The 70,741-nt window shown below is 35.9% G+C and overlaps 8 protein-coding genes and 1 long non-coding RNA gene across 13 annotated transcripts; 4 read left to right on the forward strand and 5 right to left on the reverse strand.

The window, feature by feature from the left end:
• Window positions 1-9,115: 9,115 nt before the first annotated feature.
• On the reverse strand, window positions 9,116-36,064 carry LOC121252485 (1-aminocyclopropane-1-carboxylate oxidase 3-like). Of its 2 annotated transcripts, XM_041152157.1 has the most exons (6): window positions 36,056-36,064; window positions 19,107-19,134; window positions 10,607-10,719; window positions 10,232-10,458; window positions 9,717-10,050; window positions 9,116-9,510 (listed from the first exon to the last, which is right to left on the reverse strand). In XM_041152157.1, exons 3-6 carry the CDS (start codon window positions 10,709-10,711, stop codon window positions 9,220-9,222), a joined length of 957 nt encoding a protein of 318 aa, XP_041008091.1. In that variant the 5' UTR covers window positions 10,712-10,719; window positions 19,107-19,134; window positions 36,056-36,064; the 3' UTR covers window positions 9,116-9,219. The 2 variants fall into 2 exon arrangements, with proteins under 2 accessions (XP_041008091.1, XP_041008092.1); XM_041152158.1 differs by lacking the exon at window positions 36,056-36,064 and having other exon boundaries at window positions 10,607-10,722; window positions 19,120-19,130.
• Window positions 22,519-27,480, forward strand: LOC121253353. Its single transcript, XM_041153378.1, has 3 exons — window positions 22,519-22,587; window positions 22,715-23,089; window positions 27,391-27,480. The coding sequence occupies exons 1-3, from the start codon at window positions 22,519-22,521 to the stop codon at window positions 27,478-27,480; spliced, it is 534 nt and encodes a 177-aa protein (XP_041009312.1).
• Window positions 35,960-37,282, forward strand: LOC121253354 (protein FAR1-RELATED SEQUENCE 5-like). The gene has a single exon (XM_041153379.1). It carries the CDS (start codon window positions 35,960-35,962, stop codon window positions 37,280-37,282), a length of 1,323 nt encoding a protein of 440 aa, XP_041009313.1.
• Window positions 37,283-37,317: 35 nt separating this feature from the next.
• LOC121253355 (protein FAR-RED ELONGATED HYPOCOTYL 3-like) lies at window positions 37,318-38,324 on the forward strand. Its single transcript, XM_041153380.1, has 3 exons — window positions 37,318-37,944; window positions 38,026-38,169; window positions 38,256-38,324. The coding sequence occupies exons 1-3, from the start codon at window positions 37,318-37,320 to the stop codon at window positions 38,322-38,324; spliced, it is 840 nt and encodes a 279-aa protein (XP_041009314.1).
• A 445-nt stretch (window positions 38,325-38,769) lies between these two features.
• On the reverse strand, window positions 38,770-39,434 carry LOC121253089. The gene is made up of 2 exons (XM_041152982.1): window positions 39,267-39,434; window positions 38,770-39,164 (listed from the first exon to the last, which is right to left on the reverse strand). Exons 1-2 carry the CDS (start codon window positions 39,417-39,419, stop codon window positions 38,853-38,855), a joined length of 465 nt encoding a protein of 154 aa, XP_041008916.1. The 5' UTR covers window positions 39,420-39,434; the 3' UTR covers window positions 38,770-38,852.
• A 4,216-nt stretch (window positions 39,435-43,650) lies between these two features.
• Window positions 43,651-46,146, reverse strand: LOC121252015 (clathrin coat assembly protein AP180-like). The gene has a single exon (XM_041151465.1). It carries the CDS (start codon window positions 45,677-45,679, stop codon window positions 43,658-43,660), a length of 2,022 nt encoding a protein of 673 aa, XP_041007399.1. The 5' UTR covers window positions 45,680-46,146; the 3' UTR covers window positions 43,651-43,657.
• Window positions 46,147-46,730: 584 nt separating this feature from the next.
• On the reverse strand, window positions 46,731-49,339 carry LOC121252016 (glucan endo-1,3-beta-glucosidase 12-like). Its single transcript, XM_041151466.1, has 3 exons — window positions 49,195-49,339; window positions 47,596-48,921; window positions 46,731-47,059 (listed from the first exon to the last, which is right to left on the reverse strand). Exons 1-3 carry the CDS (start codon window positions 49,277-49,279, stop codon window positions 47,019-47,021), a joined length of 1,452 nt encoding a protein of 483 aa, XP_041007400.1. The 5' UTR covers window positions 49,280-49,339; the 3' UTR covers window positions 46,731-47,018.
• On the forward strand, window positions 49,282-49,461 carry LOC121252017. The gene is made up of 2 exons (XR_005938167.1): window positions 49,282-49,380; window positions 49,420-49,461. It is a non-coding gene; the product is annotated as an uncharacterized LOC121252017 (long non-coding RNA).
• Window positions 49,462-64,805: 15,344 nt separating this feature from the next.
• Window positions 64,806-70,375, reverse strand: LOC121252014. 4 transcript variants are annotated; one of them, XM_041151462.1, is made up of 11 exons: window positions 69,973-70,375; window positions 69,624-69,724; window positions 68,819-68,960; window positions 68,461-68,739; window positions 68,223-68,370; window positions 66,177-67,151; window positions 65,845-66,083; window positions 65,661-65,734; window positions 65,451-65,563; window positions 65,001-65,158; window positions 64,806-64,897 (listed from the first exon to the last, which is right to left on the reverse strand). In XM_041151462.1, exons 2-10 carry the CDS (start codon window positions 69,677-69,679, stop codon window positions 65,130-65,132), a joined length of 2,055 nt encoding a protein of 684 aa, XP_041007396.1. In that variant the 5' UTR covers window positions 69,680-69,724; window positions 69,973-70,375; the 3' UTR covers window positions 64,806-64,897; window positions 65,001-65,129. The 4 variants fall into 4 exon arrangements, with proteins under 4 accessions (XP_041007396.1, XP_041007395.1, XP_041007397.1 ...); XM_041151461.1 differs by having other exon boundaries at window positions 69,904-70,375; XM_041151463.1 differs by having other exon boundaries at window positions 64,826-64,917; window positions 69,904-70,375.
• Between the last annotated feature and the right edge of the window lie 366 nt (window positions 70,376-70,741).

The raw sequence follows: 70,741 nt of genomic DNA on the forward strand, positions 1-70,741 counted from the left end.
TTTAGAGGTTTGAACACATTTTTTAGATCTAAAAACAATATATACATTGGAACACATTTTTATTTTTATTTTTTATTTTGTTCTTGCTCTTTTTGTGCTCAAAACACTTGCTCAAACTTTATTTACTTAGTTTTTTATTGTGTGATCTGGTTTGACTATGATTACCTTATCTGGTTTGACTGTGATTAGTTCATGCGGTTGAAAATATATTATGGTCTTCTTTATGTTTTCAGTGTATCAAAACCATGATGGTACAAAATTATCTATGAAAGATGTTCTGGACCTTTTGTTCTTGTTCTTTTTGTGTTCAAAACACTGACTCGAACTTTATTTACTTAGTTTTTTATTGTGTGATCTGGTTTGATTATGATTACCTCATCTGGTTTGACTGTGATTACTTCATCTGGTTTGACTGTGATTAGCTCATGTGGTTGAAAAAATATCAAGGTCTTCTTTATGTTTTCAGTATATCAAAACCATGATGGTACAAAATTATCAATGAAAGATAGTCTACCCCTTTTGTTCTTGTTCTTTTTGTATTTAAAACACTGATTCAAACTTTATTTAACTTAAGCCAGAAAATAGTATAAATCTGAACAATATTTTTTAGAGGTTTGAACACATTTTTTAGATTTGAAAACAATATATATTGGAATCTGAGCAACATTTTTTTGAGGTTTGAACACATTTTTTAGATTTGAAAATAGTATATATATTGGAACACATTTTTATTTTTATTTTATTTTGTTCATGTTCTTTTTGTGTTCAAAACACTGACTCAAACTTTATTTATTTAGTTTTTTTATTGTGTGATATGGTTTGACTGTGATTACCTCATCTGGTTTGACTGTGATTAGTTTATGTGGTTGAAAATATATTATGGTCTTTTTTATATTTTTAGTATATCAAAACCATGATGGTACATAATTATCAATGAAAGATGTTCAACACCTTTTGTTCTTGTTCTTTTTGTGTTCAAAACACTGATTTAAATTTTATTTAACTTAAGCCAGAAAATAGTATAAGTCTGAACTATATTTTTTAGAGGTTTGAACACATTTTTTAGATTTGAAAACAATATATATTGGAATCTGAAAAACATTTTTTTAGAGGTTTGAACACATTTTTTAGATCTGAAAACAGTATATATATTGGAAATTTTTATTTTTATTTTTTATTTTGTTATTGTTCTTTTTGTATTCAAAACACTAACTCAAACTTTATTTACTTAGTTTTTTTATTGTGTGATCTGGTTTGACTGTGATTACCTCATCTGATTTGACTGTGATTAGTTCATGTGGTTAAAATTATATTATGATCTTCTTTATGTTTTCTGTGTATCAAAACCATGATGATACAAAATTATCAATGAAAGATGTTCTAGACCTTTTGTTCTTGTTCTTTTTGTGTTCAAAACACTAACTCAAACTTTATTTACTTTATTTTTTTTATTGTGTGATCTGGTTTGATTATGATTACCTCATCTGGTTTGACTGTAATTACTTCATTTGGTTTGACTTTGATTAGCTCATCAATTGGTTAAAAATATATCAATGTCTTCTTTATGTTTTTCAATGTTTGAACACAGTAGTATCCATAAATACAACATCAACCAAGCCAAAAAAAGTATAATTCTGAACAACTTTTTTTAGAAGTTTAAACTAATTTGTTAGATCTGAAAAAAGTATATATATTGGAAGATGAATAACATTTTTTAGAGGTTCGAACACATTTTTTTTTTTATCTGAAAACAGTATATATATTGGAACACATTTTTATTTTTAGATCTTTGGATATATTAGGTACATTCTTCTATTATGTAGTCTATTTGAACACAGTTCTATCCTTAAATAAAACATCAACCAAGCCAGAAAAATGTATAAATCTGAACAACAACAAATGAAAGGAATAGAAAAGCGAAAGATAACAAAATAAATTACACCAGAAAAATAGAAAGAATCAATAAAACAAATACAACACAACACATTATCTTTTTAGATCTTTCTATATTTTGAACCTTCTTATATACAAGCATAAACCAGCATGAACCAAACTAGAAAACAACATAAATCTGAACAATAGCAAATGAAAAGAAGTCAAAACACTTACAAAGATTAAAACCAGAAATTTTGAACTCTGAAAGTCCGGAACCAAAAAGACTTGAAAAGAAATCACCAGTAAAAACCAACAGTAAACAATGAAAAAAAGAAAAAGAAAAGCCAGTAGGAGAAGGAAAATAATCCAAGAATGAAATATGAGGAAATCTGGAGGCCTGAAAGAAATCACCAAACAAAATAAGCAAGTGAAGGAAAATAACCTTCAAATACCCCTTTTAATGGGCAATGTTCCCTGAACTCTCCTCCAAGGCGTCTTATCACCGATCAGACTACTGCAAAACAAATTAAAATATTGTAAAACCAATCAAACCAAATATAGAGAAAAAAAACTTCCAAACCAAATATGGGAAAAAACTGGCGAAATCATGCATGCATATTTTTTTTTTGGTTCAATAATGAGCATAGTTAAAAACTTCCAAAATAAAATGATTTCTTTTGTTTCTTTCCTACAGTAATGAGTACAATTTTTTTTACCCACTTTGATATATTCTTCTTAAAAATCCCTCTAACATGTATTTTATTTTACTTTGTTAGAAAATATAATTTGGAATATCAGCTAAATAAAGTGTTGCCAGAAGACTAACCCAATCAAATGACCATGAATGGGCAGAAGACATGCATGGATTTCATTTTATTCTTTTTAGTAATAGGGAAGAATTTTTATGCCCGCTGATTAAGAATATTTTTTTAATGATTTTTGTGATTTTTTATTTGTTTTTTTTTTTGATTGTTTTTTAGATTTTTTAAATATTTGTGATTTTTTCATATGAGACTTGCATCTTTTTTCCCCTTCTTTCGTAGTGAGTAGATAGATGAAAGTGTCGTTTTCATGAGCAGTGTTTTGGATTCATGTGTAGGCGTGGGGCATGGCTTAATTTGTAGCTTCATGAAATTGATATCATGAGGCTTTTTGTCAGTGGCAAAGGCATCTTCATGATCAAGTCAACTAGTTCACATCAGATCATTTCCTGTTTGCCATATTAATTATGATATTGGCTTATATATAAATTCTACATATCTTCAATACACACACACGCACACATAGTCCCAGCCTCATTGAACTGATCTTGAAGGAGAAGAATATCATGTTGGGGGTAGTTTCTCTATTAGGGCAGCTAGCCTTGCAGCAGAGTACCATTAAATTTAATAATTACAAACTTCCATTGTGATTGGTCATGATCACACATGTAACAAACATGTAATTCATTAATTTGACCATTTTTTTATAGTAACTTTTAATTGGCCGCACTTCAATTTGTAAAGCCTATATATGTAGTAAAGCTTAGTACTTCCAACATTATTTTTTTATCTATATAATATGACATGAAAAATCATGACATGTTACAAATCTAACGGGTGTTACCTTAATTAATTTGCTCAATTATCATACATATATTGGATCACCCTAGCTCACTACACACACCAAATATGTGGGAAATAAAACTTTTACCATTATCACCCCTCTCTATCTTAATTACCTACTCACTTCTACAACATCTCCTCCTACTACTATTACCATTATCATATCAAATTCAAAACTTCCATGTCTCTCAAGCAAAATCAAGATGTGGTCCTACACAGATTTTACAAAAGCTCATCAGCTACAACATCCATCATATTTTAGTTACACATATTTTACACAAACTCGTCATCACAAAATTTTATAGATTTTACACAAACTCACCAATATGAAATTACACAGATTTTACACAACATATCATCACAACATTACACAAAATTTACAAAACCAAATCGTCACAAAATTATGCAATCATATCATAACAAAATTATGCAATCATATCATAACAAATTACACAAATTCACATTTTCTATTTTCCATTTCTACTACCAAATTACACAGAAATCAACTCAGACACAGAGAAGAAGATGAGAAGAAAAGAGAGAGAAGACGAAAGGAGAAGAGAGAGAGAGAGAGAGACTTACTGTGGACTTCAGCCTGCGAAGGTGGTTGAGGAAGGGTGGTTGGGCGAGGGGAGGTGAGAGAGAGAGAGGTGAGTATCACGGGTGGGGGGTGGGGGAAGAAATTAATAAGGGGAAAACAAAGTGTTTTATTCCTAATAGCTTTTTGCGGCATGTTTTTATTGTAGCAAAATACAATTTTCTTACCGCAACAACAAATCACCCTAGAAAAGAAAAAAATTTAGGTATGTTTATTTGCAGCGAGATAAAGTCACCGCAAAAGCTAAATACCCCGTCGCAAAACTGATAACCCGTGAACAAACCATTTTTTGGTCATACTATTTGCAACGAGAAAAAGTCATCATAGAAGACTATTTTCTCGCTGTAAAAAAGTTTTTATCCCACAAAATTGTACTTGTCGACGCCACATCATGGTAAAAGGTCATTTTTTTTTACCCACAAATAGCTTTTGTGTTATTAGATAATTATTTGCGATGAGTGTATATCTTGGGAAAAAAAAATTCATGGCAAATCAATAGAACCATCTGAGAGAGTCTTGATATTATAGATCCACTTACAACTAATCATAGACTTTCTAGGAGACAAATCAACCAGATCTCATGTATGGTTATTAAATAATGCATCAAGCTTCTCAATCATTTCATCTTATCATAAGGGATTTGTGGAGGCCTCACGATAGAAGTGAGGCTCATGCAAAGTAGTAAGGGCAATGTAATAATAAAAATCATGTAGATAAGTAGGAAGAGATCTTACCCAAGAAGAATGGTGAAAGGAAATGTCAGATGTGTGATCTGCAAGCAGGACAGGAATAGGGATTGCAATCGGAGAGGGAGGCAGCTCAAGAGACAGAGATCCTGACCTAGGAGTGTCCAAAGAGTTAGTAGGTGGAATGCATGGAGCATCGAATATGGGCATAAGTGGAGAATGATGGGAGGGCTCATCTGGAAAAAGTTATAAAGCAGAGAATTGAGAAATAGAGGGACTAAAGGTGGATACCTCAGTAAACAAGCGATGTTCCTATAACACAACATGACGAAAAATGTTGAAGTGATGAGTAGGATTATAACACCGATAACCCTTCTAAGTCTCGCCATAGCCAATAAAGCAACAAAAGCGAGAACGTGGCTCAATATTTGTACGTTCATGAGACTGAAGAATGACAAAGCAAACAAAACCAAAGGAATGAAGATGTTGATAGCCAAGGTAAGATCCAAATACACACTATATGGAGATTGATTTGAGATGATCAGACTTGGAAGGTGGTTAATGGTATGAACTGTAGTAAGGGAGCTTTACCCCAGAATGGGATAGGGACTTTAGCACAGAGGAGAAGAGTCCAAACTATGTTAGGGATATGACGAAGTTTTCATTTGACTCGTCCATTTTGCTGAGAGGTGCATAAACAAGAGGTTTGATGGATAGTGCCATATGTTTGCAAGATACTTTGAAAAACAAATTGTTTGGATTCAAGTGCATTGTCAGGTTGAGAAATTTTAATACATTTAGAAAATTGAGTTTCAATCATTTTTGCAAAGTTGTAGTAAATATGCAATAGTTCATAACGAGAGTGCATAAGATAAATCTAACTGTAACGAGTGAAATCATCAATGAATATAGCAAAGTAACGAAATCCACCATACTAGTTGTGAGGGCAGGTTCCCAAATATCTGAGTGTAATAAATAAAAAATACTTGTAGACAATGACTCACTACTATGAAAAGACAAAGCAGGTTGTTTTCCTAACTGACAATAAATACAATCTAAGATATCTTGGGACACAAAATCAAAAACCTCGAGAAACTAATTGTTTTATCCGGGAAGATGTTGCATTACCAAGTTGACAGCAAATGAATGTGACAGCAAAAATACCAACAGGTGGACCTAGAGGAATTGATGGAAAATGTAAAGTGCTCATTGGAAACATATGCTCCATTCTAGGGTCTATCCCTAGTGCCTCTTTCGCCTGTGGGTCCTACACAGTACAACCAGAGTAGAAAAAAATAACATGGTAGCCAAGTTGAGCCAATGACCCCATAAACACTAAGTTATAAGAGAGTTTATGAACATGAAGCACCTTAAAAATTGAAATATTGGATGTAGAGATAGAGCCTATAATAGGAGCAAGCATAATGGATCCATTAGCAATGTGTATAGCAAGTGGTGGATATGGAAAATACATTTTAGTGAACAAGAATGGGGAGGGTGTCATATGATTGTGATAGGCAAAATCCATAAGCCAAGAGAGAATATAAAGAGCAGAGAAGGATGATGCATTACCAGACCGAATTAGGACTTGATTGAGGAGATTCTCCAAGTCAGCTGGGAGAGAGTGACAGTGGACCCAGAAGACTGAGATGCATCTCTAATGGTTTCAGAGACCTGAGGAGTGTTTGAACTAGAAACAACAGTAGTAGTAGGTCCTTTCTTGTTACGTCGGTAACAGGTTTGGATGACATGGCCATGACGTTTACAATAATGAAAAAATAGCCTATTGGAGCGACGGTTGCTAGGACCATGCTTTCTAGAACTAGACTGTTGAGGTTGGTCAAAGGAGGAAACTGATGGAGTGGTAGCCAAGACACTGAGCTTCTTCTGAGTCTGTAATGTCTACAGATGAGTTTTCTTATGGATCAACTCATTGACAGCAATATCTAGGGAAGGAGTCGGAGTGTGATTAAGCAGTTTATTACAGATCGACTCAAAGTCATCCTGTAGGTCCATGAGAAACTAATAAAGACGATGCTGATTACAACGAATGACATACATGTCAGCATCAGTGGCATCCTTCCAGTGTGGGTTAGAAAGATCAATCTGATTTCAAATGTGATGAAGGTGATCAAAGAATTTATTGATAGATTGACCAAGCTCCTGTTTGAGTTGATATAACTTAACCATAAGCTGGTACTCTTTAAACCCATAAGGGGTAGCATAATGCCTAGCTAACATAGTCCAAGCAGATAAAATATCATCAAAGCTACGACGTAGGTTGGAGATAGTCGAAATGAAGATGTTGAGCATCTAAGTAAGGATCTGGTGATTATGGCTATCCCATTTGAGAAGGCGTTGTTGAAATTGTTCTGCTTGTTCATCACCTTTTTCCACTGGCTTTGTCCAATCATCCGTGCAATAGAACCAAAGTTCACGGCCTTTAAGAAAGTCGTGAAAAGATAGAGACCACACCAAATAGTTTCTACCATCTAATATAACATGAAAAAGACGGCGAATCTTATTGTCTTGAACCATTATGAAACCATATATGTAAAAATAGACTGCAAAAATGAGATCAACACATGAAAATATGCAGAAAACACCTGGATTAAAAAATTATGGATCAACTCATTGACTGCAATATCTAGGGAAGGAGTCGGAGTGTGATTAAGCAGTTTACTACGGATCGACTCAAAGTCATCCTGTAGGTCCATGAGAAACTGATAAAGACGATGCTGATTACGACGAATGGCATACATGTCAGCATCAGTGGCATCCTTCCAGTGTGGGTTAGAAAGATCAATCTGATTTCAAATGTGATGAAGGCGATCAAAGAATTTATTGATAGATTGACCAAGCTCCTGTTTGAGTTGATATAACTTAACCATAAGCTGGTACTCTTTAAACCCATAAGGGGTAGCATAATGCCTGGCTAACATAGTCCAAGCAGATAAAGTATCATCAAAGCTATGACGTAGGTTGGAGATAGTCGAAATGAAGATGTTGAGCATCTAAGTAAGGATCTGGTGATTATGGCTATCCCATTTGAGAAGGCGTTGTTGAAATTGTCCTGCTTGTTCATCACCTTTTTTTCACTGGCTTTGTCCAATCATCCGTGCAATAGAACCAAAGTTCACGACCTTTAAGAAAGTCGTGAAAAGACAGAGACCACACCAAATAGTTTCTACCATCTAATATAACATGAATAAGACGGCGAATCTTATTGTCTTGAACCATTATGAGACCATATATATAAAAATAGACTGCAAAAATGAGATCAACACATGAAAGTATGCAGAAAACACCTGGAATTAAAAAAAAAAAAAAAAAAAGCCAATGTTGTGGTCAAAGTCAACGGTCAATAATGTTGACATGGAAGGCTACTAACGTAGTAGGATGACGTGGTTGTTGACAAGACTAAGACTAACGTGGCAGTTGCTGGTGATGAGTCAAGTGATTCCTAGGTGAGGTTTGATTCGGTCAAGTGTTGATTTTATTAACATTGATGGACACAAAAATTAACAAAGGTCTTATTTCTAAATAACTCATACCACACATACTGCAAATTTAAACAAAAGATGATTTTATATTATTTGCTTCCCTCCTAATGGATGGGACCTAGATGGAAAAGAAGAAACATCAAATTAGATTTTTTGCAATTGCTTGACCCAATTGGATGGTCAATACAGAAACGTTTGTGGAGTCGACGTTATTCAAAAATCCTCTGTAAGCAAAATTAAATATTACAAGACCCACATGAGATCATCCAAATTAATTAGATGATTAAAGAGGATCTGTATTTGTGAAAACATCCACGCTCGAAGGAGAAAATCAAGGTAGATTAGATGTGGACACCTCAATAGTGTGGATATGATCATAAGAAGCAAGTTGGCAACGATAGTGGGAATTTGTCGAAATGCTAGCGGTAGTGCTTTATGGACCATCGAATCAACAATCATGGATACCCAGCATCTCCTATCCTCAAGCCACAAATCATGTTTGTGGGGTGGGAGTATGACCCTCTTGGATTTGATTCCAAAACAAGTTTTCTAGCATGATTTCCCCTCTATCCCCCCACAAAACACCCATTATTTTGATGTGATTCTCTTCGGTTGTTGCTCATTAACAATATAAAAGACGAGAGATAACAAAGAAAGAAACTGTGGTATATTATACGTTGTTGGCGTATAAAATTAATTAAAATGTACTACATGATCAATAAGAGTGATTGAGGATGACAAAATTTATGGTAAATGATAACATTGTTATCAAATTTTAATATTATTTTGTTGGGTCATAAACAAACATCGAACCAGTTGTTCCCACAAGACAATGTTAACAAAGTCACATTCTACAAATAATCAATTCATAAACTTCAAAGTATGTTTAGGAAGCCACCACATATATAATATAAGACAATTATTCATTTTCTCTTCAACTAGAAAATTTGCTCTCAAGCTGTTGCAATTGGACCCAAGCCACTTGTTGCCCTCATGGCTTCAAATCTTGGCTCCTTGGCCTGGAACTTGAGGCCAGCATACAGCTTCATGTAGTCTTCAAACACGAATTTTGGGTAAACATGGTTCTTCTCCTCATCACCTCCCTTTTTCTTTACCAGTGCGGGTGCTGGATAAATTACAGCATCACTGCCGGGGTTGTAGAATGAAGCTATTGACATTCTGTTCCCATCAGTTTGCGCTATCACTCTGTGCAGCACACTCTTGTACTTCCCATTGGTGATGACCTATGCATATACATTCAAGGTCAGTTTAATGTCATCATATTAATTGTACTGGGACTCATTATAGGCTAGCCAATGTGGTGTGTGTTGGGTGTGTCGATAAACAGACTTGCATGATCATCTGTTCCTCAAAAAGCTCTGTTTTTTTTTTTTTTTTTTTTCTCTTATTACAATAAATTATTATAAAACTTAATTTCTTATATATATACCTCGAGCTGGTCACCAAGGTTGATGACAATGGAATGGCGCATAGGAGGCACGTCAATCCAGTGACCATCTTTGAGAAGCTGGAGACCGCTGACCTTGTCATCCTGGAAGAGAAGGATAATGCCACCAGCATCGGTGTGGGCACGGAGACCCTTGATCAGCTCTGGCTTTGGGCATGGAGGGTAGTTGCTAACCTTGGTTCCAAAACTTGGACCTTTAGATCCGCACAATGCCTTTTTGAGGTAACCTTTCTCTAGTCCAAGATTCTCATCTAACAGCTCTAGGAGTTCCTCTGCCAGTTTTTCCAACTTCAATGCAAATTCCTTCATGATCTTCCTGCAATATTATTCATATTTGAGATGTTCTAAATATTATTTTGGATGTTCAAAACACTTCTGAGTACATGAATGGAAGTCATCTCAGATATAAGTTCAGGCGTACATAACTCATATTACTTTCTTTCTTAAAAAAAAAGGTCTTCCACGATATTTGTGCACAAATTGCACTCTTTACATACCTGTAATCATCTTGGAGGTCTGGAATCTCAGAGATATTGGAGTAGGGGAGATGGCGTAAGTGGAAGGTGCTCTCCCAATCCATGTCATGGACCTCAGCCTGAACACCCTCTAGACCCTTGCTTGCCATCAGTTGCTTGAACCTTTGCTCCATGCACTTCTTGTAGTGCTCCTTTGTCAACCTCTCCACAGCGTCCATTAACTCATGGGATATGCCATGATTAAGCAACTGCATGATATACAACCAGAAATTTCAGAAAGGAACGCATGCAAAACAGTACTTATAAACCCATAACTGGAATTGTAAATTAATGAGCAACTGAATAATGGATGATTAGCAAGCTTAGCTCCAGCAGAGTACTGATACTGATAGGTACCTCAAAGAAACCCCAGTTTTCGCATGCATCTTTGATCTTCTCCATAGTTGCTCCTCTCTCCTCACCGTTTAGCTTCTCCAAGTTTATCACTGGGAAGTTCTCCATCTCTCTCTCTCCTCCTAACGCAAGCAAGCAGTGTTTTTTTTTTTTTTTTTCTCCAAGCAAGCAAGCTGTGTTCGATGCTGTGCTGTGAGAGTTTGGTGGTATTTATAGGGGTTAAATGCAAAGGGAGTCGTGAGGAAAAGGAACAGTTGTGAACTGGAACTCGGGTGCTGTCCATATATTTAATCATCATTAAATCGAGGACGTGACTTATTATTCTAAAGCAAACTCAAGTAGTATTTTACCATTGGAATTAATTGTACGAACCTGCTAAGGTCGCTTTGCTTTGTTGAACCGTCTCCTACGTAATGCGGTTGGACCCCACCTTCGTGGCTCCAATTTTGACCGATCACAAACCATAGGTCCATGTAGCTTGCTACCTACCACTTCTTCTAAAGGATTTATTATGCATAAACTACTATCTATTCTTATATTTCACATTTATAATATTTTTATTGGATATAGAGATATTTTTTATAGGATATATAGGTATTTTTCATAGGATATAGAGATATTTTTTATAGGATATATAGGTATTTTTCATAAGATATAGGATATGATTCGGTGAATATATAGTAATTGATAAAAATAATTTTTTTTCTTCTAAATATAAAATATTTGATAACAAAAATAAATCTATAAAGTGACGTAATTTGATATAATACGTTAGATTATAAAGTTATTTTTATTATTAAATAGATCTAATAGATGACATGAAACTACATCAATTTATGTGTAATCCTTCCAAATTGATATTATTATCTTAACAATAGTACGAACTCTTGCATTTCTTTAGGAATTGATGAAATCTTGGCCAATTTGATCTGTTGTTCCTGCCCATGTTATCACTAAATTTAGGAGTTAACGTAGTTCTGTACCTATGGTGAAGAAAACATTGTTCTCCGATACATTTCTCCCAACAATCTACAGAAGTGAAAGCCCTTGTATTCACCTCACACGTTAATAAATACACAGGTTAATAATGATCATTCTTGCTATACGGGTCTAGTATTTCAACAGAACATTCATTTTCCCTTTCCTTATGGGCCAGTGATTGAACTAATTAGCATATTTTTTTAAAAAAAGAAATCATAAACTTTCAACTTCTTCTAATTAATCAATTAATTCATTGTGGGGGTTGGGAGAAAAATAGGTAGGCCTACCTATATGGCCTACATTGGACATGAGTCACATGACTCTCTTTGGTGAGGATTAATCATTTTCGTCCAAGTGATGAAAAGTCTAAAAAAAAATATTGAAGGGGTTTTAGGTAAGCAACCAAAGGGAATGAATCCCATTCATCTGATATAGAAGTTGCTCTAACTCCGAATTAATTAACTCTTTTAACGTATATTATATGCATGTTTTCCCTGACGAGATCTTAGTGGGAGACAGTTGGATACATTAGTTAGGCTTCTCTCTCTCATTGACCTCACTCACTCTAATATTCTAAACATTTTGTAGATTACAAATTTTATATCCATCAAATGTTTGATGGCATATCTACATGAATTCGATGAGACTCGATGCATTGGATAAAATTAGGCTTCATGGGCGAGCCACTGTACCCGACTTGTCAGCCTATCTGCCCAAACCCACAAATTATTGGATGGACTACCCGCTCGCTAATATCGAGCAAGCAGACAGATCAAAATTTTTAAAATAGAAAAGCGGATGGGGTGGGCATGAGTACCCCCTACCCACCCCCTACTATGTAAGTGAAAAAGCCCTAATTTAGCTTCATTCCTATTCTCTCTTCCATACTCTCAATCTCTCTTGCTGCTCGGAGTTCATCTTCTTCTTGTTCTTCATCTATTCCAACTCTCTTATCCTTCTCATTCTCTCATTTTCACTCCCCTCCTTCTTCTAGATTTATTCTTGCAGACCGATGGTTGTGGGCCACTTGAGCTGGTTGTGGCCGAGAGACCCATGACCATGGTTGTCGGTCTCTACAACCTATGGCCATGACTTGGCTGTGGATCTTTGTGGGACCCACGGCCAAGTTGTGGCCATGGGTGGCACTATGGGTCTTTACCACAATCAAGTCGTGATCGTGGATTTTTACAACCCAAGGCCAAGTCATGACCGTGAATTTTTGCAACCGAAAACCAAGCCATAGTAGTGAGTGTCTGCAATCCATGGCCCTAGTTTGGCCTTCTGTATCTTTGTAAGAACCCACGGCCAAGGCACAGTCATGGGTATGCTATTCTTTCATTATTTTCTTTTTAATTTTTGGTGGAATCTATGTATTTGAAGTTTGATTTATATTTTGGGATTTGAATGTGAAGACTTGGGATATGGATTTGAAGACTTGGGATTTGATATGTGGATTTGTCTATTTGGAGTTTTGTTGGGCAAAGTACGAATGATAGGTTGAAAAATTCGCATCCCATTAGACATGGGTGGACGAACAACGAATCAAAAGTAGGGTGGAAAATGACCCCCCCCCCCAATGCGGGTGCGAGTGCGAGGGGCAGGGAAGGGGTGCTACCTGCCCGACATTTTCCATCCTACCTATGCGGGAGAGAGTGCTACCCTCCCGACACCAAGATAAAATGGCCTTCTCTCTCTCTAGGAATGTTTTGGGATGCTATTTACAATTGCTACTTCGATACTAATCATAAGTTGATGATTTATTTTATATATATGTTTTGAATTTTTGGGATTGCCTTGAGATCGTAGATAATGATAATTGAAATGTACATGCTTACGTTTGAATTTTTTTGAAACCATATTTTACATATATGGTTTTACAAAATTCTATCCAGCTAAACCAAGGAATTTGACAGAGTATCAATAGTACGTGAAAAAAAAATGTGTTGATTTTCATGTGTTTACCAAAAATGTGAAATATTGTGAATCAGAGAACTGATGAGACTTGTAACTATCTATTTCTTTAAAAAAAAAAAAAAAAAAAAGACACGAGTATTAATCGCTATGAATTAATGTGCAACCTTAATTATAAGAAACATTAATCAAGCCCTAACCATGTCATCGGGAAATAATATGTTCTTTTGTCATTTATTTTCATCAATTTAAGTTTTGAAGATAAGTGATAATTCTTATATGCATTTTCCAAAACATGCATAAGAGTAAATTAAAATGTGAGTTTGTCCTTCTTAGGATACTACTCGATCATTTACATCTAGTGTTTCTACTCTACATCCCTCATCAATTATTTACGTGTAAATGTTATATATGTCTTTTACGTTCACCATACAAGAATGGGAAATATTGGTGATGATGATGATCAACCAATCGCATAGCTCCTCTTGATGTAGTGTGTTGTTAATTAGGGTGGTAAAATACGTATGTATGCATGCATAGAATGAGTACTATTATACCAGGGCCGACTCAATAAGTTTGGGTGCCTAAGGCTAAAATTCTGATTGAGGTTTTTTTTTTTTAAATAAAGTAAAATTAAATAAATTTAGTTTAATTTTAATTTCTACATCTCATTTTTATTTAAAAATAATTCCAATTGTTTTGCAAACTAAAATTATTGATTAAGATTTTATACTATATTTTAAACTAATAACATACTTAATCTTCATTAGAAAATTTTCAATTGAGAGAGGATTTTATCAAATCTAATTTTACAAGATGTGCTTTAAACTCTTAGTGGCCATTTGAGAACATAACTGCTCTCGGATATTTTTAGATATTCTCAAATTCAATTTTTTCTCTCATTTCTCAATATTCAATAAAATATCTTAACTCAAATTATTTCACTACTCTTTATAAATATTATGAGATATTCTTAGTATCTAAACGAACCCTAAAAACAATTATAATCATTATTGTCAATAAAATTCTATAAATAACCTACACATTTCCAAAAAAATGGCCCATTGCCTCTTCAAAGGATCATACAAAAAAATTTTATGAACACTCGAAAATTAGATTTTGCTATTTATAATTTTCACATTATTTTTTTTATAACAAACACCAGAAAACTTTCATTAATGAAAAAGGAAAATTACAAACATAAATCAAACCACAAAGTTTGAGATAAAAAGTCCGGAATACAATCCCACCACATGTTGATTCTACCAACATGCCTTGCATACTTAGCAAGATAATGAGCAGCTTCATTAGCCTCTCTATAAACATGTCTAAACATACAATCCCTAAAACGAGAAGCCAACTCTTTAATCTCAACATAAATACCACTAAATTTGGAGTTGTCCATGTTGCCTTGATGTAATACTTCTATAGCTAGGGAGCAATCACTCTCTACCAGGATCTTTTCTATTCCCAAGCTTACACAGAACTGAAGGCCACAGAGAAGGGCTAGCAACTCCACCTATTCAGGTTCAGCAATAGCATCTTCCAATAAGCTTGCAACCATAACACTCAGCCCGAACTGTCTCTTAAGACTGCACCTATACCAGCTCTCCACATCTCTTCAAAAACAATTCCATCAACATTTAATTTCAAAATATCAGGATCTGGTGGCTTCCATTTGTAGAAATCTCGCACTTTTTGCCTTGATAGTCGTTGGGCCCCTTTATAACATTTCAACACAAAAATACCATGTTCAACAACTTGATGCATGGGAATAAGAACATGTTCATGAACATATTTGTTCCTCCTATACTATATTCCCCACGCCAAAGCAAAAAAGGTAGACAAATGCTCAAGGTGTTTGGCACTACAGAAATGGAATGCCTCCTCAAAAACATTCAGAAATTTATCTCTCTCAAAGGCAGGGAGATAATCATTCCAGATCCTTTGCACATGCACACATTGCACCAAAGCATGGTACAGCCCTTCACGTTCAGCATGACATAAACTACAGCTCACATCAATTGGGACGTGTTTTAGTAATAAATTCTCCTTTGTAGGCAATCCATCCTTACAAGCACGTCATGCAAATATTTTGATCTTATTAGGCACAAGCATTTTCCAAATATTTTTCCAGACCACGATATGGATATGCGAAGAGGATGATTCAGCTACATGTGGACCCTGCTGAGCCAATAAAAACTTATAACAACTTCTAACCGTGAACATGTCATTTCTTCATAGCCCCATATACGCCTATTAGCCTCATTCCCAGCACACAAAACAACTTTCTGGATATCCTTCACAACCCTTGAATTAAAGAGAGCTCTAAGTTTCCTCAAATCCCGCATTCTAGAGTTTTCACATATAAGAGACTTCACACAATCATGTCGGTTCCCTTCACTCACCACAATCCCTTCCTTCACTAAAGAAGTATGTCCCGAGATCCAACTATAAAACCAAATACTTACTAAAGTCTCATCCTCTATCCTCCATCTATATCCCTCTAGAACCCATTTTTTGGCCTCCCAAATTCCTCTCCAAGTATAGGAAGGCGATTTACCCAACCCTGCTTGCAGAAAATCTGAACCCGAATAATAATCTGTGCAGTAATGAATTTTCATCTTTGAGTGGGCGTCACCCCAAGATGACAAAAGAGAAGTGTATTCTTAGGAGAGTAATTGAAATAATTATTATGTGAGATACTTTCAAAACTAATAATGACGTAATATCTTTTGATACTTTTGATGTTCTCTTATTGAGTTAATTAATAATTTTAATTGGGTATTTTTTTTCTTTTTAAAAAATTTGTCTAGACTTTTTTTGGGGGGGGGGGGGGGAGGAGGGGCTTAGGCAATTATCTAAATCACTTAATGGAAAATTCGGCCTGTGTTATAGCACATTAAGAGGTAATTTTTAGGGTTGGTATCGTACATTTGGCACATGGAAACTTCTAGTTTAGGGTTTGCTAATTTTTCACTAGTTTGAGCTATGGAGTAGATGTTATTGAAATAATCACATGGTGAATTACTAAATGGAGTCCTTCTTCGATATTGGTAGGCATTGATGGAGACAGAACAAGAAGGACCAAAAATAGAACTAGCTGACCAACTTGATCCTTATAAATTAGGCAAGTGGCCGTATAAACTTGTATGTATAAATGCATGCGTGTTTCTTTCTAATCAAAAAATATATCATGTTTGCAATAACTTTGACCATGGTGGTCCAAAAGGAGCTGTAAAATATAAAATAGTGAGAGAAAAGTTTACTTCAAGGTGCGTTACGAATGTCGCTTTTCTTAAGACAATATTTGCCCCCACCAATAATGGTATGCACACGGGTTATAAGCGAATTTGTCTTCAAGATACAATAAAGCCCAGAACAAGTTTGTTTGTCTAACTGCGTTATGCACACACGAAATTAGACATCGAATACCCTTAGATTTTGTTATTCAACCAAAAAATTAGAAATATGTTCTCTACAGAATGAACAGATCCTAATAACAAGTTTTGAAGAAATGAAAACTTTTTGGGAGAGAGAGAATTTCGAAATTGCCTTCTTGAACTCTATGATTCTATGATTCTCTTTTTCATACTAAAGTTCGTAGGCCAATGAGTCTATTTATAGAGGGCCAAAGGATGTAAATGAAAAGTTGTAACTTTTTATTTTTCTGAAATCTTATCCGAACAAGTATATTTATTGTGCATGTTACTGAGTGACACAGGTTGGACCTAGTCCAACGGTCACATTGCTTCCCTGCCAGCCATCTCGCATAGGTTCGAAACCTGACTGTTGTGACTTTTGGCATATTATTTGGCAAGAGATAAGCCTTTGTGTGGCGCCATGCCTTTTCACACAGGCTGCAAGCAGGCTCTTCGTAAATCAACAAAAATCCCTCCTTTGAAGGAGGCATGGCTCAAACCCAATCCCTTGAGTGAACCTTAGAGCCTCAATATCGCTAAGCCAGTTATCGGCTAATGGTATTCCTTTAGACCCAAAATACTATAAGCCTAATTCATAGCTTATAAACTTTCTACAAATTCTCTATTTCCAAAATTATTCGTAACTTCCAAATAAATCCAAAAAATAATATTAATAATAAACATATTATTTTGAAAATATTTCCAACAGACCAGACCCATGCATGCCATCTTCTTCGTATAGGAAGCTGAAGGAATGTATCCAGCTAGCTTCATGTGTTGCTGCCTGGAAACTTCGTCTGTCAATTTATGCATGACTTAATTTCTTTTCCCTTTTCCATTGTTGTTGACCTTTTGCTCTGCGTCATGACGTTGGAAGTTCAAAAGACAGTAACAATTAAGAAATTAGATGCAAATGTTGCACTATTAACGTCATTAATCAAGGTCAAAATTAGACTAGGCGCTAGCTAGTGGAGTAATTTCCGGATCATTATTTTTCATGTGCAATATATGCTCATCACGGTGGCCACCCTACTAAACTGTTTATTTTATTTTGAGTAATATTAGATACAGTACTCATGGATTATACAAACGTCACGCATTTTTTTTGAAAAAGTAGAATCCACATTATAAAAATAATTTTTTTTATGTGGGTTTCATATTTATTTACTTTTTTCAAAACATGTATCGGTACTTATGCACTTTATGACTACAAATATTATTTCTATTTTTATTTTATCCTAAATTAAATTATCTACAGTTTAAACTTTGCTTCGATCTTCATACATATTCAGTGGCATGCATATTGTAACTGTTACCAACTTGGTGATGGCTATCAATTATCCACCTTCTTTTATCATGGTCAGTATGTGGCCGCCCCATAGTCAAGGATCACTCGATCCTACCTTTTTGTGCCATATATTGCTTGTACGAATGGAATTCCATTAGGTTACGTACGTTAATTAGATAGAAAAATCACATTTAGATTTGAATCGCTCAAATCAACCATGATTTCAAATCCAAGATTTTCATGAAAAGCTCAAGATCTTGTTTAATTGGCATTGGTCATGTAAATCCAAATCCAAAATTTAATATATCATCGAGACAGAAAAATTGGATTATACACTTGTACATGAGTATTTCCTATGAGGATTAATAAGATGGCGTTGATCACAAGTCTAAAAACTGTTAAGCACGCTAATTGTATTTTGTCAATAGGTGGTCACAAATGGGGCATGCACTGTGGGAAGTTCTTATTCAAACGTAAGGAAAATGATAGGGTTACTACCTTCCTACTACCTCTTTACTATTCTTTTTGTATTTGATATTTTTTTAAAAAAAAGATTATTTTACCTAATGGTTAAGGAACTGATTATATATTAGTAAAATTATATATTTTTTAAGTTTTTTCTTAATGATTAAAGATGTTAAAAAAATACTTAAAAAAATGATAAAAAATAAATACATTATAAATAGTAAATGGATAGTAAAAAAATAGTAACCCTATCACTACCCTTTATTAATTATTAGCTAGGCTTCTCTTTCGCATTTATCTCACTCACTATTATATTCTTACAATTTTGTACATTATAAATTTTCATCTATGATCGGAAGTTTGATGACATTTTTACATTATCAATTCATGGAAACTGGTCAATGTAGTACTACTGGATAAATTAAATGGCTCTGATCTCTCTCTCTTTCTCTCTCTCTCTCTCTCTATATATATATATGAGTTATTATATTCTCGAGTCAGTGTGTAGAGAGCACATCAGTATCCACATCGCTTAAATAGAAATATTTGATTTATAAGATTTGAATTTAAAATTTATCTTCTAAATCAAATTATATCACGTGGTATAAAGGTCTTAGTATAAATTATAACATGAATACTCTATATATATATATATATATAGACGAATATATCTATGATATTGGAGGTGATAAAAACTTACAAACATGCACTATGGGAATGTTTTCATGTGATGCATGCCTTGTATAATTGCTTCTTCGATGCTAATTATAAGCTGACTATTTATTTGATATACGTTTTGGGTTTTTGGGATTGACTTGAGAATTGAGATTGATCAAAGATAGTACTGATAATTGATAATGGAAACCTTTTTCCTGACATAATTTCATTCTATAAAGAAGTTACATCTGTGACTCAAAAAAGGATTTTTCATTCCATAAAGAAAAACGTGTTGATTTTCATGTGTTTGCCAAAAAGTAAAATATTGTGAATCAGAGAAGTTGAGGCCTGTAATTGTTTTTTTTTTTTTTTTTTTTTTTAATTTTTGAATCGACTCAAAAATTTCCCTCCCTTCTCTCTTCAATCCCTATCCGACGGAGTAGCAGTGGTTGAGTCCACCACAGTCGGCCTCTTCCACCACCTCGGCTTCCTCATGCATTGACTTAGACCACTCTCATTGTATTCCCAAGTATTCCAGAAATGTATCTACTTTGAGCTATGTCCGCCTCCGTCGACTTGAGTTTCTCCTCCAATACTATCGTCAGCTATCGACCTCGCGTTTTGATAATTTACAACCGACTTATTATCCTTGCCTTATAACACGAGCACAAAGTTGTTGTGTTATTTTTCTTCGACTTGAAAATCTGGTTGGTTTTGAAGAAATTTTTTATGCTATTCTTTCTTTGATTTTCTTTGTTGGGTATCCAACAATCTTATTAAAAAGGGCTTAGATCATGGGTGTCCAATAATCTTTTTTTGTTATACAGCCTTGTAACACGAAGGGCTTAGATTGGTCTTGCACTGAGAAAGGGGAAAGGGATGGACGTTGGTACGTGTTTTCTCTCTTTCCACTTCGTCGATTCCCTCTTTAATTCCCACTTAATAAAACGAAGTGTTTCCATCGTTTCAGCTACATAGGGCATGAGGACTTTGAGGTTGAAGAAACTTTTACAGCTTATTTTGAGAAACCTTTTCAGTCTACTAATCCTGAAATTGAGAACTTTGAGCAGTGTTTGGTTGGTATGGAAAGAAATGTCACTCTTAAGATGGATGAGGCCTTGAGCAAGGATTTTTCTAGGGTGGAGGTGGAGGAAGCTTTGAAACAAATGGCTCCCCTTAAAGCCCCGGGACCAGATGGGTTTGGTCCATGCTTTTTCCAGAATCATTAGGAGGTTGTAGCAGATAAGGTATGCAAAGCTCGATTTTAAATGGTAACCCTTTGGAACCTACACTGAATTACACTTACATAGCCTTGATTCCCAAGTGTAAAGAACCAAAGAAAGTCAATGAGTATAGACCTATAAGTCTATGCAACATTATGTACAAAATAGTGTCCAAAACCATCTCAAATAGACTTAAAAAGACCCTAGCCAGTATCATATCCCCCAACACAAAGTGCCCTTTTGCCTAGAAGGCTGATAAATGACAACTAATGGTGGCTTTTGAGTTGCTTCACTCCATGAAAGTTAGGAAAAGGGGAAATGTGGGAAGCATGGCCATAAAACTAGACATGTCTAATGCCTATGATCGAGTAAAGTGGGGTTTTTTGGAAGTGGTGATGAAAAAACTGGGTTTCAATGAGAAATAGGTGAAGTCAATCATGAGTTATGTCGACTTGTTTCATATTTAGTCTTGGTTAACAGGACCCCAGGGAAGAAGTTTTGGCCTAAAAGGGGGTTGAGATAAGGTGACCCCTTGTCACCCTATTTATTTATTCTTTATGCTGAAGGATTAAGCACCTTGCTGAATTTTTATAAATGTCAGAAGATTACAAGAAGAGTGCAAGTGGCTAAAGGAGGAACTAGCATCAATCATCTGCTCTTTGCAGATGATTGTATCCTCTTTGGTAAGGCTAAGTTAGAAGAATGGAATAGGATTTAGGAGGTGCTGAAAACCTATGAGAAGGCCTCAGGGCAGTTTTTAAATAAGGATAAGACCTCAGTCTTCTTTAGTAGTAACACAAGGGAAGGAGACAAGAAAATGATCATGGAAATCAACAACTCTATAGCTTGTGGCGGCTATGAGAGGTACTTAGGGCTTCCTGGTTTTGTTGGAAGATCTAAATTCAATACCTTTAGAAGTTTGAAGGGGAGAATCTGACAGAAAATCACAAGTTGGAAAAACACCTTCTTATCACAAGCTGGTAAAGAGATTATGATCAAGGCAGTGTTACAAGCCATACCTACTTATACTATGTCTATTTTTAAGATTCCTAAAAGGCTGTGTCAAGAGATAAATGTGTTTTTTTCAAAATTTTGGGGGGGTAAACAACAGGAAGGAAAGGGTATTCTATAGAAAAAATGGGAGAAAATGGGCATGCACAAAGGGAAGGGGGGTTTAGGCTTTAGGGACTTGGAGAGTTTCAACATGGCCCTCCTAGCAAAGCAAGGATGGAGATTGCTTAAAAGTCTTGAGTCTTTGGCCACCACGGTTTTTAAAGAGAAGTATTATAGGCATTCCAGTTTTTTGGATGCAAAGCTAAGCTCACTGCCCTTTTTAATGTGGAGAAGTATTTGGTCTGCAAGGGAGCTGGTTAAGGATGGGATAAGATGGAGAGTGGGAGATGGCAATAAGATAAAAATCTGGGGTTCGAAATGGTTGCCTACTCCTTCCTCTTTTTCTATACAATCTCCTGTTTCTTTATTGCAAGAAGATGCCAAAGTGTAACAACTTATTGATAAACATAAGGGGGAATGGAATGAAGGAAGGATCCGAGAAATTTTTTCAGAAGAAGAGGTGGCTTATATTCTAAGTAACCTTTGAGTAGGGGCCGGACTCAAGATAAGTTGATTTGGGGCCCCTCCAAGAAGGGAACTTTCTCAGTAAGTAGTGCCTATTTTCTGCAACTAGAAAGGCTCAAGAATGAAATAGGAGATTGCTCAGTGGGGGTTGTAACGGATGAGAGGTGGAGAAACAATTTGGAATCTTGAAGTTCCAAGTGTAACAAAACTGTTTTTGTGGAAGGCTGGAAATAACCTACTGCCTACAAAGGAGAATTTGTTTAAAAGAAAAGTAGTTGAAGACAAAAACTGTCTTGTTTGTAGTGCAGAAACATAAACTATTATTCATGCTTTGTGGGTTTGTCCAGCAACCAATGACATATGGGCTAAGGTGGGAGGTTGTGTGCAAAAATGGGGAAGAACAGAAGAGAAGTTCCTGTTACTATGGGGGAAGTTAATGGAAAGGTTGAGCATGAAGAAGTTAGAAGATATGGTTGTTTTGTTTAGGAGAGTTTGGCTGAGCAAGAATGAGTTTGTTTTTTAAAAGAAGCTAGGTTGTCCTAAGATACTTGTGAAGACAGCTTTAGAAAGTTTACTTGATTATAAGGCAGCTCAGATTCTTACAAAACAAGTGGTGAAATGGCAAAATAGCAATGCAAAGAGTGTTATGAGATGGGAGAAACCAGAGGGTAGATGTATGAAGGTGAACTGGGATGCTTCATTAAACTTGAAAGAGAGAATAATGGGGGCTGGGATCATAGTTAGAGATGAGAATGGAGAAGCTTTAGTTGCTATTTATGATCAGAATGCCAATGTTGATAGTCCACTGGTGGCAGAATGTTTTGCTGTGAGGATGGCTATAGAGCTTTGCAATGAACTTAATATACACAACGTTGTTTTTGAAGGAGATGCAAGAATTGTCATAGAGGCAGTGCAGAGTTTTGAAGAGGAAAGTTCAGTTTTTGGTACTTTAATTGATGATGTAAAGTCCTTTTTTCAAAATATATCAGATTCTAAAATTCAGTTTGCATATAGAGAAAAAAAAAAACATAGTGGTTCATACCTTAACTAAGTCAACTTTAGCTTTGTTAGAAAAAACGGTTTGGATAGAGGATGTACCAGATTTTGTTGTAAGAAGTTTGGATAGTAATAAAAGATGTATTACCTAATAGTTAGAAATGAAATACAAAGGTATTGTTAAAAAAAAAAAAAAAAAGAAGAAGAAGAAGCTATATAGGGCGTGCGTGGGCAATCCCCCAAATAGAATTTCTCATTTATGATATTGCTTCTAATCTGCTCGTTCACCATTGATATATTAGTAGCTAGCGTTATCCATAATTTGAAATTAAATATCCAAGGAGTCAATATGAATTGGTACTCTTATCTAAGCGATGCATATTAGAACATTAATAAAATGATAATTAATATTCATTTATTTTTTTTCAATTTAAATTTTAAACATAAGTTATATATAATTCTTATACATTTTTCAAAATGCGTACGTGTAAATTAAAATGAGTTCGTCCTTCCTAGAATAGTACTCATTTACATCTTGTATTTAACCTCCGCATACCTCATCAATTTACTTGTAAATGTTACATATCTTTTACTTTTACCACTCAAAAATGGAAAATGGTGATGTTTATAAGTGCGTCGTTTATTGTGGTAAAATAGATACGTATAATGCATGAATAAAATGAGTACAAGCTGATATTGTCATACGCACACTTATAAGAGGTAACTTTGGGTTGGGGTATCGTATGTACATTTGGCACATGGACATTTCTAATTTAGGGTTTGCTAATTTTTCATGAATGAGTAGTTATTGAATTCATCACATGGTGAATTACAGAACCAATGATATATACAAACTCTAAATATATAACCCTCATGTAAGCCTTTTATTAAAACAAAAAAAAAAATAGACCACACTATGAAAAAATGTGAAAAAACTCAAATTTTCTTAGTAGGATATTCCATTTTTTTATAAAATGCATGTGTGAGACTTATACATTTGAGATCTGTCTCTAACATTACTAAGAAAGAATGGAGTTCTTATATATATTGGCATTGATAGAGACAGAACAGGAAGGACCAAAATGGGAGCTGACCAACTTAATTAGTCATGAAGTGGTATAAACTTGTATGTATAGATGAAGCGTGTTAATTTCTTTCTAATCACAAAATATATGTGATTAGAAAAAAAGGAAGGTAGCTAGCTAGCTAGGGTTGTTGCCTGGAAACTTCATGTGTACGTACGTCAAGGATGTTTCACCTACACTTTTGCCATGAGCATTAAAAAGATGGCCGGGGTTGAAAGGAAGCCTAAAAACTGTTAAGCACGCTAATTGTATTTAATTTGTCACAAATGGGACAGTACTGTTGGAAGTTCTTATTATTCAAACAAACAAACAGGCAAATTAGAGTTTTTCAAAGTAAACGACCCAGCACTACTCCATTTAATGTTCCACGTGCAAATTTATTGTAGGAGTACTGTTGAAAAGCATGCATGCTCTAAATTAAAGCATCCGGATGAATTTCAACGTAAGAGCATTAGCATTGGTTATGTATAGGCATATATAAAATTATTTTTTATGTATATATACTTTGTCATTCAAGTAAAATTTTCACATTGACTTATGCATATTTGAGATAAAATTATAATAATAAATTTTTTGCTAAAATCAATTTTTTATATATATTTTGTAATTAGCATCCACTATATACATTTAACATTAATAATACAAATGTAATAATAAAAAATATATTTTTTTATATATTATATTAAAAATATAATAAAATCAAAAAAATATATATAATATATCATAATAATAAAATAAATGTACAAGTGAAGGTTTGTTACGTTTTTTAAGAAGAGAAAATGAAAGGATTGCGAGAGAGAGTGAGATGAGAGAAAAATAATGATTAAAATATAATTTATAGGATGAATGGTAGTTATCTAAATTTGGATAAGCATTGTTTATAGATAGCTAAATATTTAAATATGTATAAGTTAATATGAAGGATTTTATAATCATATTATGTAAATATGATTTTGTATATATATATAGACTAATATTAATGCACTAAGAAATTTATGGTTGATCCGTGTACGTACGTTGTTCAAATTAGAAAACGTTGAACACCAACGTCATAATCATATCATTCGATTTGGAATTACGACGCCGAAAACACAGAATATTCTCTAGTTAATAGTTATAAAGAAAGGAAAGACGTACAATAGTAATACTGTTTCGGATGGACAATACTCCGAGAAATCGAGTTACTTGTACAACTTGTATTAAATTACTTCTTAATATTAATTATATATAGCTCCAAAAACCGAGAATTTTTTGAAATTTAAGACTCTTCGATACGATAAAAGTGCAGCCCATCATTAAAAAAAATATTTTTTTATATCTTAAATTTATTTATTTTTTTCAAAATATTATATAAGACTTACATATTTTAAGATTGTAAATATTTAATTATATTGACGTATTTTCTTTGCCCGAAAAAGACAGATAATGAATGTTTTCGATCTAGTAATACTCTTCATATATCCTCAAAGACATGTCAAGTATCACACCTATTAATTTCCTCGATAAACAGGTTTCTCAGTTCTTGTTCATTTTCTCAAAAATATTTAGGAGGAATTAATTAATTGGGACATCTGTTGGTCACACGTGATCTAATTAATTTCTTGATCATATGCCTAACAAACATATATAGTCATAGAGATGGAATTGTAGTTGTCAATTAACAAGAGGAAAGCCTTAAAAACATGAAAATCAAATAATTTGGCATGTGAAGAAGAATATAAAGGAGTTGGTTCTTTAGAGGAATAGTCTAATTAATTAGTCAGTCAATTTAAGCCTGCAAATTAAAGAAATGCTTTTGTTCTATCCCAAACAACATACTTGCCTTGCTTTGCAAGTAATTGTTTGACCTTAATACTACAAAATTTATTCTTAGGGACATTTCTTCCTATGGAGTTATGGATATGTTATACTTGCTTTCCTTGAATTTTTGGTAAATATCGAAAGACATACTTGAAATTCGATTGCAGGAGGTTCGTATTTTTTATTTTTTATTTATTTTTAATGTAGAATTAATTTGATGCATTCGTGACACATTACATTCCTATTTAATGTATGGGTACTAAATATATTATGAACAGTGAATAAAAAGACTATTACTCTCATGCACCATTCATTTATTGTTAATTACCTTAGGCACCATTAATGTCGCTTTTTTTTTTTCTTTTTTTTTTTTTTTTTTTTTTTTTTAGCATATAACATCTCTAAACGTTTTCACATAAAAGGGTTCTTTAAAATTTCAGTGGTGCTAATGGGCCTTTTGCCTTCGAGAAGGACTCTTCGGCTCATTAAGCATATAACATCTCCAAACGTTAATGGGTTTTGCTATAATTTGGCATCACCAAGTAGAATACAATTTGGGGTTAAGATATCAAATGGAGAAGTTTCTACAATTACATCTTAGGATTCAGATTTCTTATAATTGCATGATCCAAACATTAAAAATTATAGAAAGTGTTTGAGTCAGTCAGAATATTGAAAGAATTCCCGATCCTACATCTTTGACTTAAAGTACTGCTTCTATTAAGATTACAAGTTTTAAATTCTCCAATCGCGTCTTTTGAATATGTGATTATTGAACAATGCATGTCCAGAAATGTGCTTGTGAATCTGTGATAAAAGGAAGATGCCAACAGAAATGGAATGAAGAGAACTGACAAAACTGGATTTTATTGCATTTTTGTGCTTGCAATGGACGTAGTTTGCACATATGTTTAGAGTGAATCACTTGAGAGACCATTGTCAGCATATCAGATGTTTTTTTTTTTTTAATCAAATTGTTTTGCAAAAAAGAAGGGAAGAATTTTATTTTTTTATTTTTCCAAAAAGAGTGTGCAAGACTTTTTTTTAAAAAAAAAAAAAACCATTTGTTTTATTGCTCAAAAAAAGACTTACATCATCTCACTTAGTACAGTGGACTAAATACATGTAAGAATTTCTTCCAAATCATACAAGTTTTCATTCAACTTAAGGGCATTTTGAGCTAAACTATGGGTAGCCTTATTAGCATCGATCTCTCTTGACATGGTTAGCAGACCAAGAAGCAAAGGAATTGAGAATGTTTTCAGCATCTTCGATCAGCAGACCCCTTTGACTCCAATCATTAGTAGTCTTGCTAAGATTGTTAACCACTTGGAGAGCATCACCTTCCATGACAACTTCTTTAATACCCATATTTCAACAGAAGATTGCTGCTAGCATCAGAGCATATGATTCTGCAGTAAAGGAATTGGCATATAAGGAACGTGGAGCTCTGAGTGACATTGCCATATGAGTCCCAAATTATAGCACCTATGCCAATTTTCCCAACAGCACTGTCTATGCCAGCATCCCAATTCAGCTTCTAGATGCCTTAAGGAGGTTTTTTCCATAAACAAAATATTCTTCATTCGCAACACTCGTGTTCTGTTGCCTTTCCTTACTATGCTTAAAAATTTGGGTCTCTTCTCTTGCTTTATTGATGAGAGAACTTGGATCATGAGAGAAGTCTTCATGTATGAAGTTATTCCTTCTAAACTAGATCAGTCGAGCAGTCACAGCAGCTTCATCTAATTCATCCTGCTGTAGATTATAGATCATATGGCTCCATACCTCTAAGAAGGAACTTTTGTAGCCTGACATCTTCTGAATCCTCTTGCATCCTTGACTCCAAACATCACTAGCAACTTCACAATCCCAAAGAACATGCTCAACAGTTTCAGGACCTTGTTTACAAATAGGGCACTCAACCTCTTTTATAACTTTCCTCTTCCACAAATTAGAAAGGGTGGGTTAGGCATCTTTACAAGCATTCCACATGAACATCATCAAAACATAAGGCACTTGTAGCTTCCATATAGACTTCTAATTAGCATTCTGCATCCTTCCTTGGGAAAGGTTCTCATTCCTTGTAAATCTCCAACTCTTTTTATAAATGGTATGCACTCTTTACTGAAAACACTCCATTTTGTGTACATGACCAGATCAACTGATCTTCTCTTCCACCAAGGCTAATTGGTATAGTCCTTATGAGATCAATATCTGATTGGGAGAAAATATTTGGAAGGATGTCTTCTTTCCATCTCTTCAGGTCAGAGTCGATAATGTCAGACACCAATTCATAGTTTCCAGCATTATCTTCACCTCGAGAATGCATGTGGTAATAGGAGCATGAGATCCATTTATCGTCCCAAATTTTTACCTTTTGACCATTGCCAATTTTCCAAACCAAACCTGTCTTCAATAATTTATGACCAGACAGAATGCTTCTCAAAGGCTTATATCCCAATTTAGCATCAAGAAAATCTGATTGAGGAAAATACTTTTGCTTAAAAACTTGAGCTAAAAGTGAATCTGGATTTTTTAAGATGCGCCAGCATTGCTCTGATAACATAACAATATTCAAACCTTAAAAATATCTATAGCACACACCACCTTGGTCCTTTGATTTGAGTAATTTCATTTCTCTACATCGTCTATTTTGACCATAATGACCACAGCAAATCAATCAACCTTTGAATTAAATATTATTCATGAGTAGTCTGCATGTGTATTTATATCACTTTAAATTAAAGAAAAATGCTAGGAGTCCGATTTCGATTACCGGTTTGCTTTTTCCCGTCTGACGTATTGGAGAATGATGGTGATAATCCCCCTCCTCTCCATGATCACAAGCTGGTATATACTGATGAAGCTGTTTTACATAATGGTCCTCAATTCAGCTCATATGAGAAAGGCTAGCTGAAGAGCTTTTATGTAATTTTGTAGTTAGTTATTTGTTTTTGTCCTTCGTTGAGGTGTATAGTTTTTAGTGGCTTAGTTAGTTATTTGCAGAGTGTAAATATTCCTTCCAGAACGTGAAGGAAGCATTGTACAGAGCACTACATATATCACATTTTCTGTAAACGTTTTGATATCGATTTCAATGAAGAATATACCAAGTTCTTCTTCATTCTGACATTTTCTTCTTTCCCTGCTTATTTTACCGTTTCTTACATGGTACCAGAGCAGTGATTCATTCATATTAACCATGACTACAGAAAATTCTTCTGAAAAGTCTACTCCCCCAAATCGTTTTCTCAACTTCAATGATGTTACAAATCCTTATCGGCTTGACCATGGGGACAACCCTTCTGTTTCCCTTGTCCCCGAGCTCCTCACTGTTGATAACTACACAACTTGGTCTCGGGCTATGCAGAAGGCTCTTCGAGCCAAAAACAAGTTGGGTTTTATCAATGGTGAGATTTCCAAACCTACCAGTACAAATGACCCTTTACTTGAAGCTTGGGAACGCTGCAATGACCTTGTGACCTCCTGGTTACAAAACTCCATTTCTCCTTCCATCAAGTCTAGCATTGCCCTTGTGGATAAAGCTTCTGTGGTCTGGACTGAACTGCAGGAACGTTTTACTCAACAAAATGGTGCACGTATCTTCCAACTTAAGAAGGCACTTGCAGGACTGCAACAAGAACAAGATCCAGTAAGTGTTTATTATGGAAAACTGAAAACACTTTGGGATGAACTCAATATGTTTGATCCATTGCCTGATTGTAGTTGTGGCAAATTGAAGATCCTTTCGGATAGATATCATAAGGACTGTGTAATACAGTTTTTGATGGGCCTCAATGATTCATATACCAATTCAAGAGACCAAATCATGTTGCTCGACCCCTTACCTGCTGTTGGTAAGGTTCTTTCCCTGATCCAATAGCAGGAGAGGCAACATCTCGTGTTGTAGTTGTCCCTCTCCTGATTCAATGGCTCTAGCAACAAAGAAATTCCATCCCAACTTCAAACCTAATGCCAAATCTGGCCAACCTCTTAAAAACCGCCCCTATTGTACCTATTGTCATCAACCAGGCCATTCCTTAGAAACCTGTTTTAAAGCAGGAAATGCTGAGCCACCAACTTGTACACACTGCCATATGAGTGGTCATGTAGCAGAAAAATGCTACAAACTTCATGGGTACCCCCCCTGGGCACAAGTTTTTCAGCAAAGGTAAATCATCTACCTCCTTTGCTAACTCTGCTTCTGCTGACCAAGATGAGGACTCGAGTTCCAGAATTGGCTTGACTAAGGAGCAGTATCAACAATTGCTCCATCTACTGCAGCAAAAAGAGACTCCAATGATGCCTTTATCCTCTACCAACCTAGCCAAGACAGCTTCTCATTCTTTTGCAAATGCAGCAAAGGCATCAACAATGTCTGGTATTTCCACACAGCATTATATTTCTCTTCAAAACTCCTTAATATTTGCAGAAACTCCTTGGATAATTGACACAGGTGCTACAGACCATATCACAAATAAAGTTTCTTACTCTGTCAAAATGTCAAATGGTGATGAGGCACCTGTCACACACATAGGCACAGTCAAGCTTGGAAGCCATCTCCTTCTGGAAAATGTCCTATGTGTACCATCTTTTACATTCAACTAGATTTCAGCTAAAAGAATTGCAAACTCACTTGCTTGTTGTCTTGTTTTCTTTTCTGAGTCATGTTTCCTTCAGAACCTTTTGTCTTGGACAACGATTGGGAAGGGTGAAGTGAAGCATGGACTCTACCATCTACAGCAAACTGAAGTGTCTCCAACAGCTCTTGTTGACTATCTTACCAAGTTTTCAGATAAAATTCATTTTGTTTCAGCATCTATGTTTAGCAATCCTTCTCTGACAAATCTTTGGCACTATAGACTTGGCCACACCTCTTTCTCTAGGATATCTCTAATTAAAGATCCTGTTGTAAGTACTGAGATTTCTAATATGAATGAGATTCCTTGTTGCATCTGTCCAATGGCCAAACAACATCGACTCCCTTTTCCCATCAGCACACATACAAGTTCTAGAATTTTTGAAATTATCATGTGTGATATATGGGGACCCTATTCTATTGCTGCCCATGATGGATCCAAGTATTTCCTTACTATTGTTGACCATTTTTCTCGAAGTACTTGGACTTATCTCCTTAAAACAAAATCTCAAACTCAGCCTTGCATAGAGTCCTTTTGCAATCTTGTTGAGACTCAGTTTAATGTTCAAATTAAGACCCTAAGAAGTGACAATGGTGCAGAATTTGATATGAAAGAATTTTTTAACCAAAAAGGCATTTTTCATCAAACAAGTTGCATTGAAACTCCACAACAGAATGCCATTGTAGAACGTAAGCACCAACACCTCTTAAATGTTGCAAGAGCCCTCAGATTTCAAGCTGGCCTTCCTTTGAGATATTGGAATGAATGTGTCTTGACTGCTACATATATTATCAATAGAATACCTTCTCCTTTGCTGCAAAACAAAACCCCTTATGAGTTACTTTTTCAGAGCAAACCTAGCTATACTCATATGAAAGTCTTTGGAAGTTTGTGCTTTGCATCAACAATTTCACATGGCCGCACCAAATTTGATTCAAGAGCCAAAAAATGTGTCTTTCTTCGCTATCCTTTCGGTATAAAGGGCTATAAATTGCTTGACCTCGATGATGAGACTGTTTTTATCTCAAGAAATGTGGTTTTTCATGAAAACATTTTTCCCTTTCTCAAGCCACAAACCTCTAACTCCATCTCAGATTTTTTAACTTCTGATAATTATAGTTCCTTTCCAGATTCACAACTTGTTCATGTTGTTCAACCTGCCATTAACCTCTCATCTCCTTCACAGTCTCCTAACTCTGCTCATTCTGACTTGTCCATTGCTCCTGCTACTACTCCAAGTCCAACTTCTATTCCTGAGCTGCCTTCACCCTTTTTTTTTTTTCTGAATTTGCACCCATCACAGAAGAACTTGCTCCATCTCCTTCTCCCATCCGCAAGTCAACAAGAACTCGAAAGGCACCTCAGTACCTGCAGGATTACCACTGTCAACAGGCTCACTTCACCCCTCCAAGTCAATCCTTGACCAAGCAATTCTCCTCTCTTCCAGTGGCCAGATTTGCTCAAGGGATCCATTTATGTCAAAGGAAGTATGCCCTTGACATTTTATCAGACTCGGGAACTCTTGGATCCAAACCTGCCAAACTTCCTATGGATCAAAACTTAAAGCTCAGCAAGGATTCAAGTTCCCCTCTCCATGATCCAAGCATTTATAGAAGACTTGTTGGAAGGCTTTTGTATTTAACCATCACTAGGCCTGATATCAGCTTTTCAGTCCAAGTTCTAAGTCAGTTCATGTCTCAGCTTACTGATGCTCATCTACATGCTGCACATAAGGTCTTAAAGTATTTAAAGGGCAGTCCAGGTCAGGGACTCTTGCTGTCCAGTTCTTCTTCTCTACAATTACAAGGCTACTGTGACTCAGATTGGGCTTCATGGCCTGATACTCGACGGTCAATTACAGGATTTTGTATTTTTATTGGGAATTCACTTGTTTCTTGGAAGTCTAAAAAGCAATCCATTGTCTCTCGTTCATCAGTAGAGGCTAAGTATCGAGCCATGGCAGCAGCCTGCTGTGAATTTACTTGGATCAAACAACTTCTAGCTGATCTCCACATCTCACATTCAAATGCTGCCATTCTTCACTGTGACAACCAAGGAAGCATTGTGACTGCATATGTTCTTACTCACTCTCAATTGGTTGATATCTTTACAAAGGCACTCTCCTCTATTGTGCTCAATACTCTTTTTTCCAAGATGGGAATAGTCAATCTCTATTCTCCATCTTGCGGGCGGTATTGGAGAATGATGGTGATAATCCCCCTCCTCTCCATGATCACGAGCTGGTGTATACTGATGAAGTTGTTTTACATAAGAGTGCTGCTACAGGCAGGCACGGCGTTGTGCCTGCGCGCGGACGCCACTGACGTGGCATTTTGCCACGTCAGCAATTAATTAAAAAAAAAAAAAAAAAAAAAAAAAACAAAACGCAAAACAGGACAGAAGAAAGCGGAAGAACAGAAACGAAAGGAAGAGAAGCCAATATGCGAAGAGGAAGGCAGAACTGAAAATTTTTCATAGAGAAGCCGAGATTTCGAACAGAACAAGTGGGAGAAACTGAGAAAAAAAATAGAGAAGCCGAGATTTCATTGTCAAAGTAAGAACCCCTTCTTTTGATTTTTTTTCATCTTGCTTCGAATTTTTGTTGCCGAGATTTCATCTTCTTTTGCTGAGATTTCATCTTGCTTTGCTGAGATTTCATCTTGCTTTGCTATCTGTCAGTAGTTGACATTTTTTCTGTGAGTTTTATTTTTTTGAACCCCTGTATTTGGAGAAAATTTCTTCTATGAGTTTTTAAAAAATTTAGCATTGCTCTTTCAGACAAACAGAATAAATGTGCTAAGTCCCATGTTGTAGATAAGTTCATCTCTGCACTTAGAATTTGCTCTCACTGAAATTGGAACCCAATTGGCTTGTTGTCGAGACAAATTGCCCCTGAACCATGAAACACAAGATAACCTTGTTCTTGATATATTATATATGGTCCACACCATCTTTCGAGCCTTGCTGGGGGGCGGCCAGTCTTTTCACTCTGTTTCTCATTTTAGTTGTTTTTCTTTCCAAGATTGAGCTGCAACTTAAGTTAATGACATTTTGAAAGAGTTGACAATTTTTTATAGTTACTATCGCCGTTTAATTGAAGAAAGACTACTAAATTTTAAGTGCCACTTAATAAAAAAATGGCATTTGGTGCAAGTTTTTATATGTAAACAGTTGAATCCAAACTCATTGGCACTTGAAATTTAAGGCCTGAAGATGTGGCGAGGTTGATACCGAAATCAAGGAGTGGGAGTTGGTAAACACAACCTCCTTGTGCAAATTCCCAAACCATCCAAGGCAAAAACCCAACCATTTCAATAACCGGACTGTTATCTAGAGTTACAAACCAAGTTACAAACCAATTAAATTTTCAACAATACAATTTAGCATTGGATTCCTTTATGAGCTAATCTTTATCATCTTTCCTCTTGAAGAAACTTGCAGTGTCTCCTAATTGCTTTTAGCATTGACTTGGGATAAAAAAATAAAACAAGGTAAGAGATTATAGTCTTTCCTTGAGTGATGCAATTATTGTGTCTCCAACTTCAAGTAAGAACCCCTGTATTTTAGCATTGTTTTTAAAGAACTGGAATTTTTTTTTGATAAATAAAGTGCAGTAGAAAAAACGCATCTAGTGTTAATACCCATTGATGGTTTATGTAGAAAAAATTATGTAGAAAAAATCTAAAAAGTCACAGTGAAAGAAAGCCCACTTTTTTAAAGGAATTATTATTGTGTCAACTCTTAAGGAGAGATAACGAGGGTATTAGCCAAAGTACATTATAATGTAAAACATTATATTCTACATAATATTCCATTCATTAAATTTTTACTACATTTGAAGTATTTGACATTTGACATTATCATTGGTTGTTCTTTAATTTTCAAACTTGATAGTACTGATCTCCATAATTGATACAACATTCATAGTGATAGAACTTGTAAAACAGGAACTGAAAGTAAGACCCACTTGGTTTCATTGTTGAGTTAAATGGAGAAAGAAATAGAAGATGCATCCCGCATAACAGCTCTTATCACCAATCCATCAACGCAGGTATTGTAAACCTCTTTTAACAGTTGTCATGTGTTTATTTTATGTGTAGTCATTGTCCACTTGGATTGATTAACATTATGTTGCTATATGTTAGGACATATCAAGACCACTACATCCAAATTACATGCCAAGTTACTACGGTCCAGTGCCTCATGCTTGGTTACCACCTTTTGTGCCTCTTCCAAGTGCCAGTCCATATCCATGGAGCAACCAGGTAATCTTTGGATGGTAAAGTAGTTTATGGGTTTTATGTTATGAACTTTCATATTTGGTCTAATTATTTATTTTTGATTATCTTTGGGAGAACTGCAGCAAGACCCATGGAGCTCTACTGTAGCTGCCACGTCAAGTGCCTCCATACCAATGATGAGACCTTCTCGAACTGCCTACCCATATCTATGGAGCAACCAGGTGATAATGTCTTCGAATATTTATTGTAGTCAGTGTGCTTTAATTTTCTGAACTTGAATATTTCGTCTAATTATTTATCTTTAATTTTTTTATGGAAAACTGCAGCAACACCAATGGAACACTACCTCAGCTACCGCGTCAAGTACTGCTATCTTGAGTAGTACCGCTCCCGCGTCAAGCACTGCTGCCTTGTATAGTTCCTCCATACCAATGATGGGACCTCCTCCAACTGCCTACCCATATCAATGGAGCAACCAGGTGATCATTTTTTAGAGTATTTATTGTAGTTAATGTTAGACTTGAATATTGGTCTAACTATTTATGTTTACATTTTTTTTTAAACTATAGCAACACCCATGGATCTCTACTTCTGCTCCCATGTCTAGCTCCGCAAGTAGTGTCAGCTCTAGTGTAGCTGTCAGTTCTAGTGTACAAACCAGCGTTAGTGTCGCTGCTAGCTCTTGTTCGGCTTTACCAACATTTATTCCTCCAACTTCTACCAACCCATATCCATGTGGCAGTGAGGTGATGTCTTAGATTCTCCACATGCACTGTTTTTTATATTATCCATAACATATTTTTACATATAATACTTTTCTTTTATTTTACAGGAAAATAAAGTGCAGCAAAGTAACTCTGTTGAAGAAATTAGTGAGGCCACATTAGACTCGATAGAAGTTGAAGCGCAATCTACTGCCTCTTTGGGTAATACGATTGATACCAAGGAGGCTGGCACTGATGGGGGTAATATCACTGAGGAGCCAAAACCAGGGATGCACTTTGAGTCGGAGGATGAGTTAATGAATTACTATAAACAATACGGAAAGCAATGTGGTTTTCCGATAATGACACAAAGGAGTAAAAGAGAGAAAGATGGGACTGTGAAATATGTCACTGTGGGATGTGCTCGGGGTGGCAAGGCACGGAATAGGTCGTCAAACGTCTCCAAGCCTCGGCCAACAAGCAAGACAGACTGCAAAGTAAGGATGAATGTCATGTTAAAGGATGGGAAGCTGTGTGTGACATCCGTAGTTAACACACACAATCATGGGCTCAGTCCAAGAAAATCCAGGTTTTTTAGATGCAACAGAGAAGTTAACGAGTCTGTTAGGAGGGTGTTGGATACTAATGATGAGGCTGGCATACGGATGAATAAGAGTTTCCATGCTCTTGTGACTGAAGCGGGTGGGTATGAGAACCTACCATTTGGAGAAAAAGATTGTCGTAACTATATTGACAAGGCACGACACCTGCGTCTTGGTAAAGGTGGTGCTCAAGCGCTGTTTCAGTATTTTAGAAGGATGCAAAACAAGAATGATGGTTTTTTCAGCCTCATGGAATTAGATGATGATGATAGACTGAAAAGTGTGTTTTGGGCGGACGCCCGTAGTAGAGGGGCAGACAACTACTTTGGAGATGTGGTAACATTCGATACCACATACTTGACAAATAGGTATGGAATGCCATTTGCACCTTTTGTGGGTGTAAACCATCATGGACAGTCAATCTTTTTGGGTGCAGGCCTTATTTCAAGTGAGGATACAGAATCGTTTATTTGGTTATTTAAAACTTGGCTTGATTGCATGGATGGAAAAGCGCCGAATGCTATTATTACAGATCAAGATCGCGCAATGAAAAATGCGATCGCCATTGTCTTCCCGAACACGCGGCATAGATATTGCTTGTGGCACATATTGCGAAAGGTCCCTGAGAAACTTGGTTCACATGGTCAATACAAATGTGGCCTGAAAAGTAAATTGCTATCTTGTGTATATGACTCCCTTACAATTGAGGAGTTTGAGAATTCTTGGAAAAGCCTCAATGATACTTTCAACTTGCATGAAAATGCATGGTTGCAAAGCTTATATGCAGAAAAAGAGTTTTGGGTGCCGGTATATTTAAAGAACTCGTTCTGGGCTGGAATGAGTACAACTCAACGCAGTGAGAGCATGAATGCTTTCTTTGATGGCTACGTGCATGCTAGAACAAACCTTAAAGAGTTTGTTGATCAGTTCGACAATGCTCTCAAGAAAAAGTTGAGAACGAAAACCAAGCTGACTTCAATTCATTTAACTTCACCATTCCTTGCATATCACACTTGGCTCTTGAGAAGAAGTTTCAAGATGTATACACAAATGCAAAATTTAAGGAGGTTCAACAAGAGATAATGGGAATGATATATTGTCATTGTCGTTTCGAGAAAATGGAGGGAGTAATCGCAATTTACTCGGTCGATGATCAAGTAAAGGCTGAAGATTTCATCAAGGAGGTTACGTATACTCTTTACTTTAATGAGGCTGAGTGTGAGGCGAAGTGTGTTTGTGGGTTGTTTGAGATGCGAGGGATAATATGTAGACATATTCTTGCAATCTTTTCAGCTAAGAAAGTCCGTGAGTTGCCAGAGAAGTACATATTAGACCGGTGGCGGAAAGACATAAAACGGGCTTATACTATTCTTCCGACCAGTTATGACGCTGTTGATCAGAGACCTGAAACTGTTAGGTATAAACGTATTTTGAGAACTTTCAATGAGGTAATAACAAATGCAGTTTCGTGCGATGGGCATACTGAGGAAATGATTTCAAACTTGTATGCGATGAATGAGGTTTGGCGCACATCGAAGCCCTCCAACACGGTATCCAATGTTGGAGGAAGTACCGTGAATGCATTCACAGAAGGAAGTTCCAAGAAGGTGCTAAGTCCCCATGTTGTCAGAGGCAAGGGAAGACCCCCGTGTAAGAGGAGGATGTCCACGATGGAGGAAAGAGTGAAGAAAATTAAAACTAAGACTGCAAATAAGAGAAAAGATAAAGGAAAAAGTTGCACTGTGGTAGGAGCATATTTATTGTAAATTATTACCTAATGTTACTTCTACTTACTTCTGAACTCTAATTATTTTTTATGTTGTCAGAGGCGTAGATTGGACACCGAACCATTGGAAAGCACTGAAAACCAACTCGGCCTATCGGAAATGAGGATGCAAGAAAATGTACAAACTCCCATAATAGTCAATGAAGAAAGTGGACAACATCCAGTGATGGGGACACAAGAAAGTGTACACTTTCTTCTTGAGGTCATTTTTTTGTATAGTTAGTGGTTTTTATTATGTGGGTCTTACTTTGTCTGCTATTATGTTCACAGATACAACTAGGAATGGATGGAACGCAGCCGGAGACGGAATTTGGAACGCAACCCAGCAGTTTCTTGTAGCAAGATTTTAGAGATCCATTATGTTTACTAAGCTTGAGTGTTGATGGAATTTGGGTTGTTTGTGGGTTTGTTGGAATTTGTGTGTGTTAGGGGTGATTTTGTAGGAATTTGCGTGTTGGTGTTGGTATATTGGAGTATGTGATGTATTAGTGGTGAAAGTGTACGTTTTGTATATGTGGCATAGTATTTGAGGCCACGCTTTGCACATTTTGTATCCAAGTACGCTATATATGTAAATTTGAGTTTCTATCCAAGTACTCAATTTATGTGGTTTTGATTGAATGTGAATGTTTGATTGGTTATGGGTTGAGCTTATACTGTGTTTGATATTGCTTCTTATGTCCACATGGAAAAAAGTAACTCAATAAACCTGTAGTTTAGTCCTGTCAAATATTTTATATATATTCATTATAAAATAAAGTCTTAGGAATGAAGATTTTATACAAATCAGAATAACGTCTCAAATACATAATTTGAAAGTCTCGACTTACAAACGCTAAGTTTCTATAAAATACAAATACAAACTCGTCAACGCAGTGACAGTATCAAATATAAGTAAATAACTATGGCTATTAGCCAAAGTACAAGAAATAGTTTGCGTGCATGTAGCATGTCGGCTTCTTGACTGCGAAACTGGGCGTGATCATTATGGAGTGCCAACTCCCTCTTCTCGAACTCTGCTTCTCTTTTTTTAAGTTCTTCATCTTGCCTTAATACTTCTGCTTCTCTCTTTTTAAGTTCTTCCTCTTTCTTTAATACTTCTGCTTCTCTCTTTACAAGAGCTTGCTCTTTGTATTCACTACTATCAGACCACTTGAAAAAGTTGCACTGTGGTAACCCCTGATTATAAATAAATAATCAAGGCAACTTGAGGTCAAAATTTTTGTCATTATTACAGTAATATGAAAACATAAACTTGCAACTACTATTAATTGCGACTACCTCTTTGTTGTAGAGTGGACACCCAAAGAAAGGTCGCCCCGGATTTTTTTGAGTATTTGATATTCTAAGTACAGCTTCATTCCCACAGCTGCACATTGGGACGTTTCTCGATGTACGATTAAGCAACGATGTTGAAGCAACTGATGACGACATTCTAAATCTGAAAGAGATGTGAGACATAACGTCAGTTATCAGCATATTCACTCTGCACTAAATTTCTATAAACCTTGACCATTTTCTAGAGGTTACCCACTTTTGAGACTTCATATGTGTTTTACATGAAAATATACTATTATGTAGCATTATACTGATATGAATCAGTTGTTGGATTTTGAACATGTTCTCTTAACTCATATGATAACATGAACACCACATCAACTTAACTAGGCCTTGGAGACTTAGCCCCATGTTTAACTAAGAGGTGTTTCTAGTGCTATCTTTTTAAAAAAAAAAAATCAGAGAGACAAGAATCTTTCACACCTCAACTGCCAAAATGAATTGCCAAGCCTTCATACCTCAAGATCAACAAATGACGTTTTCCAGGAAAGCAAGAAGAGAAAAGTACTGGAGCTGTCAACAGGCAGTGAGGATGAAGAGGAAAAACAAGAGGAAGGCATTCATGTTAGAGCAAAAAGAGGCCAAGCTACTGATAGTCACAGTTGACAGCTCAAGAGTATATTTGTATGTTATTCATCGAATGTATTTGCAAAATCCATGAGAAGTTGAAATGCAATACCATTTATTTGGATCAGGTGAGAAGGCAAAAAATCAATTACAAGTTGAGATGCTTGCAAGACCTAGTTCCTGGATGCCGCAAGGTAGATTCTTTTTGTTATTTTTATGTGTATATGTGAGTTCACGCTTGCATTAATTGTTTGTGTGCTTAAGTGTATATGTTCTGTAATATGACCCTGAAATTCACAGACAATGGGAATGGCAGCGATGTTGGATGAAATTATCAATTATGTCCATTCACTGAAGAATCAGGTTGAGGTAAGTTGGAAATTAATAAACAAACCAAGGTGTAAACACGATGATGCTGTCATATTGAAATCTAAAGCACTAGCAATTAAAAGATTCTTGTTTCTTTGATTTTTTTTTTTTAAGATAGCATTAAGTATGTGAGAGAGTAGGATTGTTTTCTTTGCATTAAGTTTGAATTAACTCAGTAGGGGTATTCTTGTAGATATCTTAGTATAGTTCTTTGGAAGCTATCATATAGTGTTGGGCAGAGTTTTAAGTTCAAAGTTACAATGGAGACTTTGATATCCATGGTTTTAACTTGGGCAGGTAGAACTAATTCTATTTCATGTAGCATTAAAATCAATTATAATAACATGATCGATGTTGATTTGATGGATGGAAATTAATGTTAATGAATACGAGGGGATTATATATCTGCTGCTTGGATTAGTGTTGACTTGATCTTAACTCTCAATGAATGTTGGGAAACTATATATGCAAGAAATGAGCTGTGTTATTTATAAGATCATGTCAATCGAATTTGTGCTGGCCAGGAATGCATGCATGCTAATAATTCCTTTATATATTCATCATCGATCATGGCATGATGATCATGATCAAGGAATGCGTTTCGTATAAAATAATCTCCTTACATCAAAAGCATGATCAATTCTTCATGTGGAAGGGTAGATTGTGGAAGAAGCAACCCATATTTTTAATAATTCATGCAAAGTGAAGATGTGCATACCGAGTATGTGTGATTCCAGGGCATTTATTAAATAAAAAAGGAAGATATATCTCATATTAGGGCTTTGGAGATACTCAATTCAATTCTTTGTATTTGGTCTTTCTATTAGTATTTCCATTATATATGAAAAAGAAGAATGAAATGGATAGTCAAGGAAAATACAGGGTGATGGTTGATGGAATGCCCATCCTACTTTTGTTACTACATGATGTACATATACATTGACAAGTAATTTTTCTTTCTGTTTCCTATAATATGATGTTCATGCCTGTATGTAAGACGTGGAATGCAAACTAATTAATGGAACCAACCATTTAGGAAACCCAATCTCCCTTGAATCAAACTAATCAGGAACCCACTTCAATCCAAAATAAATAGCTATTCATACCAATCTACGCCTGCCTTGTTGCTAGCAGAAGTACAGGCTCAATAATCTCCTTATATCCAAAATAAATAGCTAACAGCAAAACAACAATTACAACTTCTACTATAAAAACACATACAATCTACTATAAAATACATACAATGATTCAGGGCTAACAGCGAAACAACAATTAGAACTTATAAAGCACCACGAAATCATAAGGAGAAACGAAAGTAACCTCGGATGGAGCCGTTTGGTGGATCGCTAGAGCGCGAATCTTCCTCGGCGTCGCACAGGTGCGTTAGGGTTAGGTTTATCTTTGGGAGCGAGATCGGGCAGGGACTCGTTAGGGGAAGAAAGGGGAAACGAAGAATAAGAAAGGGGAAGAAAATTTGAGAAACGAAGAGGAGATTCGATGAGTATGGGAAACGAAAGGAAGAGGGATTCGAAATCGCCCTGGGAGAGCAAAGAGTTCGTGGGAGGGAGGGAGAGAGACGGATCGTAGAAGAAATCCAAAACGCCGCGTTTTGGTTCACGCAGGCAGCCATAAGAGTGGAAACAAAACACACCGTTTTGTTTCCACGTAGGATGTCGTCCGCGGGGAGGCCTAACTCGTGCCTGCGTTTAGACATTTTCTTTACATAATGGTCCTCAATTCAGCTCACATGAGAAAGGCTAGCTGAAGAGCTTTTATGTAATTATGTAGTTAGTTATTTGTTTTTTGTTCTTGGCTGAGGTGTATAGTTTTTAGTGGCTTAGTTAGTTATTTGCAGAGTGTAAATATTCCTTCCAGAACATGAAAGAAGCATTGTACAGAGCACTACATATATCACCTTTTCTGTAAACGTTTTGATATCGATTTCAATGAAGAATATACCAAGTTCTTCTTCATTCTGACATTTTCTTCTTTCTGACATTTTCTTCTTTCCCTGCTTATTTTACCGTTTCTTACATGACGTGCGAAGGCCAGTTGGCCTTTCGATTTTTTTTTTTTCCTCACATTTCTCCCCTGCCCCGTGTTGGTCTCTTCACCGAAAGCAAAGTAACCCAGAGCTCCAAATGATCCATACAACAGAGAAATGAAAGCCATACACAACCCCAAGACCTTCCCAAACTTCTCCTTTTCTTTAGCCTCCGACTCCAACGGCAAGATCATTTCAATCCCTTCATACGTGTAAACAGCCACACCCAGACCATAAAAGAAAACGGAAAGGCCCCCAAAAGCCTGCAAAGCGGGTCTTTGCTGAAGAAAAATCATCACGTCCTCCACCATCACCACGCCCATAGCACCCAAATTGACCACATCGGCGAAAATACTGAAGGGAGCCAAAAGGGTCAGGGTGAAAAAAATCACATTTTTTTGACATTGATAACAAGAGGTGGCTGAATACACAGAGAGTCAGTTTTTCAAAAGTTCTCTTGGTTTTGACATGGTATCAAGAGCAGGTTCCTAAGGTTCTTCTCTCGCTTGATTTTTTCTTTTTCTCTCAGTTTCATGTTTCGGCATGTTCTGTGCTGTTCTCGGTGAACCCGACGTGAAAGCTTCCTTGTTTTCGGTCTTCTCTTTCTGGGTTGGTGTTGTCGGCACCTCCTATTTCTGGTTTGAGCAGTTTCGGCACTCTCTGTCTCGGGTTTGGGCAGTTTCGGCACATTGTATTTCTGGTTTGATCATCTTCGGCACCTTCTATCTCAGAGAAGTGGTGTTCCACTCTGTTGGTGGTTCTCAAAAAATTTTTTTTTTTTTTTTTTTGGAAAAACCGACTCTGTGTATTCAGCCACCTTTGAAGGGATAACACGGGGCAGGGGATGTGAGGGAGAGAAAAACAAGGAAAAAAAATAATAAAATGGAAAGGCCAACCGGCCTTACCACGCCAGACGGAAAAAAGCAAACGGAATTTAGCATTTTTCTCGAAAATAAATCTTTATAACTTCTTTATACTTCACATTCTATATTGTTTTTAATTTTTATTATTTTTTTATCAAATATTTATTATATTAATAATGAATAAAAAATTTGAAATAATTTAAAAAGAATAAACTCAAAAAAATTTTAAAATAAATATTAAAAAATTAAAAATTTTAAAAAAATATAAAGCGTAAGTGTGGCGGAAGAATTGTAACAAAACTCTTTCCTCAAATTATAGAAACTTTTTGGGCAGAAAGAGACATGGTAGTAGTTTTCAGGCTGCAAAAACGTACACAAATTCGCTAATGCAAAACAGGTAGCATCCTAAAGAAGATTCATTACTATATATAATTCACGTACGTACAATCACATACAAATTTACAAACTTCCGGAACTTCTATTTCACAAAATCAACTCATGCGCTTCGCAATGATCTTGTTTTGGTGCTCCAGCCACATCCGTTGCTCGTGCAGCAGACTTTCTTCATTCATTAAACCATTAGGTATATGCTGACTGGCGCCCATCGCAACAGGGCAGTACGACTCAAAAGGGTCACTTTTGTTTGGATCTGCTGCTAACATCTGGACGTAATTATTTGCGCTAACAGTCGGTGCCTCCGTCGACGTCTCAGTAGAATTCAGTACACGAAATGTCGGAGCCACCGTCGTCGTCTCCTCAAAATCCGTAGCACAAAATGTTGGTGCTGTCTCTGTTTCTATTTGTACGCAAAAAGTTGGTCCTGCTGCATGAAACGTGGGAGTAACAGAGAACGTATTGTCCGCCAAAAAAACTGCCGGTTCATTGGTAGCCGATGCAGGGGCAGTGGCTAAAATTGCAGGAACTTCTACTTCGTCTTGTAGAAATGGATTGTATTGGTGTTGAGGATGTGAAGCTTGACTGAACACGTCCTTCACAACAGAGGGTTCAAAGCCATTGGCTAAGTTTGTAGAAGGTTGCTCGTGTTGGGTTGCTGACTCAAACAAAACGAGCTCCCAACCTTTACTCGGCCGGTCCCGTTCTAAATCTGATGCCTCTGAGGTTTCATGTCCTAGTTGTTGTTGTTGTTCTAGCCTCTCTTCATGTTTTAGCCAGTCATTATCCAAAGACACGAGGTCAAAACATGAATACGATCCTTGTTCAAGGGATAACGAATAGTTTGAGCCGTAATCTCGATCACCAGACCTAAAGAAATCCTCTAGACGAGGAGACTGTTTCTCTAGTTGCTCTTGCTCCTCCGAGTAACACTCTTGCTCAGCGGACGTAAAAAGGCTTTTCCCGGGCTCTGTAAGACTCATAAGGTCCTCCAAGGATGTGCAACGTGAACTAAATCCTGACCGGCGCCTTGCTCTCCGTGATGAAACCCTAATTGATTCTTCTGATTGATCATTGCGAGCCAATTTCTCATCACCACTCGAAGCAGGGTCGTCCTTGGTAGATGGCGCAGAAAGCTGCAATGGGGATCGACCATTAGGACTAGGGAATGATGCTTGATCTTTCAAGAATTCCTGTAATGTTTCAATAAGCTCGTCAGATATCTTTTGCACGCTTGGGTACTCGGAGGTCCTCCCTACCCCAATTCCCTTGCACAAATCATAGAAACTAGAAAGCTCCTCCAGTTGTTTTGTGGATTTAACACAAGCTTGAAAGGATTTGACGCAGGAATGATATTGCAGATGAAAGAAGCTGTCTAAAAGAAGCGCAAGCCCATCAGAAATGTCACGGTAGAGATCATAACTCTCTAGGACAATTGCGTAGAGGGAATTCAGAACCAGGCGATTGCTCTTGGCTGCACCAGTAGGTCTTGTGCCTATGGCTCTATCGAGCAAACGCTGCCAGTATGGGATTTTATCAAGCAGCATTGCCGGTTTCATGTCGCTCACCGGCGAGGCCGTGAGTCGGCTGCTCTGGTGGGTACTGCTTTCCGTTGACCTGTACGTAAAACGTCGTTGAAGCTTCCCGGTGAGGAAGCAATCTAAGCGCTCATCGAGGTACAGAGCAAATGTTCTGACAAAGGCAGTGTAATCCCATGGGCTAGAATTAGAGTCATCCCGGAAGCTAGAAAGGTTAAGAATTTTTGCACCACGTTTCATTGCATGGAGGACTTCCCTAGGGAAATACGGATCACCGTCTTGGAAAGTTCGAAGGACGAGCATGAGGGACTTGAGAGCGACGATCCAATTGCGAGTCCTACCAATGCGTTTGGAAAGGGCTTGGGCACAAGTCGCAGCGTAGACTTTGTTGGAGGAAACGAGTTGGAGGATGTCATTCACGTAGCGCTCGTCAATGGGGATTTCGTCATGGGTTGTGGCCCTCAAGATCAAGACCTCGAGTTTTGTAGCGTTGGTGCTGGAAACCTTGGCCAGGCTAATGCTGGTTTGGTCTTTCACTGCCCCAATTGCCTTTCTAATCTTCTTAGGCATCGTTGCCGCCATGTTGTACGTTGATCTTGTCCCAGTACCGGTACTACACCAGATCAAGCGCAGTACGTATAATTCTCTCCCTAGCTATTTTATTTGCATGGCTTGATCACCTTTGTATATAGCCTTTGTTTAGATTCTTACAATGAGAGCTTTTATTGTTGCATGCATTCCACATGATTTCTTCCCTGGCCGATCGAGGAAAGTTGTAGACGGGTTGGAGTTGTTTGTACAAGAAGCTAGCTAGCTAGGAAGGTTCACACGTGTTTGGATGGAGAAGAAAAGGTTATTTACCAGGAAAGTTTTGATCCCTTTAGGAGATTCTCTTTTTGTCAATGATGTTTAATTTCTGTTTATTTTGGGTGGTGGAGAGCCATGGAAGGCTGTAAAATCTGTTACCCAAGCGATCGTTACAAAAAACTCTGCACATTTTGTGGATGAAATAAACCATTAAAGTTTTAATTTTCATGCATGTGAGCGCATATGAATTTCATTATATATATATATATATATATATATATATTTTGAATGGATGAGGGGTTTCGAACTACAAACATCCGTTTTGGAGGATCCATAATGTAGAAAATGAAGTCAGGACAAAATATGCAGTACTGGAAGCAATAATGCAGCATGTGACCGAGTCTACAGCAGAGGCCCAAAACAAGGAGACAGGAAGAATCTGTACTCTGCAGCTGATCAGTCATGAGACTTGTTGTAGTATGTAGATAGAGATGAGGTGCATGGTACATCACGAATGTACACTTGATCTCATGTGGCTAAATTTGTTTTCCCACTTCGCACTTCCTACCATTGAAATTTCTTGGGAGGGTTTGGGAGTTTGGACAAAGTTGGTCTGTCTTCGTGAGATTCCGCTAAATAAAAATAATTATTCCTTATTTTTTATGTGAAGTTGTATAACTCTCGTTACAATGAAATCAAATGAAATGAAAGTAGAATGGAGAGGGAAAGATCATTTCTTGAAAACAGGAAGGGTAAGAAACCCAACATGTTTTTAAAGCGATAATCTAAGGTAAGTGACAGCCTCAAAATGCCATGACAAGGTGACTTGCAACATCCAAACCAACTATAGAGATTGATGGAGGAAATTAATTACAGACGAAACAGTCCCAGCTCAGTGTCTATTGACACCAACGTACGATTCCTACCGACATTTAGTACAAAAAGAGTTCAGAAAACCCAAAATTATTACTACCGATTGAACAACTACAATAAATAATAATAATGCTATTGTAACCTCTCTCTCTCTCTCTCTCTCTCTCTCTCTCTCGACAACTCTTTTACATGGCAACATCTTGAGTCAACCATTCTCAGTTCCCCATTGCATGCTCTCTCTTCAGTATCCAGTCCCAGTAGGATACTCGCACTTCCCAAACTCTGCAAAAAAACACACACAAACACCCTTTTTTTTAAGCCAAATGCATAAGGAAGTAAAAGCAGCAAAAGCTATCCCACCAGGATTGTTAAGTCTTATTTTCAGCAACCCAATGACAAAACAAAACCCTTACTTCATTGTTCGGAATTTTGACTTTTCTTCTAAGGAACAAAGAACTCCTCAAGGCTGTTACCACTGTGACGCGGTCCTACTTATCAAGAACAGTAGCTACATCCACGGAGTCTTATCCAATATTCTCACGCCACGTCATCAATAAAAAATATTCACCGACAGACATGACGTGCTAACCTTTCTACTGTTCCTTCCAGCCTTCAAAGACTTGCCTGTTTCTTGACGTAGCTTCCACCACTGCTGGACCCATTTCAATCCGGCTCATGGTAGCAAACACGTATAGCATTTTGCTAAACCGTGGACAAATCTAATCTTAAAGTACGCAGGTGTATAATTTCACAAATTAAGGAAAAATGAAATTGAAATGATTTGCAAGGGAGAGAGAGGGGGGGGATAGAATACGCACTAGGTTGTTGCGTGACCACGTACGCCGCGCCACCAAAGTAACAACTACCTCCCGCACGACCCTTCTTCTGGTAATAGCTGTTGAAGGCGAACGAAGCGTGGGCGTGGAGTGTGTTGGGATCGTAACACGAGGCACCCGGTTGGATCGGACGGCAGTCCGCCCCTCCTTCGCCACATGCGAAGTCTAGAGCCGCCTGCAGCTTCTCCTTCCCCATCTCACCATTCGCCACGCACCACCTGTTCCCTGAAGAGCTCGTCGAAACTCCCCCTCCACCACCGCTGACCGGGGTCGTCACCCGTTGATTACCTGTGGCCGGTGGCCTGTTATCGTGGTAATCCTTCAAGCCCTCCACTGTAAACGGTATGTCGTAAACTTTCTGCTCGTTCGGGTAGAATAGCCCGTAGTTTCGCTCCGACGTGGGACCGTTTTTCTTGTTCTCGTTGAAGAGAGCGAAGAGATAGACGGTCAGATCCGCTTTGGGTCTCAAAGGGGTCCCGCCGCCTGTCAAGATCCTACGCACCAGATTTCCGTTGTACGCCGCCGCGTTCTGTATCGATGCACCTACCTCATTTTCGTCCCCCTCAGAAGGCCAACCAGTTTCCGTTACAACCATTTTGATGTCGTCGTATTTCAATGCGGATAAGGCGGCAAAAACGGCGTCAACCTGAGCGTCAAATAAGCTGAAGTACCGTAACCCGTTGCCGGAGTCCACCACACCCGGGTTTTCACGGAACAGAGCGTAGTCCAGCGAGATTACGTCAGAGTTTGACTCGTAGGCGAAGAAAGGGTACGCATTGACCATAAGGAACGAACCAGTTTGGCGGAGGAAGTCCAACATGGGTCTGAAAATGGGTTCAACTAGTTCGGGCCTGAACGACCCGGCCGAAGATGGGTAAGAGTTTTGGAGGGCGCTGAGGGCAATGGGGGAAGAGACTTTTATGGCGTTGTTAAGGTTGTACTTGACAAGAGCGTCGTGGATGTTTTTCATCGCGGGTACGAGGAACCGGGTCGTGTTGCGTTTGTCCGCGAAGACTTCGTTTCCCACGGCAATGGCTTCGATCTCGGTGGCGGGGTAGTAGGCCGCAATGTTACTCTGTACCCAAGTGGAGGCGAAGGACTTGCTTCTGGCAGCGGCGAAGAGAAGCTCATTGGGAAGGTCCACCGTGACCCTGATTCCGGATCCGGACAAGGCTTTGAGGACTGCCGGGTCGGTGTCGAAGACCTTGACACGCCCTAGGCCATGAGATTTGAGAAGCTCCACAACCTTTGCTGCCGAGGGAAGGTTGTTAGCGATACGGCCGTAGTTCACTCCGATGGAACCGGCATCTGCAAAATGTAGAACATGTGCGCATCAAGAAAACCAAACACAACATGGAATAGTATCAAAGGTGAAGAATGTACGACAATGCGACGTATTTGTTGGCTTCAACGTAAAACGAAAGAAGTGAGAGGGAAAAACAAGGAAGAGATGTAAAAATGCATGACAAGCCATCTGCTTGACAAGCACTCTCCCTTTCTTTTTTTCTCTCCTAAAAAAATCCCACCGTTGAAGAAACAGAAACGAAACGGAAAATGAGAAAGTAAACAGTAGTTTCCTACCAGAAACATGGAAGATATAAAGGACAAAGAGAAAGGAAGACCAGGTAAGGCGCGCCATGCTCTGGTTCGTAGCGAAACAGAGCATGAGAGACAGAGAAGTTTGGCTGTGTTGGGGTGTGCACTCTGCAGCGAAGCCGGTGAGAGCTAGTAGGAGTGGGTGGCAGAGTGAGAGGTGATTGGAGGAAGGTAAGGAGAGAGAGAGTATTAGAGACTAGAGAGATCGAGGGAGTCATGGGTGGGGCCCATTGTGTCAGCCAAAGTGACAAAGAACAAAAAGGCTGACACAGTCCCGAGCTACTACTATTCATTCTAAATTACATGGGTCTCCGTTAAATAGAAGTGCAGCTTACCGAATGCAAGTTCTTTATCGTTTAATTTAGGCTCAAATTAATACGACTTCTTTTATTTTTGGGACGTTGCTGCGGTGTCCCTGCATCTGCCTTCAGACGTTGCCACGTGGTATTTTATAAGAGAAATAATATTTAAATAGAAAATGCTTGGTGACTGATAATGGGTCTCAATTATATTTTTTTAATTAATAATTAAATAATTATTTTTTTAATAATGTTGTAAAAAAATTTTAAATGTTTAAAAGGATTAAGAAATGCCAAAAAAAAAAAAAAAAAAAAAAGGCCAAATGACTTTCTTGGTGAAGTTTCTCGTTCTGCACACACGGTGGGTGTAACATTGTCCTATCTAAATATCATATTTTCAGCTAAAAGAAAATTAAAGAGCCGGGGAATAGGGTCTTAAATGTATAAGGTTACTCGACTCAACTCGAATTGTACTCAAATTGAATATTAAGACTGCATCTTAATATTAAGTTAAATTGAGATGAATTAAATTCTTTAATAATAATAATAAGTTGAGATAATAAAATAAATTTTATAGATCTAACTTAAAATGAGTTTAGATTTATTTAAATATTAATATGAGTTTAGATTTATTTATGAGAAGTTGAAAAATATATGATTTCTACAAATGATTGGAAAATTGTTGTAATAATTGAATAATTAATTTATTAAATCTTTTACTAATAAATAACATAAATTCCCTCAATGCGTATAAAAAATAATTTTTCACTACTTTTTGCATGCAAATTTTTTCTTAATCAAATTCTATTAAAAAATAAAATAAAATAATTATTAACAAAAATACAACAGTATTATGCTCACATTTTATTCCATTATTTGTGTACATATTATTTAATAAGTAGTACAAAAGTTTTTGTGTGGTAGAAAAAAAAAAAAAAACTCACCCACATGTCGTTACAAAGGTTTGGGAAAGAAGGAAATACTACGTGGAATCACGGGAGAGAGAGACACAGAGAGAGTAAAAAATTTATTTTTGTGTAAGCTAGTTGTTCCATCATGGAACAATATAAATCTAGACAGAGCTATGTTTAGTTGATGCATTTTTGCGTGTTTGGATGCTCGAGTAGCCCTAAATCCGAGCCAACTGTAATGATTTGAGTGCATTCAAGGCTCCAAACAGGGCCTAAATGAGCTGTTCACAAATAAAGAATTAGGTTTGATTATTAAACGATATAAACTCGTATTAAACTCGACCGACTCGATTAATGTTCGTGAACAAACTTGTATGAAATTCGACTTGACTCATATATATTATTATATATTGTATTATAGACGAATTATAATTTTATGTATGAATTTGAGCTTATTTGGTTACACATATGAGATGAGATAAGAAATCTGTTAATGGAAGTGAGAAAGTTTGTGAATAATAGTGAAATTGTTTAAGTTAAGATATTTTATGAGATTTTCAAAAAAAAAATAAGTTGAATAAAAATATTATAAAGTTAAAATATTGTTAGAATTTATAATTTTTTAATATAATTTTTGTTTTGAGATATGAAAAAGTTGAATTATTTTTTGTATTTTGTTTGAAAGTGTGGGAAAGTTGTAATGATTAGATGAAAATTTTAAAAATTTGAAATTGAAAAGTATTTGTATTTGAATGGTATTTAGATGTTGAGATGAAATTAAATGTGATAAAATGGGTTGAAACCATCTGCAAAACCATACAAGGCCTTATAGTCTTATAGACTATAGTCTACATATACTAATACTATATATAAAATATATCGTAGATATATAGAACTTGAAGTTATCACAAATATATAATATATAATTATATTATTAATATATGATGAACACAATATTAGCTATAATATATCTTATCAACTATTCAAATTTCATATAAAAATTTATGCTTTGAGCTTATATATAGATAGTGTAACAGACTCGCAATTGTCAGTAGACTGTAGTAGTATAATAGTATTACCAATAGACTATAGTTAGAGAAATGATTTGTACAAGTCCCAAATAGACAAGCCTCATACAAGCCTTTGTAAAAAAGTTGACCCCACGTTAAAAAAGTGTAAAAAAAAAAACTATTATTTATTAGTAGGACCCATTATTTTACAAAAGACTTGTATGAGACTTGTCTATTTGGAACTAGTATCTAGCATTACTCAGTTAGTTATACCTTATCACTTATGATTCTATTTCTATCATTCAAGGAAGTACTATTACAGTATTGCTAGTTATTAATCTTGTAACTTTATATAAGTAATATACTTATTACTTTGTACTAATTTATGTTATTAGTATTGTAGTATTAGATGGTGGTGTATTCGTGTTTTATTAATAAATATATAGTATTGTTAGTATTATAATTTATAGTCTAACACAAATATATAACATTACAAATTTACAAATTACACCATATGGTACTTCATACATATATATATATATATGTTATTATAATTTATGTAACATGTTAATATATCGTGTAAGTATGTAACGCGTAACGTGTTAGGAACTTAGGCCTCATGTACATGTTGTCGTTTTGGGAACTTGGGACTTGGGAGAAATATGCTATCCCTTGGATCTGTAAAATGTTCATATCAATCATTTTTTTTCATTGTCCATTTTGAAGGAAAGCCTAGGCTTACACTATGCTATCCTCATTTCTCTCTCTCAGCCTTGAAGTTGTTTCACTCTCAGAGTCTCAGTCCATTTCTAAACCCTAGTTGTACGCATTTGTAATTCTTGAAGCCTTGATTCTTGAAGGCTTGTAGTCGTTGGCCCGTTAAAACTTGAGAGACTGAGAGTGAGTCTCGAGAGATTGATATCGGTTGCGAGAAACCCGAGCAAATGCAGTCGGCAACTGTATTTTCGAGGAGTCGTGATTGCAATATCGGTCTCAAAGATGGTAGTTGGGCCTTGGAATATGGGTCATTAAATACTAGCATTTATGAGTCCTAACCAACTAAATCCCTGATTCTTTGGCTTCTGGTGCTCTCGTTCGTCAAATCGTTTATCTCTCAGTTGATTAGCAGCTGGATTTTCCGGTTTCTAACCATTTTATTGGGAATTTGGTACCAGTCATCATCCCTACTTCTCTCATGACTCTTTCTAAATTGTAGTCATGTCGATCTAATCATTTAAGATGAGTACACCATATATTAACAGTCATGACTCCTAGCATGCTTCTATGACTATCTATCACTATGATTTATATAAAAAAAAATACTTTTTTTGTAATGCCAGAAAATGGTCTTATAAGTTCTTGATCTCTCTATTGTTTGCACTATATTTTACTTGCACAAGCTTATTATTATTTATACTGAAAATTTTGGAAAAAAACCTTGTGAAGAAAGAATTTGTATGTCTGTGCTTGAAGCAAAATCTCCAATCCACAATGCCGTGAGTTTCACTTATTCCTCCTCCTTGATTCTATATTTATATTTTTTAAACATAGATTTTAATTTATTTTATTTGTTTCTTTGAATTCTCTCGGTTTATTTGTGTATATTGTTGACTCAAGATTTGTTATTAATTAATATAAACTATATGGTTTCAATTTTATATTCTTGCTTGAAGTTTCTGGAGGTGTTGTGTTTGTTGATAATGTCTTCACATAGAGGACTAGAGGTGCTTTATTTTGATAAAGCTGTCTAAAATTAGTTGGATCCCTAACTGATTTTGGTTTGTACAATATAAACTATATGGTTTTATGTAGCATGTTCTTGCTTGAAGTATCGAGTGGTGCTTTGTTTGTGGAGACACATTGAGCCAACTCTCTATTTTGATGAGTGGAATATAAAATCAGTTTGAGTTTAACATGTTTGGGTTGAATAATCTTTTCCTATCTGGTTTTATGTTTATATTATTGTCCTGTTTTGATGAGTAGCGTATAAAATCAGTTCGAGTTGAACATGTTTGGATTGATTAATCTAATCCTATCTAGTTCTATGTTTACGTTCTTGCTCTATTTTGATGAGTAACATATAAAATTAGTTTGAGTTTAACATGTTTACGTTGATTAATCTTTTCCTATTTCGTTCTATGTTTATATTCTTGCTCTGTTTTGATGAGTAGAATAAAAAATCAGATTGAGTTAAAAATGTTTGGGTTGATGAATATTTTCGTATCTGGTTCTATGTATATGTTCTTACTTCAAGTATTGAATGGTGTTTTGTTTAACATATTTAGGTTGATTAATCTTCTACGTTTATAAATTATAATATTGGACTCTTGCTTGAAGTTTCTGGAGGTGTGCTGCTTCTAAAGTCACATTGAACCATCAAGTCAAGGTTGTATACTGAAACTATTCAAGTCAAATCTGTTTGACTTTAACATCTTTTAGTTGATTAGTATTAAAATGTATCAACCTTGCTTCTGGAGTCACATCGAGCTATCGATGCAAGGATGATTTAAGTTTAACTTTTTACTTTAGTTGATTAATATAAATTGTATGTTCTACGTTTATATGTATATTTTATGTTTATAGAGGTGCCTTGTTTCTGGAGGCATATCGAGCCATTGAGGCAAGGCTATTTTGATAAGTATCGGGTCAAATTTGTTTGAATTTAATTTCTAATTTATTTTTAACATAATCATTCTGGTTTTGTGTTTATAAATTATTTATTTTACCAAATGGATGATCGTATGAATGAACTTGACTCGATGGAGAAGTATGAAAATGAAAACTTTGTTGGGATTAGCTTAGTAGAGCTCATATCTGATGATTATGGAGACACTGTAAATACTTAGGCCCCTAATACAGTCACTAATGAGGGCCCAACAAAAGTGCAAACGGTAGCCTATAGAAGAAAGAAGAGAAATAGGACTTTTGTTGTATGGAATGATTTTGTTGAAATTGAACGAGATGGAGTAAAAGTTTGTTCAAAGTATCTCGATTGAGTTCTACGACTACACTACATTGACACTTGTTAACTTATTTGTCATACATAGGGTTTAAGAAAAAGCAGAAAGTTTTAACATTTAAGTCTAAGGAGCCGAACGGTGGCTTCACTGTGTAAAACTTTACCTCTGATCGTAATAGAGTGAGAGAGCTTGCCTCTCATATGATACTTTGTCATGGATATCCGTTTTCTTTTATGGGCATGTGGTATTTAATAAGCTTATGAGTGCAAACACTCCATATTAAAAAAAAAAAAAAACGTCTCGGACTGCTGTAAAGAATGAATGCATGAAAGCTTATGAGATTGAAAAAGACGAATTAAAGACTTTGCTTAAACTAGTTAACAAAGTTCATATCACAACTGACATGTAGACTTCTTGTAAAAAACTTTCATATATAATAGTGACATGTCATTTTATAGATACTAATTGGAATCTTCATAGGCGTGTATTGAATTTTTGTAATGTAACACCTCTAGACACTGGCCTTCTTATTACCGATGCTTTATAAAAGTGTTTTCAAGATTGGAAAATTGAGAATGATTTTACAGTAACAAGTTCTAATGATGTTACTGTTAGGATCTTGAAAGACGATTTTAGATTGAAGAAAACATTGTATGTTGAAGAAAATTGTTTCAAGTGCACTATTGTGCGCATATAACTAATTTGCTTGTGCAGTATGAACTTAGGGATATTAGGGAGATCGTTGATTATGTGAAAGATAGTATAAAATATCTGATAGCATCAGAGAGTGGGCAACAATTTAGTGAAATTGCAAAACAATTGCAATTGCCTCAAAGATATTGATTTTTGATGTGCCTACTAAATGTAACAACACATTTAACGTTGAATGTTGTTGTTCAATTAAAAGAATTGTTTCCCATATATGGTGATAGAGATAACAACTTTGAATGTGTTCCAAGTGTTGAAGATTTGGGACAAGTTGAAAATATATGTGAACTACTTGCTATTTTCAAAGAAGTAATCAATATTGTATCCAGAAGTAATTACCCAACAGCAAATATATTTCTTTATGAAGTATAGAGAATGAAGGACATCTTGGGTAAAAAGTCTAGAGATGAAAATGAGTACATGAAATTAGTGGTAATAAAAATGAGTTCTACATTTGAAAAATATTGGAGGAATGTAATTTATTTATGGCAATTTCTGCAGTGTTAGACCCTAGAGTAAAGATGGTGCTGATCCAATTTTGTTTTGCTTTAATTTATCAAGAGGCAGAAGCTTTCAAGAATGTTGAGCATGTATCTCAAGTGTTGTATGAGTTGTATGATGAATACCTTAACACAATTCGACTCTTGAGGCATAAACAAAGCAAGAACATGCTCGAACAAACTTATCCAATGGTGGGAGAAGCATGCAGAGTGGCTAGTCATCGTTTAAATATTTTGTTAGAAGTATCGATATAGTGCAACCAATCAAATAAGAACTGAACATATATTTAGAGGAGAGTGTGTGTGTGTGTATATATATATATCTGTAAAGAATGTTCAGATGAAAGTTTCAATACCCTAGAATGATGGAAAGCAAATAGTGTTAAGTTTCGAAGTTTGTCCAAATTGGTTAAGATATATTGGCTACACCAATTACCACTGTTAGTTCAGAATCAACATTTAGCATAGGTAGCAGAGTTATTGATCCTCATTAGAGCTTCATTGTCAACTGAAACTGCAAAAATTTTGTCATGTGCGTCTGATTGGGTTAGAGAATTATATGGGTTTAAAAGATCATCAACTATGACAATAAGTGCTACATTTATTTTAATTTTAAGTTGCTAGTTTATTATCTTATTACGGGTGGGCTTCAACTTCGACGGAGTCAGAATGCCCACCTCCAACCTCTGACTTCGATTAGGGCCGGAGGTCAAAATGTGCTTTGACTTCAATTAGAGTCGAAGATCGACTTTGCTCGGAGTTCAAGTGGGCTTACCCAGTTGGCCTACTCAGATTGGGCCTAAGCCCACAGCCCAATATCCAAGGCCCAATCTGAAATTCAGATTGGCCCACCCCTGTTTAAAAATATTAAAAAAATAAAATAGTGTAAAAAAATAATTAAAAAATCTAAAATACTACAAAAAAAAAAAGTTAAAAAGCTAAAATTTAAATACAATGACTAAATCATATACAATACACAAAAATAGGTAATTTAATGTGTGCAAACGATAAATTTAAATTTACAGCACCAAAATATTAATAATGTCATAGATTTAATTCAAATAGCAACAATCCCCGACATCAGTATTCACAATCCATGCATTTGAGTCAATGACTCGATAGTGATTCCTAATTTTCCTGCATAAAGTTTTATTGATCAGATGCACTATCTTTTCTTTAATCATTTAACTATAAAATTCTAAACCATTAGCCAGGTGATATATGACATAAAATAGGATACATTATGAACTCACCTCCAACTTTAACTCTAACGAGTTTTGTATGATGGTAATCATGGTATTGAGTTTCTCACTAAGAAAGGGGTCATCCACGGTGCGTCCATCTCAGTCATCCACAATTAGTTTGGGGTACACAGCTACGTCTACAAACTCATATAAATTATAAATTAAATAATGAAAACATTAAAATTATGTAAATAATAATTTAAAATCATAAAGTTACCTGATTTAAGCCTATAACTCTCGGTATCAACGATATCTACTCCAATGGGCGTTGAATTTAAAAGGTTATGTGTGCAAACGAGGGCTTCAATGGTGATCGGAGACAATGAACTTCGATAAGCAACCAAGACACAACCTCCGGTACTAAACACTGACTCAGAGGTAAATATAGTGATAGAAATGACTAATACATCCCTGGTTATTCGGTAAAGAACTGAAAACTTGCCAGAATTCATCTTACTCCAAGTTAATATCGGAATGTATCACTAGATACATTGACATCTTTCATAAAGTAACGCTCAACCTCAGACATACATGACATAATATTTATCGATGTACAGTTTTGATGAAACCTTCGTAGTATCAAAACATTTGAACTCTGTGCATGTGTGTCATCATTGTTGTTGTAATGGCTATATAAATCATCAATATCACATTTAAGCGATCTAATAAATTGATCGGCATCCTCATCACTGAGAACATCCCTAAGCCAAAATTCTATAATTACCAACTTATATTGGGGGTCAAGAATCGCAGCCACAAATAATAATCTATTTATTTTCTTCATATCCCTCCAATATTTATTATATTTATATTTCATTGTCATAGTCATTGCATTCAACGAATCCATACATTCAACACAACTCTATTTCAAGTAGACATAAATCCTCGAGAGCTCTTTACAGTACATGTTCATAGTAGGATATCTTGTCCCAGATATCCACATAGATATGTCATAAAATAATTTCAAAAATTGACCAAAATACTTGACATTAGCCCTATTAATTATGTTCGGCGCACCAAGCCCCCTTCTCCCCCCAACTGACTCCAGCAAAGTATATCTCATGCCCTTATCCTTGACCTCTATCTGCTCAAACGTTATTCAGTATTTCTGCTCTACATCCAACATCATGTATGTAGAGTTCCATTGAGTCGGAACATTCAGTTGCAATATGGGTGATAAAAAATCGGTGAACCGGACCGATGGTTTGGTCTGGTACCAGTTTCATTTTTCTCAAAAATTGGTCAAAATCAGTCCGGTTCTGGTTTTTCTCTTTCTAACACCGGACCGAACTGAACTGGACTGATTCATATATATATATTAATTTTTTATGTTGTATAAAATATTATTTATATGATTATTTATATTATATATAATTTTTATACATAATATATATAATTATATATAAAATAATTTTGTACTATATGATAAATTATTGATTAATATAATATGAAATTTTAAAATCCTATATAAATAACTATATATTATCATTATAGTTTATTGTATTAGTAGTTATGCTAATATTATATCATTATATATTATTTTTTTAAGAAAAACTGTCACCATTCATTTATTAAGAAACTTACATCCATAAGCGATACATTCTGGGATGTCTTCATATTAAACATGACATCATAAACCAAAATAATGCATTTGGAGCTCCACCAGTACACTATTTCTTTTTGTAATTGGTCTGGTCTTCACTACTACTGATGCTCTCTACAAACAAATTTTCAAGAGACAACTCAATATCACCCTTCATAAAAGGAGAGGACTCAACCTCTACAAACAAAAGTTTGAGAGACGAACTTTTATTTTAATTGACAATAAGGAAATAAAAAAAGGAAAGTAGTAAGATAGATGCGAAAAATGATGGATTACAGTTTGGACCAACTCCGGTAGACTTTCGAATCTTTGACGGCGGGTGAAGATAACACACATTTCTCTTTTTAGCCAGAAAGGTCAGATCTAAAAATCTGGTGGTGGCGAGTCTAGTGATCTAGTGCGTGTGGCGAGAAGAGCTGCCGGGAGGGGTGGCGCGTGAGGATTACATGCAGATGTGGGCAGCGCGTGTGAACCACTCATGGTGATTTTCGTAAAATTACGACTTTCCTCTAAACGATTTACGGCCTGGGAGTTTGCTTGTGCTGCACATGTCTCTAGGGAGTTGCCGGAAAGCTGTAGATTTGTCTTTTTCGGCCTTTAAAAAAAAAAACTACCTTGATAGATAAGGTGAATGTTGGAGGAATGAGGGAAAGGAGAGGGAGAAGGAAGAGGAAGTTGAGGCTTCTTCCTCCGACGAAAATTAGATCTAGAGCTCTTAATTTTTTTTTATCTATATCACTATATATCATAATATACTATAATATATCACTATATTATATATTATAATATATCGTTATAGTCTATAATATAGTTATAATATACTACAATATATTATCACTATTTTTTTTTATATCGGGGAACCTCTTCAAGGCAAGGCCTTTCGAATCCACCCCTGCAGAGTAAACTCTAGTCCCGTGCACTGCACCCACGAAATTTTTCCTATACGAAACTGGTTAAATCATTGAATTTTCACCAAGGATGTGGCCCCAAGTGATTGTTTGCACCCATGAGGTGTTGAACCTTGGACCTTGAAAGAAGTGGTACTTTAAGACCAAGACATTCACCACTTGGGCCAACCTTTGGGATTACAATATATTATCACTATATTATTATATACTATAAATATATATATATATATATACTATATAATATATCGAAAAAATCGGAATAAACCAGACCTGAACCGATAAAATTAGAAGTACCAGCTTAAGGATATAACCGGTGCAGTATCGGTTATTCAAATCTCAAAACCAATATATAGCGGTTCGGTTCTAAAATATGTCCAAAACCAGCCAGTTACACCCCTAGTTACAACATACTAGAAGATGGGATCTCAAGTTGTTCGGCTCTTGCTTTAAACTGGCAGAGCCGTTGGGGGAAGCCCTCACATATCTCACACGAGAATCATTAGCCTCATCCAACCCCTCAGAAACTATGAGGTTGATGTTATGGGAACAACTTCGAACATAAATAAATTGGTGCTCACAAATGATATCCTCATTTACAGTCATATTCCGCCTAAATCAATCAATGATAGTTTCATTTGCACTGGAATTGTCAACCGTGATACAAAGTACTTTTCAAATCCCCTAATCCTTTATACAATCATCTATCCTTGCCAATGGATGAACCTTTGTGATAAAAATTTCTTTGAAGCAGATAATCCGCTTCTGCAACGTCCACTCACTGTAAGCAAAGTTGGCTGTGATACACATGTAGCCCACATTTTGTTTGGAGGTCCATGTATCAGTCGTAAATGACACTCTCTAACCAGTGGCAACAAAAATTTCCTTTATCGCCGCCTTCTCCTTGGCATCCTATTTAAACAATTGTGCATCATCATATACCATGAAGGCATGAGAAATCGTGGATTTAAAGTGTGCACAAATTTACGGAAGCCTGCCTTATCAACTATAGTAAAAGACATCTCATCAGTGATGATCATCTCCGTAAGAACATTTCTTAGCATCTTCTCACTGTATTGAGGATTAATAGCTTCTTAATCTCTGTGCTATTAGTGGCCATAGAAGTCTCGTAATTTAACTTCGTCTAATCAGTTTCTACCAACTCTTTGTGTATCTTATACCATTAGCAACCCATAAGATGTGCTATTAATACTGACGTGCCTTGATTCTTCAAAAGACAACTGCATAGTTGTCCACTGTAGTGACATCGAGCCTGCGGGTTCTTACGATCACCGAGAACTTTGGTGAAATGTTCCCATGTCCACGACCCTTTTTTATTAGGTTGTGCTGGTCGCTGGTCGATCAGCCTCAACATTCATCAACTCATCCTCATTAAGCATATCAATATCTTCTAAATCTATTGGGACTCGACTACTTGCATAGGAGGTAGTTGCTTTAGATGGGGGTCTACAGCTCAAAGTACCTGTCGATGACACCAACAGCTGTGCATCATCCTCTTGTGGAGAATCGCGATGAGATGGTGTAGCATCAATAATTTGCTGTGCAAATAATCTGAAACAATTAATAAACAACCGTAATTTAACATGTTATAAAAATTATCTATACGTTGGAAACACATTGAAAAGGAAAAATATATATGTCTAGTTATGTTTGTGGTTTTAAAAATAAATAAAATACAAAAACTAAACGTCCGCTTAAGCCACACTCGAGTGAAGGCTGGAACGAACAATCTGTGTGAAGCTTGCTCGAGCCACACTCTAGCTAAGGCTTGAGTGAACAATCTATGTGTCGTTCGCTCAAGCCACACTCAAGCAAAGGCTCTCGAGCAAACAATCTCTGTGATGTTTGCTCGAGCCATAGTCAAGCAGACGTTGTCTGAAGGGTACCATTCGATTTTTTCCAAACAAAATCCCACAAATCTCATGACTAAATCCCTAAAAATAGAAACCTCCCAATTCAAACAATAAATCAACAACAAAAACCACAAAAATAACAAATTTCACAAATAATTTCAACAATTTTCAAAGCCTAAATCATTCAATTAACAAACAATTAAAACTTTTATAAGAAAATATAAGATGTAAGGCTTATAAGAAAGAACAACAGATGGAGTTTCCTCTACGGTGGCTCGCAAAGGTGCAGGCGACAAAGAGAGAAGAGAGATGGGGAGAAGGAGAACCACTGAGTGTCACTGTGCAACTGTGCAAGAATGAAGTGGAGAGCGAAAAGTGAGAACGAAATGAAGGGGTCCTGCATTTTGGACGCCCTTGTGAATAAAACGACGTTGTTCCGCTTTAAACGGAATGATGTCATTTCAGTTAGGACAATTTAAAAAAAATATCGAAGTTTGGAGTCAAAGTTCGGAACCCTTATGGGTTCCAAACTCCGACTTCGACTCCAATTTCTGAAAACTCTGACTCCGTCGGAGTCGAAGTGGTCGGACCTTTTGCCCACTCCTAATCTTATATAACAAAATATACCGAAATGCTAACTAATTTGTTTTTGTTCAATAGAAGAATGTTTCATCAACAACTCAAATTCTCTTGCCATAGCCATAGGGGCTCAGATTCAAAGTCCAACTAATACTTTTACAGTTTGTATTGTGTAACCTAAATCTAATTGACAATTTGTATTTACGTTTGGACAGTTTGGTGGATTTAGATGATTTTGTTGGATAATATGACAATTCAGGTAATTTCTAACTCCTCACCATTTAGTTGATTAATTTTGTGAATGGAAAATTAAATTTTGCATTATTTTCAAACATCCATTGACAGTGTTACTAAGTTAAAAGTACTTGAGTAATCATGTAAATGATTAAAAATTAACTTAATGTTTTCATAGTTTAACAGTGTATGCATGTTGGTGACATGGTGATTTTATTGAAATTTGGTAACTTCTTGTCATAGTGTTTTGTTCAAGTTGGTAACTTGCTGTCATGGTTATTTTGTTCAAGTCTGGTATCACTCATCAGAGTTGCTAACTTGTTGACATGCTTAAGTTTGTATGCATCTTAAGTCTTAACTACCACCTATTGGTACATACACTTGACATATTGTATGATGTTATATTGCTAGTTTGCTATCTTTGTCCTGTGATGCTATCTCAGTGACACTTATAAAAAGATTCTAATGATATCTTAGTGAATATCAGTATAGGCTATGACTCTATAAGATTATATCAGGACTGTATGAATTAGGATAGGCTCTCTTAATCCCAGTGAAATGTCTAGACCCTGATGCTATTTTTGATGATTTATTTTATTTATCAGATTTATTGTATTATGTTAGAGATATCATATTGATTGTTGAGGCAAATTAGATTTTGCATTCCTATCAAATATCCATTGACAGCATTATTAAATTAAAAGTACTTGAGTAATCATCCAAATGATTAAAAATTAACTTAGTTTTTTTAGTGTATCAATGTATGCAAGTTGATGTCAAGATAGCTTAATTGGGACACTTGCAATTTGCTAACTATTTCTGGCTCATTCATGAAGACTGGGGACTTTGTTTCACATTTCTTCTGAAGTTTAATTTACCAAGTTGCATAATTTTTTGTTTTAAAGTATTTTTTTATTCATGATTCCATGAGGATGTCATTTGATGTACCATAGCCTTAATATATTTGAGGTTCTGAATGTTTGATGATGTAACTTTGTATTTTATTATTAATTCCTTATATTTTCATGTATGTATTTATTTTAGTTTGTTATAATTTAATTTGAAAATAAAAAAAACACTCATCTGGTGTTGAGCTCGAGCTCAACTCATTAACTGACCGAACTTCGAGCCGAATTTGAGTTTACATTACAAGTAAACGAGTCGAGCTTGAATGAAATTTTAGAATTGGCTTATAAACGAGCCGAGTCATTCGAGCTTGGCTCAAATATAATCCTATTTGAAAGATGTTGAGAGTTTTTATTTCTTAAATTTATCACCATCCAAACAGAGAGTAAGGAAGATAAGAGACTTGTTTAGAATGAAAAATTCTAAACCTCCTAATGATTTTATATTTTCTCCTTATATTTTATTTATGTTTAATTTTTTAATTATAGCTGACGTGAGCCTTAGTACTTTCCCCTTTATTTTGATGGTAGATTCACTTCTGGTGAGCCCAAGCTAAGCGTACACTTCCTACACCGTACACAAGATTTGATTAATAAAATTTAAAAATTTAATTTGTTTTATAATTTAAATTATTTCAAATCAATTGTACAGAATGTGTCCTCCTAAACTGTTTGTAAATAAAGTTTTTTTTATTAAATTAAATAAATTTAATCATATACTTCTTATGCCTCGACTCACTTAGGTTTGACAATTGACACTTGTATATTTTTATATAAGAATAGTAACATGATCCGATATAAGTTATTAACTTATTTAGTAATGGGACATTTTCATCAATTTTTCCTTTCCTCCTTGTTAATAATAATAAATAAAAAAACTTTAATCTTTTTAAAAAATATTAAAACTCTCTGAAATAAAAAATAATAATAATAATAATTTTTTTACAAGAAGAAAAATAATTATTTATTATAAAAATCGAAGATTAAAATAAGCAAACGAAAGATGGCTGGGTGTGGCCCGTACAGTGTGACCAAATTTCCTTTAAAATTATTTTACGTAGTTAACTTATATTTAATATATATATTAACAATAGGATAATTATCATTAATTATTTAATACTTGGTCGTAGGCTTCTATTAGACAGTAGGCACGACTACGGCTATGAAGAGTGAAGATCCATAACACTATCCATGACCAAGTCGTGGCCACGTGAGTTGTAGTTTGTAGGGACCGATGCTCATGATCGTGGAAAGTGAGCCGCCAGAGAAGCGGGGGAGAGAATAAAAGAAGGGGTGGGAGAGAATTAAACCATTGGTAATGAAACGACGAATTCATATGTACATTGTACTGTATATGTAATAAGAAAACTTTATACAATGCATTTAAAAAAAAGTGAGTAAATACGATATTTATATAAAAAAATTAATTTTTTAATAGTAAACTCTACTTTTTTTTAAAATAATTACATAGTACTTGAATGACTGGATATATTATTACTTATATATTTAATATTAAAGAGCACCTTGTTACGGACAGCATTAATGCAATGCGGTCTGGTCTACATGTTATATCAATCTCTCTCCAAATTATATAAAATGTTTTGAGTCAGAAAATTGTAATAATTCTTAATCGAAGATGTATAAACAATAAATAATGCATTCATTTATGTATTAGTGAAAAAAAAAAGACGAGAAGATTGATCAACTCATCTTTCCAGAGGATTGAAGGAGACACTAGCCGATGCATGGAAGACGTGCAAAAAAGCAAAGCTGAGCAACAGAGAGAATATACTTTGAGCTCATTTCAAAATCAAAAAAGATTTGTGAATATCTATGAACATTATGAACAAAAGTTATATCAACCATTGATATGCTTTTCAAGCTTACATACCATTTTACAATCTCCAAACTGACTATTTAGATACAATGCCAAAACCTTTATCTTGGGAAATGCATCTACAATAACCAAAAAGGGTCTAAATTTAGAGGAGAAGGGGAATCAGAAGGTCCGAAATGTGAAAGCAAGAAAGCAAAGAACAAAAGAACATGAGCTACTTACAATTACTTTCAGTGGCCGGGCGGATGCTTGTTCTTCCCCCATTTTCTTTGAAAGATAGCTTTTTGTTATGTTTATCAATGGTTTTTTTTTTTTTAATTATTTTTGTTTAAAATACAGATGGGGCTTCAGTTAATGTGAATTCTCCTCCTTTCTTCTAACTGCAAAAACCAAAATCAATCGAAATCTGCATAAAGAACATGTAACTTAAAAATGGCTGCTGTCAAATGTCATCCGGGACATGGGTCGTTTCTTCTCAATTGGCACCTCTGCCACCATGAAATTAATGGTAAACTGGGGAACTGGCCGGATGATCTCTAACTAGAGCAAAAAGCATCGATCATAACAAAGGTGGCATGCACCAAACCACCCCTTTTTTTTTTTTTTTGTTTCTATAACTGCATACGATAACGACGGCCGACATTATATGCATACGGCAAATCGGCTACTTACGGGGATTCAGAGTCCCAGAAGATGTTGTACTGCCTGTGTTCTGCACACCGTGATCTATTATATGGGCTTGACCAAATAATCTTTGGATGAACTCCTGTATATGATTATAAATGCTGCATAGCGAGCATCAAATCAAAACAATCATCAACAAGAGTCGAACGAGATTTTTATAATTATAACTAATTAAGTACAATAACTAATTAAGCATACCTAAGCCGATGCCTGTTGCAGGCGCTGAAGAAGGCAACAAAACCATTTAATATACTTCTTAGAGCTCGGAAGACCTGAAATTAAAGCAAAAGGAAAATCATCATAATCGGCAAATGATCTTCTTAGCAATTTACTTGCCTAACTTGACATGATTATCAGATGCAATTCTACAATTTCTTACAACCTGGGAAAATAGATCATTCCAAAGTGAACGCCACATGGAAACTTCATATGTGCTCACTGTTGCCTCCGAAGCTGAAGCAAGCTGGAAAATGCTACTAACAAATTGCCACATTTGTCCTAGCATCTGATACAAGCCGGTAGAAATGAAAGCCATGAAACTGGCTGAAGTAAGGATTATTCGAACTGGGGCATAAAGCATTTCCCAAAGGATCCAAGATATCGGATACAAAATGGTCGTTGCTGCAGTATTATCACAAAAAAAGAGTACAATCAGTGCCATATACCTGATTAATTATATGAACTCATTTAAAACTAACACAGATGATCAGTTACCAATGCTCCAGATAACCGAGAGGCTAAAACATATTGGCAATAGTAAGATCTCGACCAGATTCTCCACTAAATTGATAGAAGACCCAATCACGATCCAAATGACTGAACAGAAGCTCTGCATGACTTCCATAAACACACTCCAAACTGGAAGAAGAAATTCCATGAAACCCAGAAGAGGCTGTGCCAGTGGCCGGGTAAAAACTAAAACGAAAGATCGAGCAGCATGTGTAATTGTAAGAAACCACTTAAAAGCCTTCTGAAAATTATGTAGAAATAGCATTGTTCCCAAGTACTTGATCCTTGACACCATCTCCCAAGTCTCTATCCAGTCCAACAGAGGCCCGCACAATCGAAAAGCGGTTGCCTTGAGAACTGGGACATTTTTGTATAAATCATAAAATCCTATGAGAACAGTGACAACTGAGATGAGAACATACAAAACTCTTGCCAAAGGGCACATCCATGGGCGATAAAGATGGCAAAACCCTGGGTATGACTGAAGGAAGATGACCCAAGATGGAAGCCCAGCCTCTAACAAGGTAAGTAACCGCAAATCAGACATTATTATTTGCTCTAATTTAAAAGGGAGATCACGGTCAATGAACCTAAACAAAATCAAGACATCCATGTACTGTGTAGGCGCTTCAACTGCATCTTTGTAATCACAGGAAAAGGTTTTGGAGTTTTCTGACGAGTCGTCAACTTGATCTTGTATTTTCTCAGAATAAGTATCAACTTCAACTCCTGTCCTAATGGACTTCATTACTTCTTTTCTCTTATAAGGCTCACTGAGTGGAGGTGGCGTGTGTAGCACACTTCTGTTTTGATCAGTAGCGAAATATGGACTATAATTGCCACCAAGGCGGTGGAAACAATTATCCTCAACATACAGATCAGCATTGCTGACATTTTCATCATCATCACTAATAGGGATAGCCTTGGAGAAATTTTCTTCAGCATCAAAGAATACTTCTCCTGAAAAGGTTGCAGATCATAAAATTGAGAATAATAAGATCAATGCTCATTCAGGTCAGAAGTACAGAAATAATACAGTTCCAGCAGCCATTAAAGTGGCATACATGAGTAACAATTTAACACTTTTAAGGGAAAATTTCAAAATATATGTATATGGTAAGCAACAGAAAGCTGAAAAGAAAGACAAATAATATAAAGAGGTCTAATGCCGGTTAAGAAAAAACAGTAGATGAAAAGGTTTAAGGACAAGTTTTATAATCTTTCTTGGGCTCCCCACCACCAAAAACTGAAAAAAGACGAAAAAAAATGAAAAAGAGGCTCTGTTCTTAAAATTATATGCCGCTTAAAGTAGAAGCAAAAGGCAACAGCTGCTCATCCCTATTGCAGACAATATCTGATGTATGTAGCCTATTGATAATAAGCTTATAGGAGCCTTATTGATCGGGTGTCTAATGCACACCAGTTCAGAAGTGTTTATTCTCACTTGCTTTGATATTTACAAGAAAAATGCCTGATAATGTTTTAAAAGATGAGAACTTGAGGGACAGCAGATGGATCTTAATACACTGAGGAGCAAACCTTTCGAGCAAAGCATTGAAATCTTAAGCCCCATGAAACGCAAGAAGCATAACATTGGATAAATCTTAAACCCCATTAATCAACTGTGATTTCATCCATCCCAAATTTATATTAAACCCTAGATACATGGAAATTGCTGCTTGTTTCCAAGTACATACTTCACAGGGCATGAGGAATCTAGCTATGAGGCTCACATTATGTCTGAAATAAGTCCCTAACAAAATAAGAAAGATAATGGTAAAACAAATGAATAAAACTCCCAAAACATGATTATTAATCTATTCGGTTCTTCGACACATGCACAGACAAGAAGTTACAGCAGAACACAACCCCACACATGTACAAACAAAACGTTATTGCAGAACACAGCACCATGCCATACCTAAAATTACACCATATCAGTGATGAGGAACAAGACTCCTGTGCACGTCTAACATCATAAAAGATAAGTTTCCTCTAATGAGATCAGGAATAATGAGGGAAGAAGAGTACCTAAGGCAGAATCCAGACATTTTTTCAAGAGTAGCTGTTCAGCAAGTGTTCCCAAGAACCATGAAGATATAGAGCTTGCAGCTTGAGCTATAGTATCAAATTCCCATCTTTGCATAACTTTGGCCTCTATAGCCAGACATGTATCGGTCTGGCACATGACATGACATGAAAACCATAGGACACAAACAAAATTCAAAATAAACGGAAGAAAGAATAGGACATCTACAAAAAATATTACCTGAAGCTCATTCAAGTAGTTGATGCCTCGGACATTGTTCCATGAAACTTCAAATACAATAAAGCCATACAGTGTCCTATGCAACTCGCTGCTAACAAGAGAAGACTCACGAAGTTTTTTAACAGGTAGCAGAACCCTCTTATGTGACAACGTTACCGCATCAATCAACGAGAACCATTTCTTGAGCTTGTCTGATTTACTAGTGTTTGGTCTACAACAAGAATCCTTTTCTTCCTTTCTGCCCCTCCGTGCAGTGTTGGCAAAAGGAGATAACCTTGACTGAATTGTATAAAAAACTTCATTTTCTAATTAACGTAAAAGCAATATAATTCAAACACAAAAAGTTACTCTTAACCACCTTGGTAACCATCAATTGCCATAGCTGAGCTCGTCTTGAGCCAGGGTCTCTCAACCATGGCTGATTGTCCACCAGGATATACGATTTCTTACTTTCACAAGCCAGAAAAAGGCTAAGATCTGAAAGATAAGACTTCAAATCTCTGCAATCACATATACAGAATACATTATATCACCAACCATACCAAAAAACAAAAATAAAAAATAAAAACTACCCCTTTAAGGTCAACGCCTCGGCCACCACATTAGTGTTAATTGGCCAATGAACAAAACTTGCACACTTATTTTACTAATTTGTCCACACCCTACCATCACACAAATAGTCTACAGATTTTTTATTTTTTTTAAATGAGCGATGTTTGCAAAAGGTCAAACCCATTCCAAAAAATCTTCTGACTCGATCCATAGCTCACTTGATTTTGCATGACCCCAATCGAAATTTCTTATACTCAATATTAACCAACTTCAGTGCATGCATACTCAACCGTATTCAACTCCTTAACTAAAGCCAGAATCAAATTAGACACTATGAATATGCGATGACAAAGAAGCTGACCAATTAGCTAGCGAAGAAACATTAGAAAGCACCATATATATATGTGTGTGTGTATTGAAATTCTACTCCTTCCCCGTTCTTATAAATCAACCTTCGTACTAAAATAACCTAAAAAATATCGAATGAAATTAAAAAAAAAGACCACACAGAACATGCATTAAGCAAAGGAAAAATTTAACCTACAAACAAATGCGTTTCTAATCATGCAACTGTAAAAAAGAAATAAAAACGAAAAAACCAGAAAGCTTACCCGATTTGCAAACTTGTGAGAGGGAAACAGCATCGCCCATCGTCACCATTCCCCATCAAAATGATTCTGTATGTGTTTCCCAACAAATTCACCACAGTTCACTGCTTCACGCCATGATAACACAGGTCACCACGTTAACACATTTACAAAAACCCAAACGCAGACATCTACATATACACATATACATACATGCATATAAGTGTGTGTGTGTGTGTGTGTGTGTGTGTGTGTATATATATAGAGAGAGAGAGAGAGAGAGAGAGAGAGAGAGAGAGAGGACCTATCCATGAGATCAAGGAAAGAGAGGAACAGAGTACGATGAAGAAGAAGAGGGAGAGGGAGAGATCACCAAAGAACTTCATAAGGAGGAGGGAATCCAGGACGGAGAAATGGACGGCAGGGATCGGAGGAAGGCAGAGAAATCAACCAGACACGGGACAAGAAATGCTTCTCTCTTTGATCTCTGTGTTGTTTTTCTTTTTGGTTTAATCTTCTAAATAGTAATTTGTGGATTGGTGTTTTGTTTATATATTGGGTTGCATGGATTCGAATGGGTGTCGTGCCGTGTCGTATCGAGAAGAGAGGATGGAGATGACCATGACAATGAGAATTAAGGAACAGAGGGCTAGAATGGTAAAATACAACTTCGGGATCTGGTTGTTTCTCCCCGCCACGATTGTCCGCACAGACAGATTTATCGGAAAGCCACATAAAAACCTGGGAAATTAACCACCAACATTGTTTCGGTGCATTGAATGTAAAATCTTCGCATCGTCTTCCTCTTCCCTCCGTAAATCCGCGCGAAAACCAACTCCTTAAAACTTAAAAATCATAAAATTACGGATTCGGATGTTTTAAAATTTGAATAGTATTTTTATCTAAGTTTTTAAGTTTTAAATGGAGTGATAAAAAGATATTAAAGTGAATTTCACTATAATTAAATTTTATGTATATATTTATTTTAAATATAATTAAATATACAATAAATGTTGGATCCCAATAGACTTAGCGTATATTTGAGATTGCGGTGGAAAATATAACTTATAATTTTAGAACTTATAGTTTTTTATTACTTAAGTTATACTATTAAAAAATTATTTACTGTTCAATAGTTATAT

The sequence above is a fragment of the Juglans microcarpa x Juglans regia genome, chromosome 2S (assembly GCF_004785595.1).
Source record: "Juglans microcarpa x Juglans regia isolate MS1-56 chromosome 2S, Jm3101_v1.0, whole genome shotgun sequence".
NCBI classification, from domain to species: Eukaryota; Viridiplantae; Streptophyta; class Magnoliopsida; order Fagales; family Juglandaceae; genus Juglans; species Juglans microcarpa x Juglans regia.

Coding starts and splice junctions, on each gene's coding strand:
- LOC121252485 (XM_041152157.1), bottom strand. CDS start 10,711: ATGGAGAACTTCCCAGTGATAAACTTGGAGAAGCTAAACGGTGAGGAG. Junction 10,459..10,606: donor AAAACTGGGGTTTCTTTGAG/GTACCTATCAGT, acceptor TATATCATGCAG/TTGCTTAATCATGGCATATC. Junction 9,511..9,716: donor ACCTTGGTGACCAGCTCGAG/GTATATATATAA, acceptor GTATATGCATAG/GTCATCACCAATGGGAAGTA.
- LOC121253353 (XM_041153378.1), top strand. CDS start 22,519: ATGGGGAAGAACAGAAGAGAAGTTCCTGTTACTATGGGGGAAGTTAAT. Junction 22,588..22,714: donor GAAAGGTTGAGCATGAAGAA/GTTAGAAGATAT, acceptor CTTGATTATAAG/GCAGCTCAGATTCTTACAAA. Junction 23,090..27,390: donor TTGGTACTTTAATTGATGAT/GTAAAGTCCTTT, acceptor ATATTTCAACAG/AAGATTGCTGCTAGCATCAG.
- LOC121253354 (XM_041153379.1), top strand. CDS start 35,960: ATGACACAAAGGAGTAAAAGAGAGAAAGATGGGACTGTGAAATATGTC.
- LOC121253355 (XM_041153380.1), top strand. CDS start 37,318: ATGGAGGGAGTAATCGCAATTTACTCGGTCGATGATCAAGTAAAGGCT. Junction 37,945..38,025: donor AAGGAAAAAGTTGCACTGTG/GTAGGAGCATAT, acceptor TTATGTTGTCAG/AGGCGTAGATTGGACACCGA. Junction 38,170..38,255: donor TGATGGGGACACAAGAAAGT/GTACACTTTCTT, acceptor TTATGTTCACAG/ATACAACTAGGAATGGATGG.
- LOC121253089 (XM_041152982.1), bottom strand. CDS start 39,419: ATGTCGTCATCAGTTGCTTCAACATCGTTGCTTAATCGTACATCGAGA. Junction 39,165..39,266: donor GTCCACTCTACAACAAAGAG/GTAGTCGCAATT, acceptor ATTTATAATCAG/GGGTTACCACAGTGCAACTT.
- LOC121252015 (XM_041151465.1), bottom strand. CDS start 45,679: ATGGCGGCAACGATGCCTAAGAAGATTAGAAAGGCAATTGGGGCAGTG.
- LOC121252016 (XM_041151466.1), bottom strand. CDS start 49,279: ATGCTCTGTTTCGCTACGAACCAGAGCATGGCGCGCCTTACCTGGTCT. Junction 48,922..49,194: donor TTATATCTTCCATGTTTCTG/GTAGGAAACTAC, acceptor TACATTTTGCAG/ATGCCGGTTCCATCGGAGTG. Junction 47,060..47,595: donor CGTGGTCACGCAACAACCTA/GTGCGTATTCTA, acceptor GTTTTTTTGCAG/AGTTTGGGAAGTGCGAGTAT.
- LOC121252014 (XM_041151462.1), bottom strand. CDS start 69,679: ATGGGGAATGGTGACGATGGGCGATGCTGTTTCCCTCTCACAAGTTTG. Junction 65,735..65,844: donor GGAATGATCTATTTTCCCAG/GTTGTAAGAAAT, acceptor CTTTAATTTCAG/GTCTTCCGAGCTCTAAGAAG. Junction 65,564..65,660: donor TGCAACAGGCATCGGCTTAG/GTATGCTTAATT, acceptor CTCGCTATGCAG/CATTTATAATCATATACAGG.